The following is a 72,089-nucleotide window of genomic DNA, read 5'->3' on the forward strand; positions in this document are numbered from 1 at the left end:
AATGGTTTTGGTAATGTAACATATTTCGTTTGGCTTATTGGTTTTGTACTAACAGTCTATAGTATACATCTAGTGTTTTGTTTGTTCTGATGATTTGGTCATATTATTCTGTCAGATGTCTATAGAGGGGTTGCCTCTGTGGGTGTTATCTTTCTTTGAAGCCATACTACTCCATGGATGCCATGTAGTGCTGGTTAGATATGCTCCGATGCTTGATGTGCATTGAAAAGGGGTAAGGTGGCATTGTGGAGAATGGCTGTATGTGTTTTATTTTCTTTTTTTGCTGGTGATTTGGTGTTGTTCATTCGGGAATAGATATGTACTTTTTTGGACTTGTTTGTATGTCAGTCGGGTGCTGGTTGCTTCTCTAGTTGATGTGTTGGTTGCCTGCCCGTATGCAGATAGTGAAGTGTTCTTTGGGTTCGATAGATAAAGTGGTGTGAAAGATAGTGTTTTGGGAGTATGTTGGTATTGATTTCTAGTGTTTATGCTTGATAAGGACAGCCAGTTGCTAGCTAGGATTTCTTTGTATTTATTGTTTTAATGTAGTTGGGAAAAGCTGGGATGGTGACTAATGTGGTGGCTGGTTCTGTTGGCGATAGTTGTGTCCCTTGACTATTTTCATCTGAATGGCTTGCTCATGATGTTAAGCTCTTGAGTAGCAGTTGTTTTTAAAAAAATGAAAGAGAAAATCCTTTGAAAAGCATTACCGTTGGTTTCCCACTTCACATACAAAAAATAGTCATTTGGATTGAGCTCGAGAGGTTCAGTTGTGTTACGAATGACCCTGCCAGATGATGAGAAGCTCGCTCACATAAATAAACATCCAGCTTTGACATTTGACCTTGGACTCTGTCTATTCACGTAGACTTGGAACTTTGAGACGCTGGCAAGAAGATGGGTGAAACAGCTGATTCCCTAATTTGAGACAGTAACAAGATACTTCATTTTTTGAATACTTTCTGTTCCTGTCATTCTCATTGCCACTAGGTATATTCTGTTTATGTCATTTACAAAAAGACATTGTGAATATAATTCATGAATCATCTTTAAGAATTTAATAAATAATATTTAGATGTTTTCAAAAACATGTTTTTGATATTTAGGATCCTGTATGCTTGCAATAGCAGTAAAATGCATAAAATATGACTTAGTTGGTCTCAGTTCGATTAGCAGCTCAGACACAAGAAGACCTGGGTAAGGGATGTAGACATAATTGGCTTGTATGGGCTCATTTATCCTGGGAATGTGAAGAATGGTGGTGTCAATTAGTTGGTTACCACCATACAAGTGATGGCTTGCTTGACACTGGAAAGGACAGGATGCAGAATGTGCTCATATTATCCCTAGCTGGTGATGATAGCTCTTTTTAACTTATATAAAAGAAAATCAATTTTCATTTGAAGGGTGTAGAGTGTCCCTAACTGTGAGATGCTTGTGTCAGCCATCAGGAAAGGAGGATAGGGCCTTAACAGAAATGCTATTGTTGATTGGTCGCTAGTAGAAGGCACACAATAATGCCATGGATCCTTGAATGACAGCTCTGCTGGTAAGATGTCATATCTGTGCAGGGGATATCCAGTATAGGGAAATAAATGGGCTCAAGACCAGTAGAATGAAGGATGATGGTTGGGAATCACAGAGATAAAAAGTATACAGCAAAAAACACATTTTAACAATTTGTGTGACCTTTAACTTTCCACTAATTAACTTTTTGGTGTACAGTTAACTTGTTGTCATTCCACAAACAAATAAACCTAGTTCCCCTCCATTTACTGTTGGAACAGGAACTGAAGTACAATCGCTGCTTGTTTAGGCTGTAAATTGTTTCCTTTTTCATCATTTAACTCTTTAATAATTCTCATCACATATTAAGAAACATTTGAATACAATTAAATGGTAGTTTTCTTACTACACAAACTGAGTGAATTTTTGCCTCTTGTGACTTTATAGATATGCAATTTTTTTGTTAAGCAGGATTAGAGATTGCAAAAGTTTATATTACAAAGACTGTGTGACAGTAATCATCAGTTTGTTCATGTATGCCATGTACCTGAAATTTTCATTGAGAGATCTCTTAGTGGTCTCATCATGCTGCAGATGTGTCTAGTAAGGTATGAGCATTGTAATGAGAGATGAGTATAGGGGCTATAATTTTTTCTCTTCAGAAGCAATGCTATTACTTACGAGATGTGTAATGTGAAAGGCCTTCCTTGCCACTCTGGACAAAGATGATCAAAATAATATTAGTTTGACTTTATTTTATATGCAACGTTTAATTTACAGCATGGCTTAGGAATATATATAAATGTATGGAGGTTAACCATTAGAATATGAACTACGGTTATGTTGCTCCAATTGTTTCATTTAGATGTTTCACATATTTAATCTTGATTTTTTTTTTTTTGTTAGAAGTTTTTCAGATTCATGAAATGACTATAAATAATATGAGCAACAGGGATTTTATAATTTTCCTAACATGTTTAACTGCTGAATACCATGCTTTTTCATATCCATTTCTTGTTTTATCCTGTTAGTATAAAGTGTTCACATGAATTAATGTAAAAATGTTTAATTACTACAAGATGCTGATATGTTGCTAGTACTCAGGAAATGTATAGAACATGATTGTTTATGATTCATAGTTCGATTAAATTCACAAATGTTGAATAAAACAGTCCCAAAATCAAAGGAGTAGTAGCGAAGCAGGTAGTATAAAAAAATGAATTGCCAAATGAATGAACAATATATATATAGTCAGATTAGCACTTTCATAGAGTCTCTCCAGATCGTGAATGACAAACCAAATACCTTACAAAAAAAAAATTTATTCAATACTCAACTACTAAACTATTCACATTATTCAACAAATCTCAAAGTAAAAAAAAAAAATACATATTATTTAAAAATAAAAACTCTCAGTCTCTAAATCTAAAATCTGCTTACATATATCCATATGATAATAACATATAGTATATGTACATACCATATGCCTTACATCTAGTATATAATATATAGCAATTCAGCTTGTATTGTTAATACATATTGGCCTTCATTTTATATTCCTACATTTCCTAATGGGTTTTTTATTGAGGCTCTTTTCATTAAGTCCCAGAGCCTTATCTCTCTCACTAAATTCACAAATGGTTTTTACACCTGCTTATTGTGTTAGCAACATTTTACATATTAATAGTAGTATTGTTACAGTTTGGTATTTTTACCTGAAGATAACTTTATTTTTTAGACAGTAGCCGGTTTAATGTTGCTACTAGATTAAGGGTTAATTTAGGTGATACTATGTCACCTAGATTGGGAGTTTTAAACTCCAGAAGGGGTTGGATTGTAAATATTGTTTTACTAATCAATGATGGTATTATCTGTTTGAAAGTTTTATTGCTGTTCACCATCAATTTGAATAGTAAGTTCTTTCGAAGAGATCTGAAGATGATTATTTTTATTCCAACTGGGAAATCTCATACTAAATTACTAGAAATTAATATAATATTAACCCTGATGGTCAATTCTCTGATTTATTTTGTTTAATCTTAAATGCCAGCTATAAAAAGTATGTCCAATAACATTAATGGCTTAAATAATCCAGGTAAGAGAGGTAATTTATTTAGATACCTTAAACTTCATAAATCTCAACTAATATTTTTACAAGAGACTCATCTACTCTTGGAGGATTTATCTAAACTAAATAATAAATCTTATTCTATTTTAGTAAGCTCTGAACATCTTCAAAAAAAAGAGAGGAGTAGCCATCTTGTGGAATAACTCACTACCATTACCCAAAATAATAGATAGTTATAAAGACAATAAAGGAATGTTTTGTGCTATAACTTTGGAACTAAATAAAAAAATTTATACATTATTTAATATATATTGGATTCTAGGTATAGGTACTAACATAGTTAAACAACATTTAGATCAAATTGTGCATTTTACAAAAGGAAAATCAATAATAGCAGGGGACTTTAATTATATATTAGATCATAAAGATTCTTCTAATAAAGGTAGAAGGAAGATCTCATCATCAGCTAAGAAATTAAGAGATTTTATTGAAATATTTCTTTTAAAAGATATTAATCATTTTATGACTCCAAATTCATTATTTTATACTTTTTATTCCCACAGACATAATACATATTCTAGAATTGATAGAGTTTTGGTTTCCAATGACCTATTAGATTTTTCTAAGTAACACAAAAGTAATAACATGCCCTATTTCTGACCATAATGCTATTATTTTTGATCTCAATATCAAAAATGTCTCTACTATTCAAATAAAAAAATACCAGTTTATATTACAAAGTTAAAATAATTTAAATAATTCATTATAATTGAAATTCAATTTTTTTTAAAACTGAATAATTCAAATACATATCAAAAATATATATATGGGATGCTTTAAAAGCATATCTATATGGAAAAATTATGAGCTGGTATTATAATAAAAAGAAATTATGGGATAAAGAACTTTGTGATATACAACATAAAATAGATAATCCAAAGCTCAATCAAAAAGTAGATATAGATACTATTGATAAACAAATGGAAATAAACTCTCTAAATAATAAATATATTGAAATATTAAACCATAAAACAAAAATAATTGCAGAAAAATATGAATTAATTATTCAAATAACCCAAAATCTTTAAAGTTATTGGCTAATAAAACTAAAAGATTAAATAAAATAAAGCATAGCAAAGAAATATTCTCTCCTCAAAAAAAAAAAAAAAAAGATGGTAACTAATCTTCACAACATTCTATAGGAATTTAGAATTTTTTTTAACAATATCAACCAAAATTCTAACACAATAGATCCTAAAAAAAATATCAAAACCTTTGTTAGCAAATATACTAATAAAAGACTATCTACTGAACAGAAAGATATTATAGACAAATCTATTTCCTTTAAAGATATTCAAACACAAATTAACAAATGAAAACAAAGTAAAGCCCCGGGAAATTATGCCATCATTCCAGAAACTTTATCAAAACCCCTCCTTCTTGGAAATACACTTTTATTTCTCCTATATTAAAACCAAACAAAGATCCAACCAAATGTTCCTCATATAGACCCATTTCTTTACTCAATGTAGATTACAAAATGTTCATGTCTATTTATGTTGATAGATTAAAAAATGTTTTACCTAATTTGATTGACGATGATCAAACAGGATTCATAGTGAATAGGAATTCATATGATAACATAAAAAGAACTTTAATTTTGATTGAATCAGTTAAACAATTAAATAAAAAATTGACTTTGATTAGTTTAGATATTAATAGTGCGTTTAATTCTATTAACTGGAATTATTCATTTATCCTATTAGAAGAACTAAATTTTTCTAATAAATTTATAAATCTCATTAATCAGTTATATATTGGTAGTCAAGCATACATTAAAATTGGCACAAGTATATCACAAAATATACCTTTAGTTAAAAGCACTAAACAAGGATGTCCGTTGTCCCCATTATTATTTGCACTAATTATGGAACCATGGGCAAACCTAATAAGATGGGATAACAATATAACAAGCTATAATTTAAATTCCACTTCATTATATAAAATACAATTGTTTGCTGATGACATTCTTTTCACCTTGGCTGATGAAAATACATCTATTCGAGCCCTCTTTAATAACATAAATCTTTTTCAAAGGAAATCTGGTCTAACTTTTAATAATAATAAAACACAAATTCTCTTAATTGGCCCAAAACAATTTAATTTACATGATGATTATAAAAAATATCTTACACAATCTGATCAAATTCTTTATTTAGGTATTTCAATAGCTAAAAATATGAAGGATATCATGCAAATTAACTATAACAATTGTCTTACAATAATTGAAAATTTAACAAAGAATTGGAATAGAATACCTTTCTCTATGGATGAAAGACTCACTATTATTAAAATGATTTTTCTCCCTAAAATTATTTACATTATTCAATCCATCTATATACCTCCCCCGTACTGGATAATTAAAAAATTAAATGCAATTTTTTAAAAATTTTTATGGTTTCCAAATAAATCTAGAATTGCTTTATCTCACCATATGAAAAACTGGGATAATGGAGGTATAGCATTGCCTAATTTAGAATTTTATTCAATTTCATCTATGGTAAAAGTGATTTCTCTCTTAATTGATACTAATTATCAAGCTAAATGGAAAAAATTGTTTGAAATATTAATGTTGGATACTATAAAAATAACTCTCAAAAACTGTTGTTTATAAATAACCCATTAATTTGGGTCCTAAAAGATCAGCTTTCCACCTTTTATTCCCTAAAATTTAAAAGTAATTATTTAACTCTTTTATTAAAATGTTTTAGAAATTTTATATTTAAATATAATGTTTATAAAGAATGGTTATTCCGTCTCTTTCCTATAGCCTACTCAACAGGTATTCTTTTTACCTTTGACTTTAATAAAATGTGTATCTTTAAACAGAAAAACTTATTATTTTGGTATTAATTGAAATGTCTTGAAATCAGTCAATTTATTAGATGTTGAATTCAGATTTGAGTCCCTTTATTGGTTGGAGTTACATGAAGGAAGGAATTTTATACAAAATAGAATTGACTTAATGACCCCTTCAGTTAAGAAAGTTATACCAAATGTATTGCATTACTTGATTTTATCTCTTCTGAATAATTCTCCTTCCACTAATAAACTCTCACAAATATATAATGCTATCAAATCGGATTTAGATGTCTACTCTGACAGTTACTGGAACTTTTTCTTTTCCATTAATAATTATTTTCCCACAGACAAAGACAAATTCAATATTTTGAAATCATCTAGTATGACTACTTCTTCGTAAGATGGAGGATATTTTCCTGGAAATATCTAAATCGATCCTTTATTACTCCTCATACATTGAGTAAAAGTGGGAAAAAAGATATAAACTGTTGGAGATGTAATAATAAAGTAAATGCTGATTAATCTCATATGTTCTATGACTGTATCAAATTGAAAACATTTTGGGATGATATAAATGATTTTATGCAAGCTATTTTTACAGACAACTTTACTTTAACTAAATCCTTAATATTAGTTAATACTCCAGTTCCAGCTTGTATTAAGGTATCTGATTACCCTTTGATTTGGTCTATACTAGCCATAGCAAGAAAAATTATCACTAGAAATTGGAAATCTAATTCCTCTCCATCTTTACAAGAATTTAAAAATCTTCTAAATGAAGTCTCTTGTTTGGAAAAACTAACCATCGGGAATAGAATTTCTAAAAATACTTCTTCTCTTCACAGTTGGAATAAAATATATGATTTTTTACAAAAGTAGTTCTATATTATAGTAAATATCATTTACATATTTATAAATTATTTTAAATGCATTGATCTATGGTGAACATATTGTATATAGTTATATATTGTTTATTGTTATGTTATTACTTCATGTAAAATTCATTTTATTTTATTTGTTTTTAAAAAAAAAAGAGAAAAAATGAATTCATTGTATTTAACTTTATTGTATATTAAATTTCTCAAATAAAAATGTTTAAAAAAAAATCTTGACAGTGCTGGTGGATCCTCTAGCTCTTAGTCGGTGTGCTGGGTATTGCAGAAATACATGAGTACTGGAAGATAACAAGAAGGATACTCTAGCGCAAGGGGGTGGAGACATGGAGAATGTGGAAATCTGTATATCTTAGCAAGGAAGGTCATATTAAGAATACCAAGGAAAGGGCAAGTTGCCTTCCCACAGAACAACAATTTCAGAGGGAATAAGCAACATGAGGTCACGGCAAGAAGGACCTCTCTGTTGAATATGAGCTAGTTTCATGACTGAATTATAGGTGAACTTGTACACTGGAGTATATAGATTTTTTTTTTTGTTTATTTGTTTACAAGTTACTTGCCTCTTTTCAGGGGAGACCCGAGGTGGTATTTATACTACTAGGAAAAATTTGACCAGGGCATCAGGGAACTCCCCTACTCTTTTCATGTACCAAGACTTTTTTTGATGGTGCTTCCTGTCTTCTGGACTGGGTTGTCCCAGAGAGGCAGGAAGCAAATATAAAGAAAAATGAAGGTTGAAGAAGAGAATGGCAAGGTGGATGGTGATTATGGTGTTGTTATTCAAACAGTGGATGCGTTAAAGTTATCAGAGAAGGAATCAGAGGTAAAGGAGAATGAGAAGTATGGTGTGAAGGAGACGGAGAAAAGGCAGCTGAGCATTTTCAAAGCAAGTGCAATATATTGGATGCAGTGAAGATAGATACAGAAGAGTTGTTTCAGCAGAAGCTATTTGAATCTGAAGTTGCGACACAAGATTGTGTTGTTACAACTCTCCATTTGGGAGGGTTGCAGGATAATATATCGCTGGAGATGGTGGGGGAAAATGAGCCAGAAAATGAAAAGGACATGACCTGGGGAGAAATGATGGCTAGAATACAGAAGGAAGAAGGGCAGCAGAGTGAGGATATGCAGATGGAGAAAAAATTGTATGCTGATAAGGTGAGAGAAGGAATGCATGGAAAGAAAGAAGAGCAATAAATGAATTTTAGAAGAAAAAGATTGTTTAAGTTTCGAATTGAAACGAAAGAAGACATATACAAGGTATGGGACAAGGTTATTAAGATGCATGAGATTAAACCAAATGAGGTAAGAGTGTTTCTTCGGGTCTATATCATTTCATCAAAGCCCCAATTTGCCAAATGCCTATTCGCAGAACAAAAAGCATCAAATACCATTTCAGCAAAGAATTACATCATTTAAAAGACCCAGCCACTGGGGATGCACAAGCCAGTGCAGTTCTCTGTGCCAGTCCCAAGCCCGGATAAATGGGGAGGGTTGCATCAGGAAGGGCATCCGGCGTAAAACTTGGCCAAATTATTCATGCGGACACCAGTAAATATTTACATACCAGATCGGTCAAGGCCTGGGTTAACAATGACTGCCACCAGTACTGTTAGCCAACAGGGTGCTGGTGGAAATTGGGCTACTGTTGGCAGAAGGAGGAGAGGAGGTAGAAGGCATGGCCAAAGGCAGGAAGAGAGGAGAAAGGCTAGGACTGTGGTAGTGAGGGTTGGAATTTTGAATGTTGGCAGTATGACTGGTATAGGGTGAGATGATGGACAGAAGGAAGGTTGGTATATTGTGTGTGCTAGAGACCAGATGGAAGGGGAGTAAGGCTAGGTGTATCGGAGGTGGGTTCAAATTGTTTTATCATGGTGTGGATGGGAGGAGAAATGGTGTAGGAATTATTCTGAAGGAACAGTATGCTAAGAGTGTTTTGGAGGTGAAGAGAGTGTCGGATAGAGTGATGTTTATGAAGCTGGAAATTGATGATGTAATGATGAATGTTGTTAGTGCATATGCTCCACAAGTTGGGTGTACGATGGACGAGAAAGAAAAATTTTGGAGTGAGTTGGATGAAGTCGTGATGACTGTACCCAAGGGTGAGAAAGTGGTGATTGGAGCAGATTTCAGTGGGCATGTTGGCGAAGGGAACAGAGGGGATGAGGAAGTGATGGGTAGGTATGGTGTTAAACAAAGGAATGCAGAAGGTCAGATGGTAGCGGATTTTGTGAAAAAGATGGACATGGCTGTTGTGAATACATATTTTAACAAGATGGAGGAGCATAGGGTGACATACAAGAGTGGAGGAAGATACACACAGGTGGATTATATCTTATGTAGGAGGGCCAGTTTGAAGGAGATTGGAGACTGTAAAGTGGTGACCGGGCAAAGTGTAGTTAGGCAGCATAGGATGGTGGTTTGTAAGATGACGTTGGTGATCAAGAAGAGGAGGAGGAGTGTGAGGGCAGCACCAAGGATCAAATGGTGGAAATTAAAAAAGGGTAATTGTGAGGTGGAGTTCAGGGAAGAGTTAAGACAGGCACTGAGTGGCAGTGAAGAGTTACCAAATAGCTGGGTAACTACAGCAGAGCTAGTAAGGGAGATGGCTAGAAAGGTGCTTGGTATGACATCTGGACAGAGGAAGGATGACAAAGAGACATGATGGTGGAATGAGGAAGTACAGGAGAGTATACAGAGAAAGAGGGTGGCAAAGCAGAAGTGGGATTGTCAGAGAGATGAAGAAAGTAGACAGGAGTATAAGGAGATGAGGTGCATGGCAAAGAGAGAGGTGGTGAAGGCTAAGGATAAGGCATATGAAGAGTTGTATGAAAGGTTAGATACTAAGGAGGGAGAAAAGGACCTGTACCGATTGGCTAGACAGAGGGACTGAGCTAGGAAAGATGTGCTGCAGGTAAAGGTGATAAAGGATAATGAGGAAAACATACTTACAAATGAGGAGAGTGTGCTGAGCAGATGGAAAGAGTACTTTGAGGGGTTGATGAATGAAGAGAATGAGAGGGAGAGAAGGTTGGATGATGTGGGGATAGTGAATCATGAAGTGCAATGGATTAGCAAGGAGGACGTAAGGATAGCTATGAAGAGGATGAAGAATGGAAAGGCTGTTGGTCCAGATGACATACCTGTGGAAGCATGGAGTGTTTAGGTGAAATGGCAGTGGAGTTTTTAACCAGATTGTTTAATGAAATTTTGGAAAGTGAGAGGATGCCTGAGGAATGGAGAAAAAGTGTTTTGGTACCGATTTTTCAGAATAAGGGTAATGTGCAGAGCTGTAGTAACTACAGAGGGATTAAATTGATCAGTCACAGCATGAAGTTATGGGAAAGAGTAGTGGAAGCTAGGTTAAGAAGGGGCGTGATGATTAGTGATCAGCAGTATAGTTTCATGCTAGGAAAGAGCACTACAGCTGCAATGTTTGCTCTGAGAATGTTGATGGAGAAGTACAGAGAAGGTCAGAAGAAGTTGCATTGTGTTTTTGTAGACTTAGAGAAAGCATATGACAGGGTGCTTAGAGAGGAGTTTTGGTATTGTATGAGGAAGTCGGGAATGTCAGAGAAGTATGTAAGAGTGGTACAGGATATGTACGAGGGTAGTGTGACAGTGGTGAGGTCTGTGGTGGGAGTGACGGATGTATTTAAGGTGGAGGTGGTATTACATCAAGGATCAGCTCTGAGCCCTTTCTTATTTGCAATGGTGATGGACAGATTGACAGCCAAGATCAGACAGGAGTCCTGGTGGACTATGATGCTCGCAGATGACATAGTGATCTGTAATGAGAGTAGGGAACAGGTGGAGGAGACCCTGGAGAGATGGAGATATGCTCTAGAGAGAAGAGGAATGAAGGTCAGCAGGACTCAGACAGAATATATGTGTGTGAATGACAGGGAGGATAGAGGAATGGTGAGGATACAGGGAGTAGAGGTGGCGAAAGTGGATGAGTTTAAATACTTGGGATCAATAGTTCAGAGTAATGGTGTGTGTGGAAGAGAGGTGAAGAAGAGAGTACAGGCAGGATACAGTGGGTGGAGAAGAGTGTAAGGAGTGATTTGTGACAGATGCGTACCAGTAAGAGTGAAAAGTAAGGTCTACAAGAGGGTAGTGAGACAAGCTATGTTATATGGGTTGGAGACAGTGGCATTGACAAAAGGCAGGAGTTAGAACTTGATGTGGCAGAGTTAAAGATGTTAAGGTTTGCACTAGGTGTGATGAGGGTGGATAGGATTAGGAATAAGTATATTAGAGGGTCAGCCCAGGTTGGAAGGTTTGGAGACAAAGTCAGAGAGGCAAGATTACATTGGTTTGGATGTGTGCTGAGGAGGGATGCTGAGTATTTTGGGAAAAAGATGCTAAGGATGAAGTTACCAGGTAACAGGAAAAAAGGAAGGCCTAAGATAAGGTTTATGGATGTGGTGAGAGAGGACATGCAGGTGGTTGGTGTGACAGAGCAAGATGCAGAGGACAGGAAGAAATGGAAACTGATGATCTGCTGTGGTGACCCCTAACGGGAACAGCCTGAAAGATGATGATGATGATGATGATGATGATGAAAAGATTTCTCAGGGGAAAAAAAATACTTGGCCACCAGAGTGACCATAACACAAATTACATTACTTTAAATTCAAATCTCTGTCACCTACACAAAGGGACAGCATTGGGGACTTGACTTTATTACTCAAAGCTTTGTCCCAAAGAGTTGATAAACTGTCTATGAGACTGGACACAACAAATGCATTACATAACGGTGGTACAATGAACCAAAGCCTGCTTTCAGCATCTCTAGTAGTGGAAACACAGGAAATGGCTCACTCGAGCAGTTTAAGGAACGGAGCAAGTTCCCCTCATTCCACTTTACCTTCTTTTTCTTCAGTTTTAATGAATTACAACTCAAACCAGGCAGGGTCTGAAACTGGTCTAAATAAGGGAATGAGTAATGACAGACCAGTCACAAACATCCTTGGTATACCCTCAGGGCTTATTGGAGCTCCCAACCTCGATCTTTGGCTGTCCGCACCGCTAGGTTTCAACGAAAAAGTCAGAGAGGATCAACGGGAGCAACAAGCTGGAGGGTTAACTGATATTTCATCACTTTTACAGCAATTTGACCACAGGTTAGTTAAATACAAGAAACTGCAACTGGAAATGAGTTACTTTAAAGAATGTCTCAGTGAGGGTATAGTGCCTAAGGGTTTGAGAGGTTGGCAATACCCTACCCATTTAATAGAAGGTTCTGATTTTCATAAAGACTTACTAAAACTGTTTAACAGGAATGGTTTGGAGTTGTTAGACTTGATTAGTGTTCATTACCAGAAGAATGCTGATGTGTTAGTTAAAGAAGCTACAGATCTGGACAATCTTATCAAAGCAGACGCTGATTTTCAGCGATACCGCTTTGACTATGAGAGGATTTACTCAAGTATTGGCCAATACATGCTTAAACGTAAGCCACTAAAGAAAAAAACTTCAGAAGGAAAGACATGCTTATAAAACAGGTATGGCTTATCGTAAACCACTTCCATCCCAAGCTAATTTCACTCAAAGCCAGAATGGGGTTAATGTGACTTTGCACACTACAGGTGATCTGACAGGGTCAGATGGTCTTGAAGGGCCTAACTCAGTAACAAGCTGGAGGGTTAACTGATATTTCATCACTTTTACAGCAATTTGACCACAGGTTAGTTAAATACAAGAAACTGCAACTGGAAATGAGTTACTTTAAAGAATGTCTCAGTGAGGGTATAGTGCCTAAGGGTTTGAGAGGTTGGCAATACCCTACCCATTTAATAGAAGGTTCTGATTTTCATAAAGACTTACTAAAACTGTTTAACAGGAATGGTTTGGAGTTGTTAGACTTGATTAGTGTTCATTACCAGAAGAATGCTGATGTGTTAGTTAAAGAAGCTACAGATCTGGACAATCTTATCAAAGCAGACGCTGATTTTCAGCGATACCGCTTTGACTATGAGAGGATTTACTCAAGTATTGACCAATACATGCTTAAACGTAAGCCACTAAAGAAAAAAACTTCAGAAGGAAAGACATGCTTATAAAACAGGTATGGCTTATCCTAAACCACTTCCATCCCAAGCTAATTTCACTCAAAGCCAGAATGGGGTTAATGTGACTTTGCACACTACAGGTGATCTGACAGGGTCAGATGGTCTTGAAGGGCCTAACTCAGTACAAAATACACCAGAATTAAGAAGACGTGAACGCATCACAGAGCAACGGGGAGAACCAAACAATGAGGGGGAAATGGAAGGAAATTTTCAGAACAGAGCATTGAATCAGCCCCATGTCAAGAGGGAGGGGGGAGTGGGTTCCAACACAAGAACAACAACTTCAACAACAACAACAAAAGGAGGAACCGGAACAAGCGCAGATAATAACTAATGGGGAGGGGGGGCTTGAACATGTTTGTGACATTGTTTATAATTCTGACCATGATTTTAAAATTTATAACTATACAACAATGAGTACTGAACAGACTCCTAAAGGTCAGAGTTTTGTTCCATCTTGCAAAATGGACACTACAAATGCCCTCACAGACCTAAAACTTTTCGTAAGGAAATTTAATTTTAAGGTGTTATTTGGTCATGATAACAATGACATGAATGAGTTTAAAACAGCTAGTACATTTTATCCACCTCTACACCCTACTTTATGTCTCTTTGAACAGATTTGTGAATTGGACTTACGAAATGTTATAGAACAAGGCAATAGGCCTAATTTGTTTGTTCCTAGCATAAGTAACAATGAAAAATTGTTGTTGGAGGGTTTACAACAAGCAGGGATACGTGTGATGCAACCTGACGAGTGGGGGAGGTTGGCAATTATGTATAGTGATGATTACATCAGTAGGATGGAAAATGTTTTGAACAGTGAAACCTATGTTGAAGGATCTAGGTCAGAGGTTAACGGGGCTTATACTAGAATTAGGTCTTGGTTAAAAGACTTATTCATCGATGCTAGAATCAACATGGACCTCTTTAATTACCTTTCAATGCCAGCCCCTACGATCCCTGTATTTTTTGGGATCCCAAAAGTCCACAAAAATATAAAGGACCCTTCCATGAGACCATTAGTGGGCGCAAGAATCAGCATCACATATCCCTTAGCGAAGGTTATTGACCAAACTTTTAAGAAATATGTAGTCCAGGAGAGTCAAATTGGTAAGGACTCTTGGACTTTCCTTTCAAACATCAACACACTAGACTTTCATCCCACTTATAATTTCGTCACAGTTGATGTAAAATATTTATACTCTTCTATACCTCATTTAGACGGAGTAGAGTGGGTAAGTCACATGATGCGTAGTAAGGGTGCACCATCCAGTGAAGTCTCTCTTACTTGTGAACTCATAGATATTGTTCTCACACAGAATTTTATAACCTTTAACAACAGGTATATCTACAAAAGGTCGGGGTGGCAATGGGTTCACCATGTGGTGCTAGTCTAGCTAATTTAGTAATGGCTTACTGGGAACAGCACTTTGTAAGAAATAATTTAGAGCTTGCTAGCCAAATTATTTATTACACAAGGTTTTTGGATGACATCTTCATGATTTTTGATGGTGACGAAAAAGACACTTTGGATATGATATCTTACTTTAACACCACAACTCAGTTTTTTACATTTACATTTACTTTTAGTACTGAATCAGTAGCTTATCTGGATGTTGATTTAAGGAAGGATATGATTAACAATAGCTACTGTGCAAAAATCTTTCGAAAAGAGACATACTCTAACGCATTCCACCATTTTAGTAGTTGTCACCCTTTACATCAAAAACGATCAGTCGTTAAGGGGCAGCTAGTAAGAGCTGCCCACATGGTGACAAAAGATGAGGAATTTGTTATAGAATGTAACAACTTGAGTGACATGTTCAAGAAAAGATGTTATCCAGAACTGTTGATCAATGAATTGATTAGGGAAGTCCAAGGTAAAAGAGCTGATGGTTTCTTCAAACCAATTTTGTGCACTAAGGTTGCAACAATGTGTGATAGTGAATGGGATAGCAATATAGTCCCAAGGATGAGGGAGTATAGTACTATAGCACTTATCACCAGATATAGTACCAATGCTTCGGCTTTATATTCCCTTATCAATAAAAATTGGTCACTGATAATGAATGATAATGTGCTTAGGCAAAAATTGCAGGAAACACCTAGAATAGTTTTCCAATGTGGGCAGAATTTGAAAAATATATTACAACAGAATGTAAGGGCCCTTGTATTCGAACAGGCATGTTCAAATGTAGCATGTGTAATTATTGTAAACACATGGATATAGGCCAATGCTTTACTTTGAGAAAGCAAAAATATGTGACCCAATTTAAGTTTAACTGCCAGAGTAAAGCAATAGCATACATGGCACAGTGTCAGCAATGTCCGGCCTTCTATATCGGGAAGACCGATTGTAGGCTGAGAGAAAGAGTATACGAACACCTGTATTACATTAGCAAATTAAAAAAGGAAAGTGCCTTGACTAGACATGTGGACGCATATCCGGACCATCATTTTTAATTTAGGTCTATTGATTGTGTTAACTTGGATGGAAGGGGTGGCCCCGAATCATTATTATTAGAAAGACTCGAATTGAGGTGGCAACTGTGTACAGACGCTTGCTATTTCCTGGGGCTGAATGAGGTTTTTTCCCTCTTGTGCATCTTGAAACTGAAAAACCTTGAAAGATAAGAGTGGTTGTAGTTTAGGTCAGTTAGCAACCTTGTATACTGGATACTCGCACGGTTGTTTAATAAAGTAATTCAACAAAATTTTGGTAGTAAGTAATAACTTTTATAAAGCCATACATGAACTTAATTATACAATATTCAATTTCTGTTTTATTGTATGCAACTATTAGCTTTGAACTATTGTTGTTTTAGTTTACTATTAAAATTTTGAACGGCACTACGTCGATTGTACTGTAGTCGAACACGGAAGTTCGAAAATAGTAATGTCGACGTCAAAAAAACAATCTAGGAATGGTTTTAACATGGGTCGAGGTAGGTGTTTAGCATTATTCAGAACTACAAACATCTCCCCTACCTCGACCCATGTTAAAACACAGTCCTAGATTGTTTTTTTGTCGTCGACATTACTATTTTCGAACTTCCGTGTTCGACTATAGTACAGTCGATGTAGTGCCGTTCGACATTTCAATAGTAAACCGTTGTTTTTGTGGTCAAAAACTTCATGTACAGTATGATTTTTATGTAATTATAATTAATAATTTAGTTCTTATTGACTGATGTTATTCAAGGATTTTAAAACATAGTGAATTTATATGTGTAAGTTTTTTATGTGATAGGGGGTGTTTTAAATGGAGGCGGGTTTTGAATCACCTGATTGTATGACATAGTTATTTAAATAGTGTGTTTGAATGTATTTTTTTTATCTGAAGAAGTCCCTCTATTTTGAGAGACGAAAAGTGCTTAATAAAATAGTTGTCTGCTGTCAGCCGAGTGGTTTCCCAGCAATTTCTTTTTTAGTTTGTGTAGAAGCCTGTCTTGTAGTTTTAATTATTTTAAATTTGTCAAGGTAGGTCTTTGCCCCCACATTCCCCAATGTGGGGGGCTGTGCCCCCACACCACCCAGTTATATACTACAATTCCCAGATCACACTACATTGGGGAAAAGGCAAATTTGTTACAACAGCCAACTAACTCCCTTCCCCAGGAAAAAATTTCAGTGATATAATTCTTCGCTGAAATGGTGTTCAATGCTTTAAGTTCAACGAATAGATGTTCGGCAAATTGGAGCTTCGATGAAATGACAGGTACCCATTTATTCATATTAATAAAGGGACTTTTTGTGATATTATTTTTGAGATTGGGCAGTTAATGGAAAGGTTTATAGAGGAATATGAAAAAAAGAAAAAAACGTTCACTATGGAACATATATGTAATCAAGCCCTCTTTTATGCAAACAAAGAAACAATTAATATTCAATTCCGAACTGAGGTTGAAAAAGAGACTTATTAACTATATGTAATGATGTACTGAATTTATTGAAAGTGTATGATAATAGAGGTTTATGGACTGGGACATGGGATTGCAATGTGATATTGAAACTGGAAAATGACTGTATTGCACATATTCCAAGTGTTATTAATGTTGAAGGAGATAAAGGCTTGGTTAGATATTGGGGACAGCCAATAACATACTCTTTATGTGGAAGAATGGCTCATTTAATTAACAAAGATGTTTTACCTGTGGGAGCTTAGGACATGATGCAAAAATTTGTGAACCTAAATGTTATAAATGTAAAAAAAGTGGGACATTTGGGGTGGAAGTGTGAAGAAAGAGGAAAATGAAGTAGTTTTAGACATAACAGAGGAAGTAACAGAACAAGGTATGATGTTATCACGTTGAGCCAGTAATCAAGGAGCCTGAGTCCTCACCACTGACACTGGAGAGGGATGTGCAGTTGGAATGCAAATGGATGCACTCAGTATTTCCAGATGCAGACCTCTCTGCATCAAGCAAAATTTCCCTTAAGAACACACATGGCACATACTCATCCCGGGGTCTGGGTGTCTCTGTCTGTCTCTCCCCTGGTCCCCAGTAAGGCTCCCCATTGGCACTGTGAAACCAGTGCTTCATGTCCTTGCCCCAAGTAGCTGACACACACACACACACACACACACACACACACACACACACACACACACACACACACACACACACACACACACACACACACACACTCTTTGAGATTTAATTTTCACACACACACACACACACACACACACAGACACACACACACACACACGCACACACACACACACACACACACACACACACACACACACACACACACACACACACACACACACACACACACACACACTTGGGAAAGGCTGGCACAGATTACACGCTCTACCAACTTTGCCCAGACTATAAGGTAGATTCACTTCCACCAGTCAGTTACTGTTAGGTTCTTAATGGGTATCCAGTTATGCTGAGTGAAGTTAATATTAATACAAATGGTAATGTTGAACAATCAGCAAGGCTTTCAGGAGTGGCCATTGTTATCACCTAATAAATATGTGCAAATACTCTCAAAGCTTAAATATTTTCCAAAAAGGGCCAGCCACACTGAAAAGTTTAAATGCATTTAATAATAAATAATAAACAAGATAATACTATATATATATATATATATATATATATATATATATATATATATATATATATATACAGTAAACTACAGAGCTCAAATCACAGCAAATATTGAAAATAACATTGATGGACAGACTCATACAAATAAAGAAAAACAATCTCTAAACTAAGATTCACTGTATTCCTGACTGAATTTAGGAGAATTACTATTCCCTAATAACTTACTTGATAGAGCAAGGCATAATGAAATATGTGAGCAGACTTTCTAGTCAGGTTGCTAAAGCAGAATACTCAATACTCAGAGATTAATCCATAAAAAATATAATATCCAAGATGGCTTGCAGAATGACCACATCTGGTCACTTGACTCTAAGTTTTTACAGTATCTCCCTTTGAAGCTAAGACAGGAATTCAGCATAGATGGCTACAATACACATGTAAATGTTTATGGCAGTGCCTGGGGCTTCTCCTCTTTTTACTGAGCTAATTTATTTATTGATGTTTGTTGACCGGGAAGGTCCACTGGGTTTGGAACCCATTTTTAGTGGAGGCCCGGGGAGAAAATCTCTAAGTTATATGAAAATCATTACATGAATTTGTAAGGAAACAATTACTTATAAAGCAAGTGAAATAATATAGAAAACTATCTAAACAGCACATATATTATAAAAAGGCACAATGCAGTAACAAAAATATTTTAGAATATAGCTCAAATTAAACAGAAATATTTACCAATACAGCTCAATATTTTATTGGGCGGAAGTAGGAAAAGGGAAAGGTAAGTGTAGTGCGAAGGTAGAACTAGAGAGTTAAACTTAAAGGTAGGATAGATATAGTTAGAATCTTATAGCTAGGTGGTGGGAATATGTAGATTATAGGTGGTATGTATTTAATGGTAGTATTAAAAGTAGAAAGTGACAGAAGAGAAAAATGTGTTAAGATAATTGTATAGATGTGTGGAGTAGGATAATACAGATTAGGGATAACTCATATGGTATAACAGTATGACATATACACAAGTATATTTGCTATGTGAAACAGTTTTGCTAGATTAAGGAGGCTGTGGATATGTGTTGCATGTACAGCTGGGGTTATCTCTGAGATGTTGTTTTAGTTTTCTTTTAAAGGAGATTATGTCGTTTAATTCTGTAACTGATGAAGGGAGGGTGCTCCAAAGCTTAGTTATAGAATGGGAATAGAGGCAGCAACCTGCTCTTTTACTAGGTTTCGATACTTTAAGTAGGTGTTTGTTGTTAGAGCATAGATTTTTGGATGGGACGTAAGGTTCAATGATATTTTTCTGGGAAGGGCAAAACTCAGGTTTATAAATGAGTTTATGGGCAAAGGTAAGTTGTGTGTAATGTAGGTAATGCGTAAATTATAGCCAGTTTAGTTCTCTAGTGGCCTGTCAATGGTGGGTGTGATTTGGTTGGACTGGTGTGAATTTTGCAATCTTATAATAACAGGACTGCAGTTTGTGTTGCAAAGAGTTGTGGAGATTGGTGAAGATAGGAGACCCATAGAGTAAGGTTGGAAGGAGAAGATTTTTGAATGTTTTATTCGGATGGATTTGTCTAAGTATCGTTTGTTTTTGTAAAGTTTGCCTAATTTGAAGTGAGTCTTCTTTATTGCATTATTAATATGCAAGTCAAAGCTAATTCCAAGCAGTTTGGCCTGATTTACTAAGTCTAGTTAGGTTTTGTTTATGGAGAATATAGTAAAGTCTGTGGGAACAGGTTTAGATGCAAAGATGAGTAGTTTAGATTTATTAGGGTTAAATAATAGCTGTGATTAGGTTTAACCAGAGTTCTATGGATGTAAAGGCTTTTTGCGTTAATTTGGAGGTCAGAGAAGTTATTGGAGGTTCAGATTATGGTTGAATTGTCTGCATATTTTATGGTAGTACAGTCAGAGGGAACTTTATGTAGGTCGTTTATAAAAATGTTGAATAGTAGGGGTCCTAAGATTGTCCCCTGGGCACTCCTATGCCATTTGGAAGAAAGCTAGAGAGGTTATTCTGCCATTTTATGGATTGCTGTCTGTTTTCCAAGTAACTTGTAAACCAGGTTAGGGTGGCATCAGAGCATCCTAGTGATTGCAGTTGCTGGATAAGTTTAATATGGGAGACTGTGTCAAATGCTTTTGAGAGAACCAGTAACAGGACTGATGTGAGTAGGTTACTATCTAGGGCATTATAGATGAAATTTGTGAAGGAGACTAGGGCAGTAATGGTACTGTGGGATGGTCAAAAAAATGTTGTGTAGGAGATAGTAGGTTGTTGCTGGTTAGATATTCAAGCAGTTGTTTGTGGATGCATGTTTCTATTATTTTAGATAAAGGGGACAGTATAGAAATGGGTCTAAAATTAGATAGGTCATGAGGGTTTCCTGACCCACCATCTTCTGTCCTATTCCATACTGTGGGGTGCCATTCTAATGGTTTAACACCTCATTTACATTTCCCTTATTTTTCTTAAAGTAAGCTATCTGGTTAACTTCTGCTGTCCCAGTATCCTCTATTAAAACATATACATTTAATTTAGATACAATAATATGTGTACATTTCTTTTCATTCCAGCAGGGTGCACTGTTGATACATTTAACACAATCAAACCTCACAAATACATTTTCAACACAAGCAACTGTACAAATTAGTTTGATATACAAATGATATATAATTATTTACAAAATTCCAGCTAGCAGTGTTGGCACAAGGCATACATCTACTGCCCTACCTGTCTTGGCATGGCTGGCAGTACTTCCTTTCGTCACACAAGGTAATAGAGATAAAGTTATAGAAAAGGAATTAGAAGAAAAAAATGGAAAAAAGACAGTAGTATTTATCAATATGGAACAAATAACCTGAAAAGATAAAGTAAAAGAAGATTTAAATACAGAAAATATTGAAGAAGATGAGAATGATGATGATGTTAAATGGTATATAGTTAAACAAAAAAGTAATTCAATTGAAGAAAGAGTGACAGAAAGGAAAATTAAAACTATATAAGACTTAAAAAAGAAAAAAGAAAGTGAAAAGATGAATACATACTATTATTTAAAGTAGAATTACATGTAATGTTTTGTCATTAAATGTGATTAGTTTTAAGAAGTTGGAAAGAAGGATATGGATTTTGGAATGGTGTAAAATGCTAGATAGTGATGTTAGTATACTAGAAGATATTAGATTTTTGTCAACAATAGAAAGATATCAAACTGAAGTGTGGTGGGGAGAAAATGTAATATGGAAATTTGGGAAAGAGACCTACTTAGAAATACTTTATCAAAATATAAAATTAAAGTGTTAGATGTTACATTTGTCATAACAGGTATAATTACTGTTATTGATTTAATATGGAAAGAATGTGTTATGAGAATTATTGCATTATATGCATATGTAATAAAAAGGAGAAGGAATAGATGTTCAGAAAGATAATACAATATGTAGCAGTTAATATGGAGATAACTGTAGTTGGGGAATTTAACTGCAGTCTAAGACAACTAAACAAAAGGTCTTATGATCTCAAAGTAGTAAAGGACACTCTAAAATATGGACTGTTTAAATATGGAATTTAGAGACTTGGACAAATAGAAGAGGGGAGAAAAGAACAGAACTAGATTATGTTTTATTGTCAGAAAGTTTAGTAGCAGTTAAAGTAAGAGCATTACTGTCAGAGTTTTCAGATCACAGGGCAATTTGGATTATGATAAAGGGAAATGATGATTATATAAAAATAGGGAAAGGCATAAAAAGAATAAATGAAGTGAAATGGGATGATAAAGGGAGAAAAGAGGTCATGAGACTATGGCAAGATCATGTAGAAATGAGAGAATTTTACAACAGTTGATCAGAATGGTGATTAAATTTTAAATTGAAATATAAAAATTGTTATGTGACATGGGAGAAAGAAAAAATATATATGGGAAAAATAAAATATAAGAATTTAAATAATAATATGATTGATTGGATAGAGAAGAATGATGGGAATTTATTTATTAATTAACAGAAAACATATGAAATGGATAAGAAAAATAGAGCATTTTTTTGTACAAACAAAATATTTTTTGAAAGGAAAAAGAAGAATTGCACCATATTTAAGTAAAATAGTCAAAGGCAATAATAGTGTTATGAGGAAAATGAAAGATTTGTCAGGCAGGATACATAATACAGAAAAATATTATGAATGTAGTTTAAGAACATATTATGACATTATTTAAATAGTAGAGAGCTAAGACATGGAAGGAATGGAAGGTATGTACATTTTCTGATATGGAAAGTAAGGATTTAGAAAAAAGAGCTGGAAATAGAAGAACTAGAATAGGTAATGGAATAAATGAATTTAGATTCAGCTGCAGGACTGGATGGAATAGAATATAAAATGCAAACACTTTTTTTCAAAAATGTTTTTTATGTTTAATAAGAACAATAATAGCAGTAACATATTTACAATCATAACTGAAAAAAGAAAACTATATACAGAGTCCATAACAAAGTTAAACATGTATACCTTCAGGAAATCAATTAAAATTTTTGCACTAATAAGTGTAACTTTTCCCAAGCAATTAATTTTTGTGTTAAGTTTTTTTATTTTGAGCTTTATGCTAAAGATTTCTTTATCATGTAAAGCTGTAGCTAAGTAAACAAATTCATTTTTAAAAGGCAGAGGATAATTGGTTTTCTAATTTTTTTTGTTACAATTTTCCTTGCAACTGCAAGAATTGACCATAGTATATGTACTTGAGTTTTGGGTATAACCTCCAGTATTGGTACTTTGAATAGAACAAGAGAGTTAGAAATTATACAATTTTCACTCCATAAGGCCTTTCAGACATTTTTACATTCACTACAAAATTGAGATAACATTTTACATGCAACAATCATATGATACAAATCAGCATCTACTGCTTTGCATCTCCAGCATTTCACATCATTCTTTTTATACATTTTTGCAATTCTTTGTGGTGTGAAGTAACATCTATGGAGAAATTTCAAAGTGTATATCTTCCAGTAGGGGGAAATTGTTGTTTTTCTATTGATCTTAGGAGGAGTTTTTTATTGTTAGTAGTAAATTCTTCTTTATTTATTTTAGTAGAGTAATCCCAGTAAGAGATATTTATAAAACTGAAATCAGATCTAATACTTTTATAGATTAAGGATATAAATGAGGTTTTTTTCAAAGAGCCACTAATAATATTAAAGATTAGTTCCAGTATTTTAGGTAAATTATTTCCATGAGTTTGCAATGAGAATATAATTTTGTTGTAAATGAATTTCCTACATGTTTGTATATCTATCCAGTTGTTATTATGTAGGCTATACCTGACAATTAAATAATTAGCTGGATGAATTTTATTAGTGGACAAAAATTGGTTCCAATATAATTAGTTATTTTCCTTGAATTCAAGCATTTTGTTAATATCAAATGTGATTAAACACTCAGTGCAGGCAATTGGAAAAGCAGATATTAATACGTTTTTGATTAACTGGTTGGATTGAGTAAAACTCTTAAAATGTGTTAGTATTAGGATAATGAAGGAGCAGGCTTTTAATTTCTGTTTATCTTGTATATATATTTTTAATGACAATATAAATATATTTCTATGTATTTTAATAAGAGGTGCAATTAGCATTTTATTAATTAATTCAATTTTTTCATGTATTAATTTCCAATATAAATTGTATGAGAAATTTATCCACAGAAAATTGTGTTAAATATAGCAGCATTTATATAGAAGTCAACACTGGGGAAGCTAATGCCTCCTTCTTCCCAACTTGCAGTGTGTCTTTGTAAAGCTATCCTGAGTTTTTTTTTTGGGGGGGGGGTTGCCAGAGAAATTTTAATCGAATATTATTGATCTTTTTTGAAACTTTCTTAGGTGGAGGAATGATCAGGGACTGATTGATGTAAAGGATTTTGGGCAATAATATTTTAATTAACATTAGTCTGTCTTCAAAGGTAAAATAGAGTCTATTCCAGTTATCTATGAGATTAGTGATTGAGTTTGTTAAATTGCTGTAATTTATAGAGACTGTTTCTTTAAGAGTCAAATTAATGCAGACACCTAGATATTTAATTTGTGTAATATCCCAGTTAAAGTGTTTGTAATTTATTATTTTAATAGTTACATTTTTATTTATTAAGAAAGTCTGGGTTTTGTTATGGTTAAATTTTAATCCTGACAGATTTTCAAATAGGTCTAGAGTGTTAAGCAGGTGATCTAAAGATGTTTCAATGCCTCACTAGTTAGTAATAGATCATCAGCAGATAAATTAAATCTTTGTGAATAGGTTCCTATTGAGGTTATAACATTTTATATGTAAATTATTTATGATATAATTACCCAATGGTTCTACAGCAAGGGCAAAAATTAAGGGGGAAAGGGGCAGCCTTGTTTTGTACCTTTTATGAGTTTAAAGGAAGAGGATAAGAAAGAACCTATCTTTATGAAAGAGACAGAGTCTTCATAAACCTTTCCAATTAGTTTTAGAAAGTCTGAAGAAAAGTTATATTGTTGTAAAACTCTAAATAAGTATGACCAGCTGAGTAAATCAAATGCTTTATCTATATCGAGACTCATTATGGTTAATTCCTTTTTGTTTTTATTTGTTATGTCTGTGAAGGAGAGAAATATTATTATGTTGTCTTGGATTTTTCTATGTTTTATAAAACCTGTTTGGTCTTCTTCTATTATGCTAGGTATAATGGAGTTAATTAAATTTGCTATTATGCTCATAAAAGTCTTATAATCTATATTTAAAAGTGAGATGTGTCTATAAGAGGAGCAAAAAGTAGGTTCTTTTTCAGTATTAAGTATAGGTGAGATGAGAGAATATTTCCATGATGGCAAAATATTGAACATATTTTTATTTCATGAAATGTGTTTAATAAGATTTTTAATATTTTGTCAGGAAAATTTTATATATTTTGGGAATCAGACCATCTAACCCTGGTGCTCTATTAGTTTTTAATTTACCTATTTGATCTTTTAATTCTTTAAAAGTAAAAGGTCTAGCAATTTTGGCAATATTTTCAGGGGATAGAGTCTTTGAGATATTATATATTAAGAATTTATCTAGAATTCTGTTATCATTAATTGATTTAGGGGTATTTATATTCTCATAATGTTTCCTGAAACAATGTAATATGTTCTTTGTGTCCAATATTTTTTATTTTAATCTTATTTTCTACATATATAATTTCTTTTATGTGATTTTATTTTTCATTTAAACATGTTGATCTTACTGCAATTTTGTGTAAGCTTTTAGGATTGATAGAGTATGAATATAGCTTGGTTTTTTTCTAAGTTTATAGATATTTTGTGCTGTAAAATATTTTGGTATTCTTTGTTTAGTTTGTTTATATTATCCAGGGCTATCTTATCATTAGATGTAAGATTTTGTTTTAGATTGTCTATTTCATTTTGAATATCATCTAATCTTTTATCCCATTCTTTCCTTTTTTTGTATATACCAGTTTTTGATCTTACCATATAAAACAACCTTTAGGGTGTCCCATAAAATCGCATCTGACACCTCTCCATTATTGTTTATTTCCATAAATTGATTTATTTCAGTTAGCATCCAGTCCTGAAAGCCTTTTATTTTTGTAATATAAGCTGGTATTCTTTGCCAATAATTCAAAACTTCTGTGTGGTAGGTTATATTGAAAATAATGAGGTTGTGATCAGATAAGGGGCAGGATATTAATAGTACATTTTCTATTTTTGATTATGAATAGCTTGACACTAAAACTTTGTCAATGTTAGTTTGTGCACTAAATCTGTATTAGTAGTGGAAAATCTTTAGGGAAGAGGGTAGTTTTATATGATATATATCTTTTAAATTCTTCATATTAATGTACTTATTTAAGCGTCTTGCTATAGGGGAAATTTTAAAGGATTTAGTATTCGTTGATTCACTAGAAGAAAGAACAAAATTAAAGTCTCCTGCTAATAACATTTATCCTCTAGAATGTAAGGTTATAGTGTCTAAGTACTTCCTTACCATTTTTGTATCAATTCTGGGAATCCTATAAGAGTTTATAAGTGTATATAATAGTTTTTCTCAAGTTTAATTACTACTAATGCTAGCATTCCATCTTTGTCTATGTATGAGTCTATGATTTCATAGAATTTCACTCTTTCTTCCAAAGAAGTAACACACCCCTCCTTTTGTGATTAAATTGAGAGCTAACCAATATTTCATAATTTTTTAGTAAGAGCTTATTTAAATCTTGTGGTATTAGGTGTGTCTCTTGAAGGAATACTATATCTGCCCTATGCAAGGAGAGATATTTATTAACACTTGCTCTCTTGATAGGATTATTCAGCCCAGTTATATTTATTGATAAACATTTATATGTTAACATTATTCAATGTATTGGATAGTGTTAAAGCATTTGTAATGATTTCCTAACAAAATTGTAATGTAAATTGAAGCAATATTTGTTATGGACAAAGTTTCTATAACTAATAAAGAATGTTCAATATTATATACACAACCTTCTTTATGGAACCTAATGTTCCTGGCTTAATATGTATTGCATATAAGCCACAGATTTGCCATGTCATACCATTTAAGGGTGGATCTCTGCTACTGCATGTTTAGCTGTTATTTGGAAAATAAAGAAAGGGATAATATAAAGTCTAGGGAATCTAACCAGCCATTTGAAATGTGTAAATATAAAGCGTAATACCTTTGAATTGTTATACACATCCTTAAAGTAATGCCAGCAAACTCTTAAACTGTAAATATATAAAATGCAATCTGGCTATGAATTGAGGCATGTGTTTCATTGCAAATCTAACAGGTTGCTTAAGAACTTGAATACAATCTAATAAAACCACATCTTAAAGTATCCTACAGAGTTCAGTGAGGTGCAACAAATAACTAAAATCAGGAGAAGTCAAGACAAGTCAGGTAAACTATTCTGTGATTGTAACAAATACATCTACTTTTAGCAGTAGTGTACTATCTATTCTAGTTTTTCAATAATGTCTATTTTAAATAATAAATACTTTCCTGGTGATATTTTAGATAATACATGTTTCTTTCATCATCATTAGTTCTTACATAGGATGATACAGTTCTATGTAGTAATATATATATATATATATATATATATATATATATATATATATATATATATATATAATTTTCCTCCTGCCCTGTCTTGGCTTCACTATTCGACCAACTTCCACATTTATTAAAATACATAGTTGCGAAGGTGTCACATTTACAACACACAGTTAATTTTAGACTGTACTACATCAGCAATAAAAATATAAGTACTCGCTATTTTATGTCATAAACTACTGCACATTATACTAGCAGAATGGTATAATGTCTTATTAAGTGTTGCTGAAATGGAAGTTGCAGTATTTCACTTGTTTACATTTATAGTATGCTTCTTATTGATAGAAATAACAAGGTATATATATTTTTAATAAATATGACCATAACACTGTGTATTGTTCTTCATTAAACATTTCTAGTGCAGCAAATAATGTATTCCAACCATAATATATGAAAGGAGTTTCCCAAGATTTACCAAATAAGGTATTTTAGTTCAATAGTTAGCTCGTGAGAGTGGGTGAGTTATTATCGTCAGCAAATAGGAGGTGCAATATATTCTGGTATGAATACAATATAATGGTGGATTGTAATGATTTGCTATAAAATTTAAGACAGATGTCTAGCCACATTTAACAATGTAAAACACCAAGAGGATAAGTTTAGCTACATTGTTTCACAGAATAACACTTAAGTGTTTTAGAAAAGTGTAAAGCCATGATATTTGTTTACTCTGAGGCAATGTGCAGTCACAAAAGACATACTTTTTTGCATTTATTTAGAAGCGTAAGGATTGCTTATCAAGAATGTTTCATTAAATGGCAATTTGTATCTCAAGACAGAAGCCATAATAATATACAGTAAAGCAAAGAACAGGTCTGCATAAATATTAGACTTAACTGGTTTAGTTAATGTGTTTCATGAAGTAAAATAAATGTGTTGTTTTTAATGTTATATGTGATCACTTCCTTAATCAGTATTTAGTTTGTTAGCTGACAGTTTGTGGAATTACTTGAGAGAAAACCAACATGCTGTTAACTCAGAATAAACTTACGATGCTATAAATGCATCAATAACCAAACAAGGCAATGCACTGAAACTAAAGAATGACACTGCAACTGTTAGCCTATTAAAAAGAGATAAGAAGAGAGAGACACTGACAGACAGACAGACAGACTGCAGAATCCTGAAATAAAATGAAGTTTAAGAAGTCTGTTATTCTTAAATACAATGCATCTCAATTGGAAACAGTCATTCTTCTCATTTTACATTGGATCATGTCATTATAAGTTAAGTAATGAAACGAGCTGTCAAACATATTTAAAAACTTGTCTTGTTATAAGGCAGTACATATGTGACTACAACATTATTAAAAAGTTAGATTACTTTAGCTAATTTTAGGGGTTCGTATGGATATGTGAAGCAACGAAGAGTGGTCACTATAACACTGAACCCAGAAGTGTGAGCACACTTAAATATATGCAGAATGTGAGAGAATTACCTATGCTGTGAGGTACAAGTGTCCTTGAGTTAGTAGATGTAGGCAGCAGTGGTGCCAGCTATGATAACGGGTGCAAGTTATGAATCCCTGTGGAAAATTACTTTAGATAGCTTCTCAGTAAGATTCAGAATTCACTTGCTTTAAAATACCAAAATAGTCACTTATGTTTCTTATTTTTTAAATAAAAAGGTTAATTTTATCTTGTTCATTGTTTTGCTGTTTCTGCAGTGTTCTGGTTGGTCTGATGAATTCAGAAGAGAGAAGAGAGCTCAAGGGTCAATTACAACTTCCTCCAAGCTGTCACAGCAGTTCCCATGCGAGGATGAAGATTTACATGAAGATCATGAGCTCGAACCAGCTTCCCAAAAGCTTCCAAGTGAAGATTAAGGTATGAAGGCAGGAATACTTGCTTGAATGTATAGTTTTATGTACGAAATGATCATGGGTATGTTATAATATCCCTGTTTAGCACAAACAGGTGTTTTTCAAAGTCAAACATCAAAAAAATTATAATAAAGGCTTGAAGCAGTCAAAAGCAACCATACCATGCAAGTTTCTATTGAAGAAACACCACACAAAGCAATCAATATACTAAATATCACCAAATAAGGAATACAGACAGTATTTTACAAGATAATCAAAATAAGTGTAGCAAAAGGTTACAGAGCTTTTCCCATATCCAAAGCAGAAAATGTTGGGCTATAATTTCATGAATAAGACATTGTACTTAGAGGCAAGCAAAAATATGCCAATAGTATTCATTTATAGTTTTTTTTCTCTCTTTAATTATTTAGAGTAAATAACTAAAGTAAAGTTTAGCTAATGATAATTACTAATATATAGTGATTGTGCATTAGCAAAATACATTTTAACACTTACCTTATTTGTTAAGTTAGGTTTATGTAGCTACTTGTTGTTGAGTTATATTATAAAAGTATTAATGCCAAGTAAAACATAAGGAACATGGTTTTTACCTTGCTTATATTTGTGGATGTTTCTATGAGATCAAAAACATCTAGTTGGTGAAATTAAAAGGTAATCAAGTAAATTTTTGTTTATTTGCTTGTATTTTTAATGTAGAAGTAGTATCCATTTGTTCTTCTGTATTTATCAGGTTTTTTTCTTAATGAAGGAATTTGCTTCTTCAAGGGTTTCAAAAGTTCTTTTTCCCTCTGGCAGGCAGAATCTTATTTTGGCAGGGTATGTCAGTTGTGCCTTGATACCAGCTTGTTTTAATGCTTTAATATGAGGAATGAAAGTTTTCCTTTTTGAAAGGACAGCCATGGAGTAAGCACTGTCAAATCTGACTATCTGGTCATTTATTTTCAAGGGACAGAGATCCCAAGCAGATTTTAAGATGAGATCCTTGTACCTGCTGGATATAAGTTTTACAATGATTGATCTTGGGTGAGTATTCTTGCTGTTAGATAGGACTATAGACAGTGATCTGTGGGCTTTCTCAATGCCAAAAGAGAAAGCCTCTGGTAGGTTTAAAGTTTTGGGAAGCCATGCTGCTAAAAATTCATTACATTGTCTCCTTCCATTCCTTCCGGTATGCCATAAATCCTGATATTGTTCCTTCTGGACCAATTTTCTAAGTCATCAACTTTGCTGAAAAGTCTGTTGTTCTGTTGCAGAAGGAGTTCAATGCTTTTCTCCCCTTCTATTAGTCTACAGTAAATGTCTGAAACTGACTCTTCTAGTGCTGATATTTGGATTTTTTGCTGTTTTAAAATACCCCTTAATATTTCAATCTGTTTATTTGAGTCTTCTTTAATCTTGTCCACTTTTACGTCCAGTTTGTCCATTTTTGATATTAAATCCTGGATGATTTTAAGAATTAAATGTATTTCTTTTTTCATGGAGTTCTCCTGCTGAGTGGAATTGAGAAGATGCATCTTTTTCCACTTCTATTTCTTCTTCTGTTGATTTTGACATGGAAATATAAAGTTTATGAGTTAAAAAATACACCAGTAGGAAGCTTAAAAATTCTAGATTGTAGATCAGCGGCTTTAAAGTTGTTTTTGGTGATTTTTGCAAATAATTCCTGTCAGAATAGTTATAGTACTGCAGAGCAGAGAATTTGTACTGCTTTCAGCCTTCCATCGAAGCCATGCCCCTAAAAAGTAAAAAAAAAAAATGACTGTAGAATAAAAATGGTTTATAAATGTATTAAATGAATGGTTGGAGAAAGGTTTTATTTGGAGAAAGGTTTTATGTATAAAGAGTTATGTAAAGGTATCATCAGGTTTATATTGAAAAAAGGAGAAAAGGAAGAAATACAAAATTGGAGACCAATTGTATTAAATAATACGGATTGTAAGATTTTTATGAAAATATTACATAAAAGGATGGTAGGAAAAGTAAATAATGTTGTAAATGAGTATGTATGTGTTTGGTATAAAAGGTAAAAAAGTTCAAGACTTATTATTAATAATTAGGGAATTAGTAGATGATATAGTAGTTGAAATGCTCAGGCAAAAGTAATGGTAGGAGATTTAAGCAAAGCATTTGATTTGATGCATCTCTCAGTATTATGTGATATATTTGATATATATATATATATATATATATATATATATATATATATATATATGAGTAAGAGGATTAAAAGTGTGTGTATGTCAGCATATAAGTATAATATAGTGAAGATTATGATAAATGGATGGTTGAGTGAAGATATAAAGTTAGAGAAAGGTATTAGGCAATGATGCCCATTGAGTGGTACATTATTTCATAGGTTCATAGATTAGTATTAAGCTACCTGCCCTTGCGAGCCATTTTAAGCTTAACCAGTCAGTTATCCCTTGTGAGACTCAAACCCTGCACCTTGTGGTTGTAAGGCAAACACCTTAACCATTAGGCCACCCTCCCATGAATGTAATATGTATATGAATAAGGAGATGGAGACTAATAGTTATATTTCTAATGATGGGATAACAATACCCATATTGTTAAATAACGCAGATGACATTACCATTACAACAAAAAAATGAAGCAAGCATGAATGCAATAATAAAACAAATACAAGAAATTATTCAAGTTATTGACTTAGTATTAAATAATGATAAAAGTCAAGGTTTAGGTTTGTACTAAAAGATTGGTGGAGTTGAATTAAATAAAGATAAAATTAAGTTCCCTGGAATACACTTTGGGAAACAAGAAATTATGAATTCTATATGGAAAGTCGGGTGGAAATGTAATATGGAACTCAGGAAGTGAAAGTTATTCTGGAGTGGCTGTATTTTTATAAAAAAAAAACAGTGGAAATAGGTTCATAGGTTCATAGGTAGGTACTAGGCTATCTGCTCGAAAGCATTTATAAGCCTAGCCGGAATGTGTTGGCTTTTGCCACCCCCTTAGATTAGTTCCCTGTGCCTCTGTCCAGCAGAGCAATTGAAGTGATCCCTGGGGTAAACTTTCTGTTTCCCATCCACTCGTCAAGGTTTCTCTTGAAGAGGGTTAGCGAGGAGCTCTGCCTAATGTAGATTGGAATCTTGTTCCAGAGCATGGAAGTCTCTGGGACAGGAATCTATCCCTCCAGCACATCCTATTTATTGTTGTGGTGAGGTTTAGATCCCTGGAGGGGATATGGTTTTCTTTAGGTGGAGCATGTCCATCAATTCTGGGTTGGACATGGCCTTGTATGTAAGGCAGAGATCACCTCTGAGTAGGCGGTATGCAACTGAGTACAGCTGGAGTTTCTTCAGCTGAGCTGCATAGGGCATCTGCTTGAGACCAGTGATCCTCTTGGTGAGGAATTTCTGTGGTCTTTCCAGTTGTTGCAGGTGTCTTGTAAGGTACATCCCAAATGGGGCATTGCACTCTATGATGTGTCTGATGAGTGATGCGTAGAGGGGCCCAATGACCTCTTTCGATCTGGATGTAAACTCTTTTGTGATTATGTGGGCCACATAGAAGGATTTTCTAACCACTTTGGCAATGTGATCATCAAAGGAGAGGTTACTATCTACTTGGGTCCCCAGATCCCTTATTACATCTTCCATATTTAGGGGACTACCACCTATGTGGTAGTTTGTGGGTACTTTGTTTTTTCCAAAGGGGATGACTATGCACTTTTTGGCATTTAGCTTGAGACCATGGTTGGGACACCAGGTATCTGTCTCAGTGAGACCCTTTTGGAGGATGTCTGTGTTAGCCGGAGAGTCAATTATAGCCCCTAGTTTGCAGTCATTTGCAAACTTGGTGAGCCATAGTCCTCCTGTGCTTGCCTGTACCTCTGAGAAGTATATGCCAAACAGGAGGGGTCCTAGGACTGAGCCCTGGGGAATGCCACTTGTAACAGGTTTAGAGTCAGATCTAGCTCCTGCAACTCTTACCATGTGGGTTCTGTCCGTGAGTCAGTTGGCAACCCATCTCATGACGTAGGGGTTTATGTTCAGGCTGGTGAGCTTGTCTATAATACCTGAGTGGAGAATAGTGTCGAAGGCCTTTACGAGGTCTAGGTAGGCTGTGTGGACCACCTTTCTCTCGTCTATAGCCTTGGTAACTGTCTCAAAGAAGTCCACCAGGTTTAGGAGGCATGATCTGCCCTTAACAAAGACAAACTGGGTTGGGTCCAGTGTTTGGAGGTTTCCAATGTCTCTTGTTAATGAGATCCATGATGATGCGCTCCATAGCTTTGCAGACCAAGCTAGTCAGGCTTATAGGGCGATAGTTCCCGGGGTCCATTGTGGCTCCACCTTTGTGGAGTGGAATAACTGTTGCTGTGTGCCACTGTGTGGACACATAGCCTGTGGAGAGGCTGAGTTTAAACAGGGTGTTTAGGTGAGGGGTTAGTTTATCTTTGATCTCATGTAGGACGCAGCCTGCGACACAGTCCGGTCCCACTGATGCTGTGTTTTTGGCTTTGGAAAGGGCTATTTTAACCTGAGTGTCTGTGATTTCAGGGGCACTACATTCTTCTGGTATAGTTATGGGCCCTTTTGGGGGTGAGAGGGGGTGAAATGTGCACTGAACCTGTCTGCCAGGATGTTGGCTATATCGGTCGGTTCAGTGTATTTTGTGCCATTCTGCACTAACTCTGAGCAGATCTGAGAATTGACACTTAGATTCTTGACATAGCTAAAGAATGCCTTGTGGTTATCTTTGGAGTCTATGGCAATTTTTCTTTCGAAGCTAGCCTTGGATGATTTTATGAGGGGAATGTAGTTTCTTGCTGATACTGATCAGGGATGTCTTCCCTTCTTGGGATTTCACTCTTTTCTGTACCAGTTTCCTCCTTCTGTTGTACAGCTTGTTTATGGCAGGAGTCCACCAGACTGGTTTCCTTTTCTTGGAGAAGTGAGTCTTGGTTTTGTTTGGTATAGCATGATCCATGCATTCTTGTAGGTGCCCGTAGAGTGCATTAGTAAAGGATTTTGCAGCTTGGACAACATTATCCTTTAGCATGGGGGCTTTGAAACTTCCCACCTCGGTCTTAAGTAAGGTGAAGTTTGCTTTTGAAAAGTTTTTCATGGTGGTTTCTTTGACCGGGTGGTGGTGGAATGTGGATATCCAGAGTGATTAGTTTATGGTCAGATCTAACCAGCAAGGGGTTGACCTCCAGTGTGGAACACCGGTCGCCCATGTTGGTGATGACCAGGTCCAATATGTTGTCACCTCTGGTTGGGGTGTTAATCAGTTGTTCCAGGGTGTTTGAGTTTATAAATTCTAGGAAATGTTGGTCCAGGGAGTTCGTACTTGAGTAGTTCTCCCAGTTAATGTTTGGATAATTGAAATCACCCAATATCAGGGTGTTTGGTGGGACCTTTATGTTTCCCAGTGTTTCCAGGAATGCGGAATGGGGGTCCTGGGACATGGTGGGAGATCTGTAGCAAGCTATAATTTGAATAGCAGTTTTGACCATTGTTAGTTGCACGTGGATGATCTCTGAAGCATTGTGATGTGCCACTAACCTGGAGGTGTGGGTATCCCTGATGAATATGGATACTCCCCGCCTTTTGTATTTTGGTCTGAGTTTTGTGGCAAAAATGTATGGTATACGTTGTAGCCTGTTAGTGCTGGGGTGCTCTTTGGAGCCTTAAACCAGGTTTCTGTTACTGCATATATATCAATTTTCTCCATACTGAGGAGTGCCTCGAGTGCATGCATTTTGAGGTTTAGACTTCTGGCATTGAGCAGCATTACCCTCAGTTTTTTGTTACTTGTGCTATTTATGACGGTGGATTTGTCTTTTGAGCCTTGCCTATAAAAGGCACTATGGGGGTGGCAAGAGCCTTGGCCAGTATTCGAAAGCCTAAGGGTGACAGGTGCAAGCCATCTCTAGCAAAGCAGAGTGGCTTGTCGAGCATGTCATCCCAGGCTGACAGACACTGGATCCCTTTTGAATGACACCAGAAGCTTAGCCAATTGTTGAAATTGATATTTTTTTCTCTATACCGTGGTATCATTCTTGGTGAGGGCAGGATGCTACTCTGGGTCAGGGTCATACCCAGCCTGGGTTACGTGATCAGAAAGCTCCTCCATGTTTCTTTTCATGTAGTCCAGGGAGGTATGGCTCAGGTCATTCACACCAACATGGACAATGACAAAGTCATATTTGTACTTGTTCTGGAGTGACCTGAGTGCTTGTGTCATGTGGCGGATCCTGGCACCTGACAGGCAACTAACAGTAACCTTCTCCTTGTTCAGCCTAGTGAGTGGGACATCAGTGTGCCTGACTATAGAGTCACCTATTACTAGTGTGTTGAGTATGTTATTTTGCCTTAAGGGCTGTGATTGTGTGGCACACTGGTTTTGTGAAGTGTGTTTCATGGTTTTTGTTGGGGGGGGTGGAGGTTGCTTGGATGTCTGCTTTGGAGGTCTCTGTTGCTTTTGTAGATTTTTATTTAGAGCCTCCAAGTATGTTTTTGTGTATTTATGTGTGTTTTTTTGCCAGTGCTGGTTTCATAGGTCTATGTGAGACTGGTGGTGTGATGCAAGTAATTCCCTTCTCCTCTTGACTGCCTGGTCCAGTCTTGGGTTGAGAGAGCTTAGCCTCCAGTATGGCTGTATAATTGCATCTCTCGCATGTATTAGTGTTTGGTGGAAGGAGGAGAGGGTTGTCTGTGTACATGAGGCAATTGTAACATTGCCTAAAATGCCCAGATTCACCAGTTGGACTGGAGAGTACCCCGAAACTGCTCTTTGGACATGTCTGGATAGGTACAGTGAACTGTTTTACTGATTGGCTGGTAAGGTCGAACAGAGAGCCTTGTCCTTCTCTACAGTATAGGTGGCACTAGTGCTAAGGTTTATTAGTGCTTGCTATGAGTTTTGGGCAAGTGCAGGGATTAGAAGTGAATGATTTGAGTGCTTAAGTTGAAAGTTTGTCTAGTTCCAAGGGAAAAATTGAAGAGTAGACTTTGTGGAGCCGGGAATAGTTATACCCTAGCTAACCGGCGCTGTGCAGCGTGCAAAACCATGCAAATGCGGGTTTTATAGCAGGGGAATGAAAGAGATGAAAATTAGCCCAAAATGGCCAATAAACTACTAATTACTGGGCTGAAACCACTCCTCCAGGGACAGATAGGCTGCTCAAAGCTCCCTCTCTCACAGTGAACAGAGAAACTGCCTTCTATCCAAGTAAGGTATGGGCAAACACAGAAACTTGTAACACAGAACTGAATTCAGCACTAACTTGAAAACTGGACTAAACTATCTTAGAAAGGTGGGAAAACAAGTATTTTTTTAGAAAATAAAGCAAATACAATCAAAAAACACACTTTAAATGCAAAGAAATGACTATCACACTTGAGTGTGTAGTCTACAACAGTTAAACAGGTAATCTAAACACAGAACCAACTTTGTTAAAGCGCGGGCATTAAAACAAGTACAATTTGTAGCTGAAACAAGCTTTTTAAATCACAGAAACTAGAAAATTGGTGTTTTAGGTGGAATTAGCTAAAAGCAGCAAGAAAATGCAGAAAAATGATACTTAATCACTCCAAAGTCTCTCTTTTGTCTCTCTGCTGCTGTAGAACTCTGCAGGGCACCAGGCAGGAGCTTGTTGAGCTGTATACTAGCACAAAAACCTTGCAAATGTGGGTTTTATAGAGGGAAATGAAAGATATAGAAAGTAGCCAAAAATAACCAATAAACTACTATTTTCTGGGCTGAAACTGCTCCTCCAGGGACAGATAGGCTGCACAAAGCTCCCTCTCTCACAGTGAACAGAGAAACTTCCTTCTATCCAAGTAAGGTATGGGCATACACAGAAACTTGTAACACAGCCCTGAATTCAGCACTAACCTGAAAACTGGACTAAACTAGCTTAGAAAGGTGGGAAAACAAGTTTTTTTTTTTTTTTTTTAGAAAATAAAGCAGATACAATAAAAAAAAACACTTTAAATACACAGAAATGACTATCACACTTGAGTGTGTAGCATACAACAATTAAACAGGTAATCTAAACACAAAAATGCAGGCAATAAAATAAGTACAATATGTAGCTGAAACAAGCTTTTTAAATCACAGAAACTCTAGAAAATCGGTGTTTTAGGTGGAATTAGCTAAAGGCAGCAAGAAAATGCAGACAAATAATACGTATTCACTCCAAAGTCTCTCTTTTGTCTCTCTGCTGCTGTAGAACACTGCAGGACACCAGGCAGGAGCTTGCTGAGCTGTATGCTAGCACAAAAACCTTGCAAATGCGGGTTTTTATAGCAGGGAAATGAAAAAGGTAGAAATTAGCCCAAAATGGTCAATAAACTACTAATGTCTTGGCTGAAACCACTTCTCCAAGGACAGATAGGCTGCTCAAAGCTCCCTCTCTCACAGTGAACAGAGAAACTTCCTTCTATCCAAGTAAGGTATGGGCAAACACAGAAACTTGAAACACAGCCCTGAATTCAGCACTAACATGAAAACTGGACTAAACTAGCATAGAAAGGCAGGAAAACAAGTATATTTTTTGTTGTTTTCAGAAAATAAAGCAGATACAAGCAAAAAAAAAAACACTTTAAATGCACTGAAATGGCTATCACACTTGAGTGTGTAGCCTACAACAGTTACACAGGTAATTTAAACACAAAAATGACTTTGTTAAAGTGCAGGCAGTAAAATAAGTACAATATGTAGCTGAAACAAGCTTTTTAAATCACAGAAACTCCAGAAAATTGGCGTTTCAGGTGGAATTAGCTAAAAGCAGCAAGAAAATGCAGAAAAATAATACTTAATCACACCAAAGTCTCTCGTTTTGTCTCTCTGCTGCTGCTGTAGAATTCTGCAGGGCACCAGGCAGGAGCTTGCTGAGCTGTATACTAGTACAAAAGCCTTGCAAATATGGGTTTTATAGCAGGGAAATGAAAGAGATAGATATTAGCCCAAAATGGCCAATAAACTACTAATTTCTGGGCTGAAACCACTCCTCCAGGGACAGATAGGCTGCTCAAACCTCCCTCTCTCGCAGTGAACTGAGAAACTTCCTTCTATCCAAGTAAGGTATGGGCAAACACAGAAACTTGTAACACAGCCCTGAATTCAGCACTAACCTGAAAACTGGACTAAACTAGCTTAGAAAGGCAGGAAAACAAGTATATATATATTTTTTTTTTTCAGAAAATAAAGCAGATAAAATAAACAAACTCTTTAAATACACATAAATGGCTATCACACTTGAGGTGTAGCCAACAACAGTTAAACAGGTAATTTAAACACAAAAATGACTTTGTTAAAGTGCATGCAGTAAAATAATTACATATGTAGCTGAAACAAGATTTTTATATCACAGAAACTCTAGAAAATTGGCGTTTCAGGTGGAATTAGCTAGACACAGCAAGAAAATGCAGTAAAATGATACTTAATAACTCCAAAGTCTCTCTTTTGTCTCTCTGCTGCTGTAGAACTCTGCAGGGCACCAGGCAGGAGCTTGCTGAGCTGTATACTAGCACAAAACCTTGCAAATGCGGGTTTTATAGCAGGAAATGAAAGAGATAGAAATTAGCCCAAAATGGTCAATAAACTACTAATTTCTGGGCTGAAACCACTCCTCCAGGGACAGATAGGCTGCTCAAAGCTCCCTCTCTCACAGTGAACAGAGAAACTTCCTTCTATCCAAGTAAGGTATGGGCAAACACAGAAACTTGTAACACAGCCCTGAATTCAGCACTAACCTGAAAACTGGACTAAACTAGCTTAGAAAGGCAGGAAAACAAGTATAATTTTTTTCAGAAAATAAAGCAGATACAATCAAAAAACACTTTAAATGCACTGAAATGGCTATCACACTTGAGTGTGTAGCCTACAACAGTTAAACAGGTAATTTAAACACAAAATGACTTTGTTAAAGTGCAGGCAGTAAAATAAGTACAATATGTAGCTGAAACAAGCTTTTTAAATCACAGAAACTCTAGAAAATCAGTGTTTTAGGTGGAATTAGCTAAAGGCAGCAAGAAAATGCAGAAAAATGATACTTAATCACTCCAAAATCTCTCATTTTGTCTCTCTGCTGCTGTAGAACTCTGCAGGGCACCAGGCAGGAGCTTGCTGAGCTGTATACTAGTACAAAAACCTTGCAAATATGGGTTTTATAGCAGGGAAATGAAAGAGATAGAAATTAGCCCAAAATGGCCAATAAATTACTAATTTCTGGGCTAAAACCACTCCTCCAGGGACAGATAGGTTGCTCAAAGCTCCCTCTCACAGTGAACAGAGAAACTTCCTTCTATCCAAGTAAGGTATGGGCAATCACAGAAACTTGTAACACAGCCCTGAATTCAGCACTAACCTGAAAACTGGACTAAACTAGCTTAGAAAGGTGGGAAAACAAGTATATATATTTTTTTGTTTTTTTCAGAAAATAAAGCAGATACAATCAAAAAACACTTTAAATGCACAGAAATAGCTATCACACTTGAGAGTGTGGGCTATAACAGTTAAACAGGTAATGTAAACACAAAAACGACTTTGTTAAAGTGCAGGCAGTAAAATAAGTACAATATGTAGCTGAAACAAGCTTTTTAAATCACAGAAACTCTAGAAAATCAGCATTTTAGGTGGAATTAGCTAAAGGCAGCAAGAAAATGCAGAAAAATAATACTTAATCACTCCAAAATCTCTTGCTTGTCTCTCTGCTGCTGTAGAATTCTGAAGGGCACCAGGCAGGAGTTTGCTGAGCTGTATACTAGCACAAAAACCTTGCAAATGCGGGTTTTATAGCAGAGAAATGAAAGAGATAGAAATTAGCCAAAAATGGCCAATAAACTACTAATTTCTGGGCTGAAACCACTCCTGTAGGGACAGATAGGCAGCTCAAAGCTCCCTCTCTCACAGTGATCAGAGAAGCTTCCTTCTATCCAAGTAAGGTATGGGCAAGCACAGAAACTTGTAACAGCCCTGAATTCAGCACTAACCTGAAAACTGGACTAAACTAGCTTAGAAAGGTGGGAAAACAAGTATTTTTTTTTCAGAAAATAAAGCAGATACAATAAAAAACCCACTTTAAATGCATAGAAATGGCTATCCCACTTGAGTGTGTAGCCTACATCAGTTAAACAGGTAATTGAAACACAGAAATGACTTTATTAAAGTGCAGGCAGCAAAATAAGTACAATATGTAGCTGAAACAGGCTTTTTAAAGTACAGAAACTCTAGAAAATTGGCGTTTCAGGTGAAATTAGTTAGACGCAGCACAAAATGCAGAAAATTGATACGTAATCACTCCAAAGTCTCTCTTTTGTCTCTCTGCTGCTGTAGAATTTTGTAGGGCACCAGGCAGGAGCTTGCTGAGCTGTATACTACCACAAAAACCTTGCAAATGCGGGTTTGATAGCAGGGAAATTAAAGAGATAAAAATTAGCCAAAATAGCCAATAAACTACTAATTTCTGGGCTGAAACTATTTCTTCAGGGACAGATAGGCTGCACAAAGCTCCCTCTCTCACAGTGAACAAAGAAACTTCCTTCTATCCAAGTATGATATGGGCAAATGCAGAAATTTGTAACACAGCCCTGATTTCAGCACTGACCTGACAACTGGACTATACTAGCTTAGAAAGTCAGGAAAACAAGTATAGTTTTTGTTTTTTTCAGAAAATAAAGCAGATACAATCAAAAAACACTTTAAATGCACAGAAATGGCTATCACACTTGAGTGTGTAGCCTACAACAGTTAAACAGGTAATCTAAACACAAAAACAACTTTGTTAAAGTGCAGGCAGTAAAATAAGTACAATATGTAGCTGAAACAAGCTTTTTAAATCACAGAAACTATAGAAAATCAGTGTTTTAGGTGGAATTAGCTAAAAGCAGCAAGAAAATGCAGAAAAATAATACTTAGTCACTCCAAAGTCTCTCTTTTGTCTCTCTGCTGCTGTAGAACTCTGCAGGGCGCCAGGCAGGAGCTTGCTGAGCTGTACACTAGTAGAAAAACCTTGCAAATACGGGTTTTATAGCATGTAAGTGAAAGAGATAGAAACTTGCCCAAAATGGCCAATAAACTACTACTTTTTGAGGTGAAACCACTCCTCCAGGGACAGATAGGCTGCTCAAAGCTCCCTCTCTCACTCTGAACAGAGAAACTTCCTTCTATCCAAATAAGGTATGGGCAATCACAGAAACTTGTAACACAGCTCTGAATTCAGCACTAATCTGAAAACTGGACTAAACTAGCTTAGAAAGGTGGGAAAACAAGTAAACGTTTTTGTTTTTTTTTTAGAAAATAAAGCAGATACAAACAAAAAACACTTTGAGCACAGAAATGGCTATCACACTTGAATGTATAGCCTACAACAGTTAATCAGGTAATTTAAACACAAAAATGACTTTGTTAAAGTGCAGGTAGTAGAATAAGTACAATATGTAGCTGAAAGAAGCTTTTTAAATCACAGAAACTCTAGAAAATAGGTGTTTTAGGCGGAATTAGCTAAAGGCAGCAAGAAAATGCAGAAAAATAATACTTAATCACTCCAAAGTCTCTCTTTTGCCTCTCTGCTGCTGTAGAACTCTGCAGGGCACCAGGCAGGAGATTGCTGAGCTGTATACTAGCACAAAATTCTTGCAAATGCGGGTTTTATAGCAGGGAAATGAAAGAGATAGAAATTAGCTCAAAATGGCCAATAAACTACTAATTTCTGGGCTGAAACCACTCCTCCAGGGACAGATAGGCTGCTCAAAGCTCCCACTCTCACAGTGAACAGAGAAACTTTCTTCTATCCAAGTAAGGTATGGGCAAACACAGAAACTTGTAACACAGCCCTGAATTCAGCACTAACCTGAAAACTGGACTAAACTAGCTTAGAAAGGTGGGAAAACAAGTATATATTTTTTTCAGAAAATAAAGCAGATACAATCAAAAAACACATTAAATGTACAGAAATGGCTATCACACTTGAGTGTGTAGCCTACAACAGTTAAACAGGTAATCTAAACACAAAAACGACTTTGTTAAAGTGCAGGCAGTAAAATAAGTACAATATGTAGCTGAAACAAGCTTTTTAAATCACAGAAACTCTAGAAAATCAGCATTTTAGGTGGAATTAGCTAAAGGCAGCAAGAAAATGCAGAAAAATAATACTTAATCACTCCAAAATCTCTTGTTTGTCTCTCTGCTGCTGTAGAATTCTGCAGGGCACCAAGAGTTTGCTGAGCTGTATACTAGCACAAAAACCTTGCAAATGCGGGTTTTATAGCAGAGAAATGAAAGAGATAGAAATTAGCCAAAATGGCCAATAAACTACTAATTTCTGGGCTGAAACCACTCCTCCAGGGACAGATAGGTTGCTCAAAGCTCCCTCTCTCACAGTGATCAGAGAAGCTTCCTTCTATCCAAGTAAGGTATGGGCAAGCACAGAAACTTGTAACACAGCCCTGAATTCAGCACTAACCTGAAAACTGGACTAAACTAGCTTAGAAAGGTGGGAAAACAAGTATTTTTTTTTCAGAAAATAAAGCAGATACAATAAAAAAAAAACACTTTAGATGCATAGAAATGGCTATCCCACTTGAGTGTGTAGCCTACATCAGTTAAACAGGTAATTTAAACACAGAAACGACTTTGTTAAAGTGCAGGCAGCAAAATAAGTACAATATGTAGCTGAAACAAGCTTTTTAAAGTACAGAAACTCTAGAAAATTGGCGTTTCAGGTGAAATTAGTTAGACGCAGCAGAAAATGCAGAAAATTGATACGTAATCACTCCAAAGTCTCTCTTTTGTCTCTCTGCTGCTGTAGAATTTTGTAGGGCACCAGGCAGGAGCTTGCTGAGCTGTATACTACCACAAAAACCTTGCAAATGCGGGTTTTGTAGCAGTGAAATGAAAGAGATAGAAATTAGCCCAAAATGGCCAAAAAACTACTAATTTCTGGGCTGAAACTATTCCTACAGGGACAGATAGGCTGCTCAAAGCTCCCTCTCTCACAGTGAACAGAGAAACTTCCTTCTATCCAAGTAAAGTATGGGCAAACACAGAAACTTGTAACACAGCCCTGAATTCAGCACTAACCTGAAAACTGGACTAAACTAGCTTAGAAAGGTGGGAAAACAAGTATATTTTTTGTTTTTTTCAGAAAATAAAGCAGATACAATCAAAAAACACTTTAAATGCACAGAAATGGCTATCACACTTGAGTGTGTAGCCTACAACAGTTAAACAGGTAATCTAAACACAAAAACAACTTTGTTAAAGTGCAGGCAGTAAAATAAGTACAATATGTAGCTGAAACAAGCTTTTTAAATCACAGAAACTCTAGAAAATCAGTGTTTTAGGTGGAATTAGCTACAAGCAGCAAGAAAATGCAGAAAAATAATACTTAGTCACTCCAAAGTCTCTCTTTTGTCTCTCTGCTGCTGTAGAACACTGCAGGGCACCAGGCAGGAGCTTGCTGAGCTGTACACTAGTATAAAAACCTTGCAAATACGGGTTTTATAGCATGGAAATGAAAGAGATAGAAACTTGCCCAAGATGGCCAATAAACTACTAATTTTTGGGCTGAAACCACTCCTCCAGGGACAGATAGGCTGCTCAAAGCTCCCTCTCTCACTCTGAACAGAGAAACTTCCTTCTATCCAAATAAGGTATGGGCAATCACAGAAACTTGTAACACAGCCCTGAATTCAGCACTAACCTGAAAACTGGACTAAACTAGCTTAGAAAGGCGGGAAAACAAGTATTTTTTTTTGTTTTTTTTTCAGAAAATAAAGCAGATACAAACAAAAAAAAACACTTTAAATGCACTGAAATGGCTATCACACTTGAGTGTGTAGCCTACAACAGTTAAACAAGTAATTTAAACACAAAAATGACTTTGTTAAAGTGCAGGCAGTAGAATAAGTACAATATGTAGCTGAAACAAGCTTTTTAAATCACAGAAACTCTAGAAAATAGGTGTTTTAGGCGGAATTAGCTAAAGGCAGCAAGAAAATGCAGAAAAATAATACTTAATCACTCCAAAGTCTCTCTTTTGCTTCTCTGCTGTTGTAGAACTTTGCACAGCACCAGGCAGGAGCTTACTGAGCTGTATACTAGCACAAAAATCTTGCAAATGCGGGTTTTATAGCAGGGAAATGAATTACATAGAAATTAGCACAAAATGGCCAATAAACTGCTAATTTCTAGGCTGAAAACCACTCCTCCAGGGACAGATAGGCTGCTCAAAGCTTCCACTCTCACAGTGAACAGAGAAACTTTCTTCTATCCAAGTAAGGTATGGGCAAACACAGAAACTTGTAACACAGCCCTGAATTCAGCACTAACCTGAAAACTGGACTAAACTAGCTTAGGAAGGTGGGAAAACAAGTATATATATTTTTTCAGAAAATAAAGCAGATACAATCAAAAAACACATTAAATGTACAGAATTGGCTATCACACTTGAGTGTGTAGCCTACAACAGTTAAACAGGTAATCTAAACACAAAAATGACTTTGTTAAAGTGCAGGCAGTAAAATAAGTACAATATGTAGCTGAAACAAGCTTTTTAAATCACAGAAACTCTAGAAAATCAGCATTTTAGGCGGAATTAGCTAAAGGCAGCAAGAAAATGCAGAAAAATAATACTTAATCACTCCAAAATCTCTTGTTTGTCTCTCTGCTGCTGTAGAATTCTGCAGGGCACCAGGAGTTTGCTGAGCTGTATACTAGCACAAAAACTTTGCAAATGCGGGTTTTATAGCAGAGAAATGAAAGAGATAGAAATTAGCCGAAAATGGCCAATAAACTACTAATTTCTGGGCTGAAACCACTCCTCCAGGGACAGATAGGTTGCTCAAAGCTCCCTCTCTCACAGTGATCAGAGAAACTTCCTTCTATCCAAGTAAGGTATGGGCAAGCACAGAAACTTGTAACACAGCCCTGAATTCAGCACTAACCTGAAAACTGGACTAAACTAGCTTAGAAAGGTGGGAAAACAAGTATTTTTTTTTTCTCAGAAAATAAAGCAGATACAATAAAAAAAACACTTTAAATGCATAGAAATGGCTATCCCACTTGAGTGTGTAGCCTACATCAGTTAAACAGGTAATTTAAACACAGAAACAACTTTGTTAAAGTGCAGGCAGCAAAATAAGTACAATATGTAGCTGAAACAAGCTTTTTAAATCACAGAAACTCTAGAAAATTGGCGTTTTAGGCGGAATTAGCTAGAGGCATCAAGAAAATGCAAAAAAATTATACTTAAATCACTCCAACATCTCTCTTTTGTCTCTCTGCTGCTGTAGAACTCTGCAGGGCACCAGACAGGAGCTGTACTATATGTCATACTAGATGTAAAGCTGGTAAGGACAGGAAGGTCAGGAAGGCTAACTATTATGGATGTGAGGTGGAGAGAACATGTATATAGGGTTATCACATATGCATATATATTTAGTAAGGAAAGGGAGAATCTGTGTTATCAAATATTACACCATGTGGTGGTTTTCATGAAAATTATAATTGTAGGGACTTTAACTATGATTTAAGGGGAAGATGTAAAAATTAAGGGAAAATGTAAAAATAAAAAAAACAGGAAGTGATACAATGTAGGAAATCAGTTGTGTAAAATAAAAGTCAATGGACTTATAGAAGAGGGCACTTGGATCTGAAGATGATTATTTTGTATTATCAGAAGGCTTGGGAGTTGTGGATGGTGATAAAGTTGTAACAGTTTTTTCAGACCATTTAGTAATATGGATGGTGGCGATGGAAGAAATGGAATATATTAAAATAGAGAAGGGAATAAAAAGAATGCATGAAAAATTATGGGATGAAACCAGAAAGTGAGAAGTACTGTAGTTATGGAAGTGTCATATAACTATGAAGGACTTCCATAAAACCTTGTCTGAGTGGTGGATTGAATTTAAAAATTAATATAAAATGTGTTTTTCAATGGCAGGATGATGTAAGAAGAGAAGAGAAAGTGAAGATTGCGAGCATTTATAGAAATGTAATAGAGAATTTAGAGAATAATACAAGAGTATTTTATGATATGGAAAAAGAAAGATACAAAAGAAACTGAGAAAAAATAAGGCATTATTATTAAGACAGTGATATTATTTATAAGGGATGAGGGAGGAACTATCTACATATTTGGATAAATAGTACAACAGGAGATTATTTTAATGAGGGAAATAAATAATGTAAAGGAGAGAAAATTATGAGTATTGTAGGGCAGCATGTAGAAAATATGTACAAGAGTAAAAAGAAGGAAAATAAGAGAGTGGGAAGTAAAAAAAATCCAGACTTAGTTAAGGAATTTTTTTGAAAAAAGAAATTACTGTTAGTGAATTGGATGAAGTACTTAGGAAACTGAGTGTTGATTCAGTATCAGGGCAAGATGATGTAGGGTATGGAGTGTACAATAAATGAATGGACTGGAAAAGACAATATTTTGTAAATGCACTGAATGAATAATTGAATGAAGAGTTTGTTTATGAATAATTATGAAGTGGGATATTAAAATTTATGAGGATGAAAGATGAGAAGAATGACATAAAAACTGGTAATCCATTACACTAAATAACACAGATTCCATTTTTTATGAGAATAATACAGAGGAAGATGTAAGGAAGGATGAGGGATATTATGGAAGAAAGTATATATGGTATGAAAGTGGGGGGGTGTCAAGAATTGTGGTTAATATTATAAGTAAATGGATGATGTGAAACTTACAGTATGGTAGCTAATATTAGCAAGGAATTTGATACAGTAGGACATAATACTTTGTGAGATGCCATGGAGAAATATGGAATAGGTAGAAGACTTGAGATAGTATGTATGCCAGCATATCAAACTAAAAGAGTGAGATTGTTTGTGAATGGGTGAGTAAGTAAAGAAATATGCATGGTGTGTTATAAGACAAGGATGTCCTATGAGTGAAATATTGTTTGCATTGGTAATAAATGTAATGGTAAGTAAGGTAGTGTTTAAAATGAAATATGCTAGATGTGTGATGCAAAAGGAGATGGTGATTGTAGTAGTTATGACATATGCAGAGAATATAGTTGTAGCTGTTATGAACAAAATATGGATGAAGGAGGTGTTGCTTTGCCTGAATGGATTTTAAAAGAAATGGGAACGACCGTTAATAAAGATAAAAATAAGGGTTTTGGTAAAAATTCGGGTTATGTATTTTTCAGTGAATGAAGTGTCTTTGTTAGGAATAAAACTTGGGAAAACTGATATAATTGTGATGCAATGGGAAGGTTTGATAAAAGAAATGAAATAAATATGACTTCTGTAGAGGACATATAGATTAGCATTCAGGAAAAAGGTTTACCTGGTGAATTTGATATTAATTGAAAAATAACATATATGTCAAGTGTTTATATCATCCCAGAAGATTTTGAAAAAAAAATGTGCAATTGGTGTTTTCTTTCAAATGGGGCTCGAGCTTAAACCCAGTGAAAAGAGATGTGTTGTATATTACTCAAGATGAAGGGGGTAGGGGTTATTAAATGCAGTTGTTTATTCTGCTTCTTTAAACTTGTAGAGATTATTAAAACTGGTAAAGGAAGTGAATGAGAATTTAATAGTTAGAATGTTTAAATATAGGTACAAAAAATTATGGGAGATGATATGAATAAGAAAATGGAAAAAAGAATATGTAAATGATGAAATTAAAAATCATCAAGAAAAACACTGACATGGAAAATCAAAACTGATGATATAGAGAAAGATAGAAGGATGTGGTATAAGAATGTGACAGATCAATATTATTATGTAAATCCATGGGGAAAATTTAGCAAAATAAGTGATTAAACCAATGAATGTAAGGAAATGGGAACATTTACCAAAATAAGTGATTAAACCCATTAATGTAAGGAAAAAGTGGTGTACTAAGATAACAAAGTGTTATGATTCTTATGGAGACTGGTAATCAATAAGTCATCAGTAATGGAAAATATGCCATATAAAAAGAGAGCTGAAAGAGTGTATTTATTTTGTGGGGAAGGAGAGGCAGCACAGCATGTTTTTTGAAATATAAAAGAAAGGTGAAATCCTGGAAAAAGTTGTGTGAAACTATTTTTGAGAATATTAATGACATAAACTATATAGATATGAGTATGATTAATTATAGATATTAGAAGACTTATAAGAAATAATATGTAGGAAGGGTAGATACAAATTTATTTTATGTAATATGGGTTATTTGGAATGAAAGACTAAATAAAATTTTATTTAATGGGACATGGAATTTGGCAGATGTATTTAAAAAAATCAGATTATGGTTGTGGAAGAAGCATTGGGGCTCAATTATGGAAGAATAACAATGAGGATGTTATAAGGAAAAATGCTAAATAGTGAAAAAATGGAAATGTGCATATATGTACCTGTAAATATGTTCATTTTGTAAATATGTAAATAATATTTTTTGGTGCTGTGTTAAATAAAATACCCTTCTACTGTTTTTGATAGGTGCCATGGGGGTCTTTTACATCCACCTGAGCTATCACCAATTCATGCAGATGTTGGCCTTGGTTTAACATCTCATCTGAAGGACAGCACACTCAGAAGTGCAGCACACCCCTTTATCTAGATTATATAGTATGGCCTTTGATTCGGTCTTACACAGATGGCTGGTAGGGAACCTTTAAAAGTAGTACCAAAACTTAAGAAGTAGATTATAGGATGTCTGAAGGGTAGAAAACAGAAGTCTGTGATGAAAGAGATGCTGTCAGGAAAAAAGGAAAATGATTAATAGAGCATCACAGGGGTTGGTCATGGGTGTTTTACTCTATAGTATGTTAATGTTAGACATATATGAAGTGCTGGAAACAGTTACAAGGATAGGTGCAGCATGTGAACAGTCTAGGGAAAGAATTGTGAAGGTCACCAAGAAGATAAAAAATGAAAGTTGAGCTTCAGTGCAGAAAATTATAAAATACAGCACTTTATCCACAGCAGTTGTGGTGTGCGACATGTTATGGAGAGCAGAACTGATAGAAAAAGAGAGTAAAAAGAGTTATTAGGGTATCAACCACACCTGGACTGACTGGCCAGAAGCAAAACAAGATTACATGAGCAGTGAATACAATGTAGGGATGTAGCCTCATGGGGACAGAAGTAATGCTACCACTTTGCTGGGTCTTGATCAGGCCACAGACTGATTACTGCCTACACTTCACAGAGCCATATAGGGAAAGGCACATCAGGATGCTGGGAAGGTTCCAAGAGAACGTCATTAGAAATGTGCTTGCGTGGGATGGAGGAGAAGTGCATGATCCAGAAGTTAGTGCAGCTGAAGCACGTTCTACCAGAGAATAGAAAAGGCAGGCTCAGAATGATATGGGTACAAGAGATCAAGAGGGTGATGCGATAGGGTTCATCCAGTGATAGAGGGGCACAAGAACGTAACTGTATAAACCATCTACTTCCACACCTGCAAAAATGCTACATCACAGAAAGGCTTACAGAAATATGGATTGGGTTACCAAAATGGGTGACAGAGAATGGATATATGAAGGCAATCTAGAAGATGGAGAAAGGGTGAGGTTATAAAGAGATGGAGGGAAGTAGATTAGATACTTCCACTTAAAGAGTGTGTGTGTGTGTGTGTGTGTGTGTGTGTGTGTGTGTGTGTGTGTGTGTGTGTGTGTGTGTGCGCGTGCACATCAGCTCAAAACAGACCTTTAATATAACAAGAAAAAAACAACTCAAAATACACCAGCATTATAGATATAACAGAAAATGTCTGCATTTATTATTTTTCTGTAAGATTTATATATTCCTTTGGGAGTAGTTTCAGAAATTTAAACTTTCTTGTGTATACTTTATTGCACATAAGTTTGAACCACAAGTTTCTCTTCCAGTATTATGTACTCTGTCAGTTCTGTATTGTAGATAGAGCTTTAACAGCCAAGTGCTAATTTAAACAGAGAGAATTTGTGGATTCCCTATGTCACTGTAACTATTTCAGCTTCACAATATCAAGGGTGAGAGCTGTAGCCCAAAGGCGAAAATAAGTGGTGGTGGAACAAGTGTTTAAATGAAGCAGAACACAGATGTAAATGGTTGTTAAACAGAAAATTAGTACTTTTGCCAATAAGAATAACAAGAGACTGATTTATATATCCTGTAAGTCATTAATCTTATTTACCAGGATGGAAATGAATATATCACTTTTAACAGAGACATTGTTATAATCAAGAATAGCATTTTCTGAAACAATTTTCTGAAACATTTCACCTGTCATGTCACTTTTTTCAGCAGCTTGTTTCCAGACCCCCGTATAGTAAGATTCCCTGTATGTCACTCAGAGGGCTGACTCAAAGTCTCATCAGACAGTGTGCATAAATCACAAAATGAATGTTCAGCTTTTGTGCCTAAATTTATAGTTTATGGATTTCAACAGCCACATTACTAAAGGCCTGTCAGAACGCATGCTTAGGAATTTCTTTTCTAGAGGCATGAACATGTATTCATTGACATTGGCAAAGAAGAAAGCTAAGAAAGTGTGTCACTTTCATTGAAAATCATAAATACTGAAACCCATATTGTCGAACTGTGTCAAGAATACAGACCCATAAAACAGTAGAAATGGAAGGAATGTTTGTTGGGGGAATGGCGACACCCAAACCCATATTGCAGAAGGCTCTGCAATCTGTTTCACCTCACTATTATAATCCACTTTGACACCACTGTATCTTGGGAGAAACTGACATTTCCCATATTGCAGTAACCATCCTAGTATCAACAAATATGAAGCTGAATGGAGAAATTCATGTAGTGCAGAAAGCTGCCACCAGGTTGTTTACTGATACAGTGACCTCACTAATGTAACATGTAAAAAAAAAAAAAATCAAAAACTTAACCACTACCTGAAACACGCCAGCTACATTTATATGGTTTAAAACTATTGTAATTTTATTTTTATTTCATCTATTTTTCAGCTGTATACATTAACTGTTTTAGCCATGACACATGAGGTTTTCATGGGAAAAGTATATAAAAATGGCTTTAGGTGATTTGGTCACATTGACTCATGTTGATGTGCCAGCCTAACTCCATGTAAAATGAGAAAAAAAGGGTTTGATGATGATTGTAAGGCAGAGGCCTTAATTACTGAGACACTCTATTGCCTATTAAAGCCCTATTATGTTTAATTCAGATCTGTAAATTATATCTACCAAAGTCCTGCTAGCTATAACATCATTGTGAAATTGGACAGTTTCCCAGTGTAATATTACTTTACATACACTGTGTCTGCAGTATTTATTTACATATTTATATTTACACTTTGTTAACCAGGTTAGTCCCACTGACCTCTTCTTTTCAGGGTAGACCCATGTGGTATTAATACTAACTTGGTGAAATTTGGAGAGTGCACCAAGCAGTTTCCTGTACTCTTTTCGATAAGTGCTGTGGGATCTTTTATATCCACCTGAGCTACCACCAGCTCAGACAGTTGGGCATTGGTTTAACATCTCATCCGAAGGATGGCACACTCAGGAGTGAAGCACCCTCCTTACACTTCACTGGAACAATAATCCAATTAACTGGTGTGGGAATAGAACCCATAACCTTTTGCACTAAAGGTGAGTGTTGAGGTGTTGAGACTACAGTAGCAAGAGTATATTTTTTCTCAGTTCTTGTATTATAAAATAAGTGTGTATGTGTGTGTATACACACACACACACACACACACACACACACACACACACACACACACATAAATGCGTGTATATGTGTATAAAATATTTATTTTATTTTTATTTACATTTTAGTTAATGGGGTAGAGGACTAATCCCAGTATGACTAACATAGCACAAGACATGACCCCAAAAGTATGGACTGCAGGAAGCTGAAACTTGTTAAAGGTGTATGAGTAAGCAGCACATATAATTTCAAAGTAAACTTAAATGAAAATGATATGGTTGCGTTAGAACTACTCACATAACAAGCGTAAGAAAAACAATAAACAAAACACTTTACAAATATTGTGTTAAATAACTGAAGGAAGCGTAGCAGTCTGCAAAAAATTAATCCATGTCAGGTTGCAATCTAGATGGAAGACAAACCTGTGAATTTTGAATTGAACACTGGAAGGGATGGAATGCTAATGAATAAACTGACCTTTAGAGAAATCACTAACACAGAACTGAAACCTATTGATTTCATACTGAAAGCCTATACAGCAGAAGAATATAAAATAGTGGGAATTACTGATGTGAAAGATGCTTATAAGGAATAAATAGAAATATTACATTTAATAATACATATAATGATCCCAGCTTACTTGGAAAATTGGATAAATAAAATAATTTAGACTGGGGTGAAATAAAACATACATTCTTCATCTGAAGTTTTATCAAATGTAGTTAAGAGGATTGAAACTGCATTTAAAGAAGAAATGGGTCTATCAAAAGGAAACAAGTTTCAGCAGATGCCAAACGTAGATTTTAAGCCCGGAGTAGTGGGCTAATGATGTCACACTAAATGTGTTCCATGTTACAGAAAAGCCTACAGACTTGGGCATAGTTGATCAAATATTACTTTTTATTATTATAATTAGTGCATCAGTGCATTGCAAGCAAAATTAGACAATGGGATTCCACAGAGATAGTGATGTTATAGGTTCATGAATATGTTTTATAAGGAGAACCTAAAAATCACTAGGCTGAGGCATGTGCCAGAATATTTTAGAAGAGTAATATTAATTGTCAGAAATGATTGTATATTATGGGGATCTAGAGTCATAATCCCATCACAAGATAATTCTTTGGCACAGAAAATTTTGCATCAATCTTATCTGGCAATGTGTATAATGAACAACATCATAAGGGTTATAGTTTAGAATGAATCAGGAAGAAGAAAAAGGAACAATATGGGCATGCCTACACTGAAGGTTGGGCGTTGAGCTGGCACCTCGGCACCTGTAAAAAATCTACTGCCAGTCATTAGCGGACTGGAGTTCTGCTGTGGCGACCCCTAACCGGGAAAAGCCGAAAAAAGAACATTTGATGAATTTCAAACAAATAATAAATCAGCATCAAGTTTTGCCTTTGCACCCCTAAGAATGACCCGAAAAGCCATGGTTTAGAATGCAACTGGCTGAGCTGGCTCATTCCTTGGAAAAATGCTTCTGATTCTGAAACATGTTCATTCAAAGCAGATGGTTATGTATGCTAGAAACCCTTTAATTGTGTATGCATCTGTTGAAACTGTGACAGAGATTTAACACGTGGTATTCCAGAAATCTTAGTTTCTTGTAATATATTTTATTGACCCAGGGGGCAATTTGTAAACTTGCAAGAAGAAACAGAATTTATCATATAACTATTACACCATTTTATTTTTCATCCAATGACTTGGAAAAGAATTTCACTGACCTAGAAGAACAGGATGAAAAAATGTAAAATGATACTCTAGAAAGAAGGCTGTTATGGTTAATTAAATGTAAAAGTATCCCTCCGATGGCAACAGATCTGTTTCCAGAAGAAATTAATATGGGAAGAGGACAAAGGTACCACTTTGACTTGCTTTACTTTCGCCACATTTGACAACAAAAATCTATAGAATGTAGTGAGCTTAGAAAAAGATTTTTGATAACCTTGCAAAGATGAGAAAGTTTGCATCTGGAGATAAAAGCTTATCAGGATCGATGTCTCATACTGTGATTACTGATCACATATGTCATCTGTGAGAGATATGTTGATCATATCAGGCAAGATTTATAAAGCTGAACCAGTTTGTTAACCTGGAAAAGTGAAAGAATATTCTTATGGCATTAAGGAGTTTTTAGCATGCTTGTTGCTTCCAGCATATGGTCTTTCTAGGGAAGTTATGGGTAAGAAATATTTACCTCCACATGTTGCGGTGGCCAGAGCAAAATCTTGTGTACATAAAGTACTTTGGATTTTTTTTAGTAAAGACAAGGGGTAGCAGGAGAGACAGACAGCTAAGATTTTGCTTATATTGTTCATATTCCATCTACTTCATCACCTTGCATTCAGAAGATGTTGTAAAGCATGACCAGTAAGAAACAGGATTAAGAATATCATCCAGGAACTCTAGCTAATTTGTTTGTGTCTTTTGGCTTTTCCTGGTTAGGGGTCGCCACAGCGGAACTCCGGTCCGCTAATGATTGGCAGTAGAGTTTTACATGCTGGATTGCCGGGCCTAACGCACAACCTTCAATGAAGGAACGCCCATTCACGCATGTCGCCACACAGAAGACGCACTAACTGAGAATCGAACGGGCAAAGTCTAACTGTGAGGCGAAAATGAAAAACCATCTCAGATTATTAGAAAACAAAATCTGGATAATGTCTGTCTCTGTCTGGAATACAGGCCATCCATTCTCAGGGACATATTACCTAAAGCCAAGGTGGAAGAAGAAGACCTTCACTGCATTTCATTTATTTATGTATTTACTCTATTTGCTAACTGTGATAGTCCATCTGCGATGGAGCTAATTTTCAGAGGAGTTCTAGACAGAAAAGCTCCAAGTGATACATTTATTATTTAAACTGCCATACAATAATAACAAGCAAATGAATTATGTCAAGTAACAAACAGCAGGATAACAGTATTGTTTTCCTAAGAGAAGACAAAGGAAATTACTGTGAATAATTAACATGCGCATTGAATGCAGCACTCCCCGCATGGCAAAGTACAGTGAAATATTGGCTCAACCAGTTATAACATCAAAGCAACAACCAATTTAGTATTCCATTAACAGCTCAGTGAGAAAGGAATACAGTGACCCTTATCTCATGATTGAACCCAAGACTGTCTGCGTTCTTTGATGATGCCACTGCCCCTGTACCAGCAAGGACTCTCTGGACAGTTAGGTATTTGGTTTCCCCAAGGGGCAGTTGTTTCTCCTTTAGGAAATCAACATGATAGCATACAATGCAGAACAACCAGTTAATGCAGCAGTGAGAAAGGAAAGCTCTGATCTGCCGAGCCAGACAAGGTCAATGCTTTCCTTTCTTGTTGAGTTGTTAATAAAATACTAGGTTAATCAATTGTTCTGCATTGTATGCTTGTGTACTCAAAAAACAGCAACATGGTGGATTTCTAGTTGAAAACAGGAACAACTGCTCTAGAGAGAATTGTGGTACCTAACACTCTGGGGACTTCCTGTTGGTCCAGCGGCAGTGACAACCATATGGAATGTGTGCATGTGGGGGTCTGTGTTCAGTCCCCAGACAAGGGTCAGTTATAAGAGCAAAACCTCACAGTTTCATGACCTGCATTCAGCAGGGTTTTGCAGACTGAAGGCTAAGGTAAGATATTAAAATTGTAAAAATACATGCCTGACATCCCTTATATTTTGTACTATGTTACCAGCCTTATATAACCCACTAGAGTCATTGAGGCCATCCAGGGCTTGACATCCTTATTTGCGAAAGATAAGGAAACTTATACGAACAGAATGGTACATGAGGTTTGCCTGTTACTGCACTGCTGTCCCAGGTAACTTAAGGGTTTATAAAAATATCTACCTAATAACTCTAAGCTTGGGACTGTTTATGTACAGGCATTGTGAGGGTCACTGAGTATATTCATTAAAGAAATAATGTGTGATAATATATGTACCACATGCAGGCCACATATGTGGGGGGGGGGTGTTGCAAAGCACAAGCAGAATAGTCAAGTGCCTTCAGCTCTTAAGAAGAAAAAGTGTGTTGTATGCATATAACACTGGCCCAATATTCCTGTAGTGTTTTTTAAACTTTCTTTAGTGTGCTGCTGCACAGAAACCTGGGAGAAAGGGACCCTCTCTTTTAGCTCTAAAAAACTCACTTCATTCTGCTGAACATCCCTGACTTGCATTTAATACGTTTTACTGTTATTTTTGGTTCCTCTTTCTTGACTTCCTGCTTGCCAGTCATACCATTACTAGATACACTACTACCAGTGGAGTACTACCACCAATTCAACTGTTCCCCTAATAGCTCAACATAACAACTTGTAGGGTGGCTTTTTTCCACTCCAGGAAAATGTCAGCTACCAGAACATTATATGAGCAAGGATTAGGGGCAGAGGTAATCTACATCACGGTGGTGTTCTGCGGTAATCATATTGGGGGCAGAAGATATTGTTACTGTGACATACAGAGGGTATGGAGATATTGTGCAGAAATTAACTCCTTATAGGTTCAAAGGTTCATACATAAGTAGTAGGCAATTTTAAACCTAGCCAATTTCTCTTTTTGTGCACAAATTAACCCACCCCATTTGGTTAGACACTGGCCTTATAAATTGCATGGTTGATAATTATATATAGCCCTATTGAGAATAACTAGTATCATCCCATAGGTAAATTGAGAGGACACATGCTGCCTCCATCTATTAGAAGTACAGAGGCCAGTCCTGAGGTAAATTGTCTGTTTCCATTCAAGTTGTGCATGAATATGGACAGGGGTAAAATTTCTGTTTCCTATCCATAGATCCAAGATGCACTTGAATATGTACAGGGATGACCTTTGTTTTATGTGGGTGAGCAGTCTGTTCCAAGAGTAGCAGTATCCTCTGTGAGATATACCTTTCCTTCCAAACCATTCTGTGGATGCTGCAGAAGAGGTTTAGATCCCTAGACTGAGTATTTCTGATGACATTTGACTTGCTGATGTGCAGTAAATCCATCAATACTGAGTCAGAACATGCCTTGTATGCCAGGCACAGGTAACCTCTTAGCAGTGTATAGGATACTGAGTATAGTGACAGGGCTTTGTCCATGTAGGACACGCTGTTTAAGCCTTGTATCCTTTTAATAAGGAATCTCTGTAGGTGTTCAGTTGTTGCATGTGTTGGACAGATACATGTCAAAGGGGTCATTATTCTCAAATGACTGGCCTGATGAAGGCTGAGTAAAGGGGACAATCACATCCCTAGATTTAGACACAATCCTATTGTTTATAACCTGTGCAATATAGAAGGATTTTTCTTACAACAGTGGACACATGTTGATCAAAATTTACGTCACTACAACATAAGTTTCCAAATTCTGTACAGCTGTGTCAGCTCTTAAGGATATATTATCAATGTGGTAGTTTCTTGCGGAAGAGAACACTGCTGCTCTGGAACAGACTCCCCATCCACATAAAATGTCCCAGTAGAAACAATAATACATTTTTTTGGCATTTAATTTCAGTCTATGATTTTGGTACCAGTTATTTATTTATGACTAACCTTCTTACAGGATGGCTAGGTCATTTAGGGATACAGTGACTTCTCCTAGCTTGCAGATATCTGCAAACGTAGCTTGCCTGTGCCCTTTGGTATTGGCTTTTACTTAAGAATAGTAGATGCCAAACAGGAGAGGTCCCAGGAAAGAATCCTATGGGACCTCACTTGTGACTGGTTTCCTTATGGACATAACTTCCCATATTTTGATTTTCTGCATCTTATCTGTGAGCTAGTTGACAATCCAGCTCCTGCCTGACTTTTTTTGCCTTGACACATCTCCATGCTGTCTCATCTGGGATACACTCTTTTAACATATCCCAGTGTGGAAAGAGACCAAATGTCTAGGTAATCAGACCACATGTTGCTCACATCACATGCAGACAGTGGCAATTTAGGAGTATTTTCTGCCATAAGTGTTTTGAAAGCCATGCCCCTCCATGTGCACTCACATTTTTGGGGGGATCATGCATAAATGCACATGCTCATTTGGATTTATCTTCCTGATTTAAGACCATTTAAACTGCTGCCATTATAATCCACCAATATGCAAATGAGATGAAAAATGGCTACAGTAAGCTACCTGCTTTACAGAAATGCACACTAGTCTTGCAAAGCCAGATTAATGACTGTTTAACTTGATCATGAAAGCAGGGTAAGCCATTATCATCCAGAGATATCCCTCGTTTTCAGCAATCATAGCCTGATTGGTGACAGTGAACACCTCAGCTGTCTCATTGTTTCAAAAATAATGACCATGGACACAATAGTGCATTTCATGTTTGTTTCAAGCAAACTCAGAGCAGCCCAAATATGCCAATGTATTTCATAGAAATGCACTCTAGCCCTTAATGTCAGACTTTAAAACATAATGAATGAAAATGACATGGTCAAGTTGCCTTCAACCACAGCACAGCTACTCCCAATCCTATTTGTCTGATAGCATAATAAAAAGAGCAAATTCTCCATTTTATTTCACAGGAATTCACATTAGCCCTTAATACCCAGACTTTAAATTATGCAAATGAAGAGTTAGTTTCATCCAAGCTCAATTAGTCCCTCCAAAAGAGAGTAAATATTCCAATTTATTTCACACAAATGCATACTAGCCATTAATACTAGTCTTTAAACTGAGCAAATGAAGAGGACAAATTACTCATCGACAGCACAACTACATCCCCAGCAGCTTGCCTGCCAGCATATTAAAAAAGAAAGAGCAAATATTTCAATTTGTTTTGTACAAAAAATGAAGACTAGCCTTTAATGCCAGACTTTAAACAAGGCAAATGAAGAAGTTAAGTTGTTTTCATCCACAGCATAGCTAACCACCACCTAAAGACAGAGAATAAATATTCCAGTTTATTTCACACAAATGCACACTAGCCCAGTAATGACGGACTTTAAACTGTGCAAATGAAAAAAGATATTTACTTTCATCCACAGCATAGCAACATCCTCCCCCACAAAAAAGAGAATACATTTTCCAATTTATTTGACACAAATGTGCATTGGTCATTAATGCCAGGTTTTAACTTGAGCAATTGAAGAGGAAAAGTTATTTTCATCCACAGCACAGCGCGCTACCACCAAATTAAAAGCCAGAAAGAGGGAGTGAGTATTCAAATTCATTCCACACAAGTATGCATTAACCCTTAATGCTTGCCCTTAAACTGAGAAAATAAAGAGGAAAAGTTACTTCCATCCAAAGCACAGCTAGTCCCTCCCCTCATAAAATATGGTTGCCTGCCAACATTAAAAATGACTTATCCTTAAATTGGCAAACCACTAATGCCTGCAGCTACCAAGATGTACTTTTTTAACATATGCCCAGGCTTTTATTTGTTACCATCACAAGGAATCATGGGATGGCAACAAAAAGAATGCAGTAGCACTATGGATAGTATCACTACAGCTGTATGTGTTTATTTATTATTTTAAGTAAAGAATAATGTATTTACTTCAAAGAAGAAAAAGTGCCCAAGTTGAATATCTTCACAGGCCCATGCCACAAATGTACAAAGGACAGGCACTAAGAGTATATTAAGGTAAATACTTACAGTGCTTGTCATTTAGCATTTTTAAAGAAAGAAATGTTTAGTTTTTTAGGCACTCAATCACTTATTATGTTCAGTACAAAAGCTAAATAAATGAGTTAGCTTTATTCTGAGCATAACAAAACTTTTAAAATAAAGTTATTTTCTTGTTGGCTATAGACTCTCTGGAGCTCTGGGCTCAAAGCAACTGCCCAAATCATACCTATTATAATCCACCACTGCATGTTAGAGATGTTACTGCTAAACTGATGGGTTGTCCACTTTGGAGACTATAATTCTACATAGTTGGAATTACACTGTTATGCATATAGTAGTATCTAAGTTTTTAATTTTCACAGGCTGTATTTAAAGGAATATGTACCAACATACAACAGTTTGTAAGTAACAGGGTAAAATTTTATATATTCAACAGAAGTGTTAGTGCTAGATGGGAGATATCTAGGGACAATGTTTATATGTCTTGGCAATATCTAAACTATAGAAAATAATGTAGTATCATAATGGTTCTTGGGCAATATTACTGATACTGACTTACGGGGTTCCTAATGTTTTTCACAGTGCCTGAATTCTTGCAAATTGCCGGTGCATTTTTGTGGGGCTCTGCTATAAATCAGACCACAAAGGCAGGCTTCAGCTTCTGATGCTGGCAACATATGTTGTTTTCTTCATCAAAGCTTGGTAGCATGTCTAGTTTGGTCACCATATGCTGAACCCAGAGCTGTACACTCTAAGTTATCTTTATAGCTGTCTGAGAGGAGCACATGCATCTTCTTATTATATCACCGTATTCCATTTTGTTAAATAGATTAGGTTCTGCAATACAAACCTACTATATAAAGGAGATGTGGACAGAATTTGCAGAGTAGTTACATATTGGTAACTAAAGCCACAAAGATTGATACTGATGGCTTGTAGTGCATAGAAGATCAAGATATATTAAGCCCAAGAGTGAAGAAGCTCTGACTAAGACCCTGATGTCCTGGGCTCGATTAGCAGCTCGGATGTTGTAAAGAGGATGGGAGTGAATGGCCACTGCTGGCTCACCTATCTTGAGACTTGGCTCTAGTTCACCACTTGGGCAACACTTGGACAGAGCACTGGGTTATTGTACCACTGGAGGAGAGACCACCATTGTGTAAGTATACTGACCAGGGAAGCCAGAGTGTGGGACGTGCTTCCTGTAGCATGAAGCAGATAGAGAAGTGGAGTTCAAAGAAGCTGCCACTGGGAGAAGGAGCTCCAAAGCAGATGGCATGTCACTCCATTAGACCTGAGAGCTAGCCTGCTCCGTACCTCCTCAGTCTCACTACAGATGGCATGAATGAGCTGATTGTGCACCCCAGGCAGGAACAAATGGGTCAGAGGACTCTTGCCTAACCTGGGGATTTCTGGATCTTTTGGGTGTGGGAATGGAGGGTGTATTATATTTTTTTTGTTTAAAATTATATTTCAGCCAGTTAGAGTTAACTAGATTTTAACTGGGATGTAATCTGATTATGGCAAGCCAGCAGCTGGTGGTTAATATTTTAGGGTCATGTAGCATATGGCAAGATATTGATGTTTGTTTTTTTATCCTTGGGGTTGTGGAAGAGAATGGTGACCAGTACCATGGCAGGGAGATTTATTCCTTTGCAGTGATTAGTACAGAGCACATTTTCTTAAATACTGATGAAGGTATGCTAAGTGGCCTAATCGTTCATGTCCTCTAAAAGGCCTTTGGTATAGTGTATTACTCTACACTAATTCACAAATTATCTGATATTGATTTATCTGCTACTGTTTTGCAATGATTCCAAAGTTGACTTGACTCATAAACATTCCATTACATGCACAGTACATGAAGGTGTCCATCAGGGCTTGATATTTACTCTTCATTACCAACCTCACTTGGAATCGCAAATAGTTTAATTGCATTCTTTTTGCTGATGACATTGTGCTCACTAAAACCGACAAAAACTCCACAACTCTTGCCAGTGTTTTGCAACATCACTTTAATTATATGGAATTGGCTTCATAACAACAAATCAGCTGCTAACACACGAAAAAAAAAACTGTTGTGCTGTTAGATTTGAGGCATATCCTCTTATCAATTTCCCCCCAGGAAGACACTTTTGAGGGAAAAATATCTAGGTTTCATCCTTGACCCTCATATACCCTCATTTGCCCACCAAGTCCCAGTTTTTCATTTGATACTAACAGTAATACTAAGACAACATGTGCATTTCATCAGATTACAGATGATGAACATTTGAAACTCAGTGCGAAGTTATAAAACGGCAGCAATACTGAAGTAGACCATATTCTGCGACATACAAAAACTAGCAAGTGTATTGATGCAGCTGTTTCTAGCTCTGTTCAGCAAGAGTTTACAATAACATCTGATACCTCAGGTCTGGAGGTTTGCTGAGGTTATTCCCTCATACAAGAATTAATATGTCAAAAAAGTCTCAAAGAAACAGAGGGCTGAACTACAAAGATGAGCTGTTAGAAATAATGTTAAATGCACTGAAGAACTGGATAAATTACAACGCTTTGATATCTTTCAATATGTCTTCTAGAAGGTCTATTTTACCATGAGTTATATAGCAATCAGTTTAGGGTTACAGGCTAATGTAACTTATCTTGACTTAATAGCTTGTTCAATATGGTAGATCATTATAGGTTAATATCATTGTTAGAAAGAAAAGGTTTTAATGGATACATCATTGGTTGTAACCATATCTGACTCCTTGATTGTGCCTAGCATATTAGAATAAATAATGTGGCTGGAAATGAAAGAACTGTGCTTAATGAAATCCCACAAGGGTCAGTTATAGAGCCATTTCTGTCTGCCATGTATGTCTGAATGCGATGTATGGCCCACATATTTTGAAGTAAAGAATTTGGATGCTGTCAAAATGCTAATACCATCTTACAAATATTGCAGCATTCCACAAGTTGCATTAGATTCTATTATATCTTGGTAGAAAAATAAACTTCATATTAAATTAGGATAATGTCCACTTATTGACCTATGACAAGAAAAAGATCAAATTAAATTATTATACTGACAAATCATGTCAAAAGAAATGAACGTTTAAAGCTATTGAGATCAAGACTGAAAATGACTTTAATTTCCATTGACTCAACAAATGGAGAGTGTGTGCATGTGTGTGTTTCTGTGCATGATAAAATAGATAAGTCATGATAGGAACAATGAGTAATTTACTTTGAAGTCTAAAATTTGAAGGTTGAACTTTTTCATACTTTTTTCAGATTACTGACCCCGATAACTGTCTGTTATTAGTCCCCCTCCTAATTTCTATTCGCTGTTCCATTCCCTAGTTGCAAAGACCGCTTTAGTATCTGTTGCTGTTTGTGAAAGTGGACTTGAATTGCCATCATTCAGGTAATCATGGAAGGTGATGCACCAGTTTTACTTTATATACATTTTCTATTTTTCATTCCTAACCCCAGCCTTGCAGCTGATGTGTATGCTTGCTTGTATGGGGTCTTACAGTGCCTTCACTGATGTGCGTGTATATTTCTGCACATGCTCAGCAGAGACCTCCACACCAACAGAACTTGGTACTGATAAACAAACACCCCAGACCCATCACACTGCATGGTGTGCACCACTCTCTACAGGAGGTGCTCTTACTGCAGGTGGCCAGACAACCTCCCTCTCCACAACCAGGGTGAGCCAACATGGGTTGTCCACTCCCATTGTCCTTCATTATCTCCTCCCTTGGCCAGGTTGCTTAGCCAATCCCAGGTTGTCTGGATAACATTCATGGCTTTTTCTTTCAGTGCAACAGGATCTGTAAACTTCCAGATTTTATTACATGACTGTGTCATCATTTTTCACTAATAGGAGGTATTTCATTGCATGCTTCCTCAGAAAAAAAATGTGAAAATGTGAAGTAAGACTGGTGCATATTGGTGACTTATTTTAGCATGCCAGAAGTAACATATTTAATGAGATACATTTATAATATCCAGTTGTAGTCCACTGTCTACAGTCTGAAAACTCTGTTAGAATAAGTCATCACCAAAAGTTGGTGAGAATGAAAAACAAAAGCTCTCCTTCAGTTCTCTTGCTGCAGGCAGCATATGTATGCCTTGTAGAGTCCATTTCTCTAACCCAAAAACAATGCACAGTTTGTAGAACATTATTTCAGCTGTGCTACATGCCTAGAACAGAATAAATGAATAAAGCATATCTACAGCAATGCATATCACTGTAGCCAGAGCTCCTTCTAGCAGATTTAAATGTTGTCCTTCAGTTATAACTACTACTACGGTGTCCTGACAATGTATTATAGAAGTCTTGTTACATTTGTCCTAGCCACGGCCTCACACTACATCAAATAATGATTTATAAAAATGTCACCATTTTTCCAGAACACTGGCCATCCTCTCACCATTGCATACACTATTTTTTTACCTTGCTGCTGCAACTTGACCATCAGCTACAGGGTAGCCTCTCTTATTGTTCCAACCCCGCTATCCAAGTACCCCCCCAGGTGTGGCTGCTGGAAAGAAGGAAAGAGAAGATGGAAATGGATATCAATCCTGTATATTATTCCTCAGGTGGGACAGCAGAACAGGATAGGAAGGGAATGTGGACAGTGATGGCAGAAGGTGCAATGTGTTGAGTACCAACATCATTGCATCAAGATTTTCTAATGCTGCGATCTTCAGTGGCTAATGATACATTTGTAGACTGGGACAGCAATGAGGTACAGTTTTCTGAGGACATGCCTGCCCTGGACCCCAGGGCAGTCATGCCTCTGCAGCCATCCCATTCTTCCAGCACATTGATCATTTTGAGTCCTGGACTTAGCCAGGGTTCAAATGATCCACCCACACTAGCGTGGCCTGTCTCTTAGGATGGACAGGCCCATTCTCCTATCAGCTCTGTCAGATGCCCAGACAATTAATTAAACTATATCTGTCTGGGCTATAGTCAGAGCCTCATCTCTTTATGTCACCAAGCTGGCTCTAAACACAGTATTGTAAATGTAGTGTTATCTTTGGCTTTTTTCCTACAGACATATGCAGGAATGCTCCCTTTTGGAGGGTTTATTTTAGACCCTATGGCCTCATAATTTACTAGCCAAGTTTTGATAGCAGTATTATTCATGTGGTACTTGGCATTATTTTTGGTGTTTTTCCTACAGTCATATGCAGGAATGCTTCCTTTTGGAGGACTGATCTGCGGTCCTATAAGTTACTGGCCAAGTCTTGTACATTATAAAGACATCTCTAACTCTCTGCACCATTGTATCAGGCTGAAGTAATTACACATGCATGCATCCTTATCTGCGGTCAAAACATACCTTGGCAAAGGAGATCCAGCATTTCTTTGTTACTCAAATAAAAAAACTGCAAATTAAAGTTCTGTTCCCCAACTCCATCTGTTATTTATATCTTCAACATGAGTGGGGGAAGAAAGCTTTGGATTAGAGTTCATATCTCAGAATCATTAATTCATTTTCTGTATAAAACCACATAAGTATATACACATCAGCTGCTAATCAGAGTCATAAAACCAGCACAAATCCTCATTTCCTGAGTACATACTTTTGGGATGCTACATATGTGGTATGTTAATAAGTGAAGACAGTTTGATAACACCTACAGCAAGGTCACTGAAATGGCCTCTCACTACTGCTTATTTAGAAGTTATCTTATATCACTGCATACTGCTCAGAAAAATCAGTACACCTTCACTGAAACAAATATTTCCATAAAAATATTCTACAAAGTGGAACACTGCTTTAGGGACCTGTCAATGAAAGTTTCAGCTAATGTTCACACTACTGTCTTTTCCACCAAGAACATTCTGGAGATGTGAATTGAGTTATTTTTAATTCTGTGCAGTGAAGCTAAGTGATTGCTAAAAAAAAGCACAGCAAATATTAAGATGATCCAAGTGACTTCTCAAAACCCATTCTAAAATTAAATTGTGCAGTGTTTGTAGCAAAATACCCTTCTAATCCCAGGCTTACATATTTGAATTTGATTTCTATAGTGTAATGTTTGCAAATCTGTTAGAGTTTAAAGCATCTGAAAACCTCAGCAAAATAAAACTTTTATGCATAAACTTAACATAGTGCAGGAAAGAGTGATAGTTTTCTGCTCTACATATTGACTTATTTCTTTCTTAAAGTTTAATTCAGGGAAAATGGGTGATAACATACAACAGAAAAAATATCACAGTTCTTAACAATATGTCAAATGCAGCAATGCATTATTGATACAGGCAACAGCTACTTCAATAATAATAGGTTATATCACATACAGTTAAGCTATTTTGTAATACTGGACATTTTTTACAAGTACTTGCTAGACAAGAACTGCCAGAATAATGTCCTGTTTCTGGCTTTAGAGACAGATACTCAGTCTTGACCCAAAGATGCACACAAATAGATACACACATTCACATACACCCCCCCCACACACACACACACACACACACACACACACACACACACACACACACACACACACACACACACACACACACACACACACAAACACACAATGTTCATATCCTAGAACCATGCTGAAAACTTAAATGATTCACATTCCATATGTTTTGGGAATTCATTTGATATATTTTTAAGATACATTAATAATGAAGTAATATTGAAACTTATTCATTGTGTAAAGTAGATTTTTCTCTAACATAGTCAATGTGCTGTTACTGTCACACTTCCAAGGATCAACACATTTTCCAGGGAACCAAATGAATATCTATATAATAATAAATTAATTCTATTTGCACCTATTTACTTTTTTATTGTCTCTGTATTTGCATGTTTGTTTGTTCATTGGGTTAGCCCTACTGGAATCAAGTTTTTTTCAGAAAGGCATTTGAGAAGAAGACCCCAGAAATGCAATTAGTACAACAAAGTAATAAAATCATACTGCTGACAACATGCTAGAAATAACTAGCAAAGACCTGTCCATTCTTTTTTTTTTCTTCTCAAATGCACAAAGCAACTTTAAGTGAACATTAATGGACATATTACCACTTTATCAAACAGCGCAGAAAAGTCTACAGAGGCCAAGATCAGGTTCAGATGTAAATGTTGTGACTGTCTGTGCTGAGGATTTTCACATCAAAGTATACACTGCAGTTTAAACCAATTGAGAGGAGTTTGATGATGGTCTTAAATATAACCAAGCCAGTATAACAGTGAAGTTGCAGGGTCTGATTGGAGAAGGATCTGAATTGAGACATGATAAGTCAGCAAGTAAAAGAGCAAAGTATTGCTGGAATTGAATTCATCCTCAAATCTTGGTGAGTACCTTCATGAGGTGGAGCCAGTTTTTCACAAAATCTCACCAAGATGACACTGATATATAGACTGTATTTTATATAGCATATCATTCTCATGGGCAGAAGTAGGTTAAAAAATAAAACAGATAGCTGGGTGCACAAGACCAAGGCTAAAAAAGTGCCCAATCCTGGTAGGTGCTCTGGTGCCAGGACAGGAAAAAATGACAGTGTAGAATCCTCAAGACACGGAAATATTCCTACAATGGGGCTAGGCCAGGCCCAGGGGGAGGATGGCCCTCCTGTTGTAGAAGGAAGTAGCAGTCCACAAAAATCACAAAAACTGATAGGCCAAAGAAGAACCATAAAGATGACAGAGGGGACTATCTAGGACAAGAAATAAATTATGTATTGTTACTATTATGAAAAAAGCCTGGAATTTCTGGACAGAACATATACAAAAAGATTAAGAGAGAAGTTAGAGGAAAGGAAAATACTTCCACAAGAAACATTGTCAGAAGCTTCAAATAAAAATGTGTGCTCATTAATACAACAGATTTATGAAAAAACATTATATAGACCAAGAAACCTTGGGGCATTTCTAAAAAGAAGTGACTGAGGAACTGCAAAAATATAAAGAACAAAATCTAGAGACTTTTGAAAGGTATAAAAAAGAAATATGAACATGGGAAAGAAAGAGAGATCTGCTATGGTGCAATATTTATGGAAAGAAGAAATCTAAATTAAAAACACAAAAAAGCAGTCCCAAAGATATTCAAAGAGAAATACAGGCAAAGCCATCCAGTAATGGAAAATTTCACGGTTAAAAAAAATTAGATCACAAATAAGGAACATAGAACAAAAGATTAGTAAATAGAAATTAAAAAAAAGAAGTTGAGGTTATGGAATACCTGTGAAGTAAAGGATTTGGTGTAGAACGTCTAACACAGGTTATATCACATCATGATGAAACAAAGAGTCCCCAAAGTATGGAGAAACAGGAGGAGCAGGAGACATTTGAAGAAATATGGACATATGGAAGAAAAAGAGATTTAATATGGTGCAATATCTATGCAAAGGAAAAAGCACAACTAATTAATACAAAAAGAGCAGCATAAAAGATAGTTGAAGAGAAATACAGGCAAAGCCATCCAGTTATGGGAAATTTCACAATAAAAAATAAGATCACAAAGAGGGAAGATACAACAGAAGATTGGTAAAGTAGAAGTTATAAAAAAGAAGTTGACATTATGTGAAGTAAAGGATTTAGTGTAGAAAGTCTAACACAGATTATATCACAGCATGATGGATCATACAGTTCCCAAAGTATGGAGAAACAGGAGGAGAATGAGACATTTGAAGAAGAAATATGGACATGGGAAAGAAAAAGATTTATTATTATGCAATATCTATGCAAAGGAAAAAGCAGAACTAGTTAATACAAAAAGAGCAGCATACAAGTTATTGAAGAGAAATACAAGCAAAGGCATCTGGACATGGAAAATGTTACAATACAAAAAAATAAGAAAACAAAGAGGAAAAGTAGAAAAGAAGATCAGTAACGGAGAAATTAAAGAAATAGAAACTGAGGTTATGGAATGCTTGTGAGGTGAAGGATTTAGTGTAGAAACTCTAACTCAGATAACATCACAGCAGGATACAGCAATGGATCAAACCCCGATTAAGGAGAAACCAGCAGAGCGAGAAACATCTGATCGGTTGCCATATGAAGATACTTTGAAGCCTTCACTAGGAAACCAGTACAAAATATCCATTGGAGTTGCACAGCAAGGGAAGGAACAGGAACAGTGACAACTTTGACACAGTCAGTGTTGTGGAGTGATAGCCCAGTGCGTTCCCGTATGAAAGAGCAACGGATGACACAGGATGAAACCAAAGAGAATGTTGCACAGGAAGATGCTGTCAAACTTTCTAGAGATGCCTGCAGGAAATGGAGAACAAAGAATGTGCCCTCAGTTTAAAAGAAAATGATCTAAGAGAAGAGTTACTTGATTTAACAGAGATGGATAGACATAGTAAGATCAATGAAAGAAACAGACTACAGAAAGTCAATAAAGAACAAAAAGTTAGAAGTTTGATAAAACAAACACAATAATTATGACTGTTCATAGAGATTCATGTGATATAACAGAAGTAAATAGGATCTATTACTGTGCAGCTAAATTCATAACAGATAACGTTTTACCACAAGAACACTGGGTACTAATGGAAAGGAATGGAAGAAGATGAATGCCATCATGGAAGTATCGAATACAGAAAACTATAAAACAATTAAGACAAGAAGTGTGACTGTTAGAAGAATATAAAAGAGGGAACAGTTCAACAAAAATACTCAGAAAGAGACATGATAAAAGCAATGCACAATATCAGAATAGATCAGGATCTATTGTGCATTATTGCAAATAATAAACTAAAATATCAGTACAGGCAGAAAAACTTAGAAGATATGCAGGCAAATATAAAGGAAAGGTGCAAAATAAGCAACTGATAACCCAAAAAAGTTTTATAGAGAACTGGGAAACAAAGCAAAAGGAACACCACCAAAAAAGAAGAAACAGATACATTTTGGAGAAATATCATTGAAGATCCTGTGGAACATAACAAAGATGCTAAATGGATAGAAAAAGTAAAAAAAGAATAAAAAAGTTCAAATGTACAGCCTATGAAATTGGATGAAGTAACTGCAGGAGAGACTGAAACAAAGTTAAGAAAAGCTCCTAACTGGAAAACCCCAGGCCCAGATGCAGTACCTAACTTCTGGCTAAAAGTATTAACATCTTTACATGAAGATTCAGCCATGAGTAAGAACTATTTGTTTGCACACCCAAACAGACACCAGCCTGGTTAACAACAGAAAAAACAATACTGCTTCTTAGGAGCAAACCTGCAAGCTATCCTAAAAACTATACACCTCTGGAGAGACCAGAGAGGTTCCTAACAAGGAAAATCCAGGGTCTCAAACACCTATCCAATACAGATAGGCTAAAAGCCCTATCCCTCTACTCAGTCTCATACAGACTGCTCAGAGGTGACCTGTGTCTGGCATACAAGGCCATTTCAGAACCAGCCTTGACAGAGTTGCTGCATATCCGTAAGACAAACTCCACTCATACAACCCACACGCAAGGCCTTAAGCTGGTCTGTGACATTAATAGAACTTGTTGGTGGGATAAATTTGTGTCCCAAAGACTCCCCCATCTGTGAAATAGGCTCCCTCACCATGCCAAGGAGAGTATCTCTCTAGCCCTCTTTAAGAGGAACCTGGACGACTGGATAGGAAACAGAAAATATACCCCTGGGATCCCACCCGTGCCCCTGCTGGACAGGGGAAACAGGTTCTAACTTTGAGGGAACATGGGCAAAATTCTTGGCTAGACTTATAAGGGCCTCTGGGCCAATAGCCTAGTATTATCCTATGAACCTATGAACTTAATAGCTTGTCTTCTGACAATGTATAAAGTATACACTGGAATCAATGCTGACAAAGTTTATATTCATTTAGAAGAAAACTCAATCATGGCACTAGAATAAAAGGGTAATAAAAGAAAGTCATATTGAACAAAGGATCATTTGTTGTTAAATAAAGTCATAATGGAGAACTTTAAAAAGGGGAATAATCTAAGTATGGCATGTATTGACTACAAAAAAGCATTTGACCGTATCCCAGATTCATGGATAAAAGAGTGCTTAAAAATGTATAAGATACACTCTACACTGATCAGTTACATTACAGTGACCATGAAACAGTGGCAAACCACTTTGCAGTTAAGCCATGATAAAGGAAAAATGATTAGTCCAGCGATAAAAATTCAATGTGGAATATTCCAGGGTGATTCTTTGTCACCGCTGCTCTTTTCCCTTGCACTTAACCCGTTAAGCTGCCTACTTAACAGATTAGGTCATGGCTAAAATTGGCTCCCAGAAAACAACAAAGTGTAAAGACTTCTCAGCTTCTTTTTGTAGATGATTTAAAAGTGTGTAGTTGCTCAGATGAGGAACTGAAAGCACAACTGCAAGTGGTCAAAACATTTTCAGATCATATAAGAATGTCATTTGGTCTTGATGAATAGCCACCTCTAAAGCAGGAAAGCTGCAGCACCAAGAAAATATTGGTTTGGGAGAAGAATGTGATATAAAAGAATTTGATCAAGTGGGACTGCATAAATATTTGGGAATTGACGAAGGACCAACAATAAAACATGAACAAATGCAAATAAAACTTAGTAAGAAATATTTTAGAAGACTTAAATTAATACTGAAAACAGTGTTGGCATCTAGGAACAAAGTTCAAGCTATAAATCAACTTGTTCTTCCTGTCCTAACTTACAGTTTTGGAGTGCTTGACTAGCCCCAAAAAGTGATTGATCAGTTGGACAGGAAAACAAGAAGGGTGCTTCATGTTTATCAAATGATTTATAAAAATCAGTGCATACCAAGATTATATATTCCCCATTCTGAAGGAGGTATGAGCCTTCTCAAACTTGGTTACATGTATAGATCTGCAATCGTGGGACTGCATACATATCTGGTGACCTCATAAGACACAAATGTAGTGAAAGTTTTGAAACATGAAGAGAATATATCTAAGATGACATCCTTGCTTAGTTTAACAGAAGCACATTGGTGTCAAGTGGGAATAGAAATCAAACCAGAAGTAGATAAAAATCAGGCAGCAATTGAATGTGCTAAAAAACAAAAGAAAGAATATAAGGTGAAGGATCAGATGAGAAGGCAAGAAATGTGGAAAATGCATAAATACAGTTACAAGTATGGAAAACTCTTGGAACAACCTCATGTTGATCAAGATCAAATGCAGGAATGGTTAAGGAGAGGTGAATTTAAACCAAAAGACAAAAGGTTAATATCAGAAGACCAAGATAGTGGACTACATACACATTTGTTTACAATGTCCACTGAACATGTGGGAGAAACAGACAAATGCAGGTTTTGTGAAAACAGTACACATCTTGTTGCTGATTGTGATATACTAATGGCAGAAAGATGGTATACTGAGGCATAATAATGTGGCAAGACCATTGCATTGGTGATTGTGCAAACATTATAATATTGAAGTAACTGAAAAACACTGGAAACATGGGACACAAAGCAGTATAGAAACTGATTTAAGATTGTATCACATGGGATCACCCATTAT

Source organism: Protopterus annectens, chromosome 3.part1 (genome assembly GCF_019279795.1).
Source record: "Protopterus annectens isolate FY-2018-M chromosome 3.part1, PAN1.0, whole genome shotgun sequence".
In the NCBI taxonomy this organism is placed as follows: Eukaryota; Metazoa; Chordata; order Ceratodontiformes; family Protopteridae; genus Protopterus; species Protopterus annectens.